General features: G+C 49.6%; 5 non-coding genes and 3 pseudogenes across 5 annotated transcripts; all 8 read right to left on the bottom strand.

Moving 5' to 3' along the window:
* Positions 1-3,078: 3,078 nt before the first annotated feature.
* LOC138223369 (U2 spliceosomal RNA) lies at positions 3,079-3,265 on the bottom strand. The gene has a single exon (XR_011181817.1). It is a non-coding gene; the product is annotated as a U2 spliceosomal RNA (small nuclear RNA).
* A 6,031-nt stretch (positions 3,266-9,296) lies between these two features.
* LOC138223462 (U2 spliceosomal RNA) lies at positions 9,297-9,480 on the bottom strand. The gene has a single exon (XR_011181890.1). It is a non-coding gene; the product is annotated as a U2 spliceosomal RNA (small nuclear RNA).
* Positions 9,481-14,354: 4,874 nt separating this feature from the next.
* LOC138223428 (U2 spliceosomal RNA) lies at positions 14,355-14,528 on the bottom strand (annotated as a pseudogene).
* A 16,216-nt stretch (positions 14,529-30,744) lies between these two features.
* On the bottom strand, positions 30,745-30,922 carry LOC138223383 (U2 spliceosomal RNA; annotated as a pseudogene).
* Positions 30,923-36,756: 5,834 nt separating this feature from the next.
* LOC138223463 (U2 spliceosomal RNA) lies at positions 36,757-36,943 on the bottom strand. Its single transcript, XR_011181891.1, has one exon. It is a non-coding gene; the product is annotated as a U2 spliceosomal RNA (small nuclear RNA).
* Positions 36,944-42,977: 6,034 nt separating this feature from the next.
* Positions 42,978-43,167, bottom strand: LOC138223414 (U2 spliceosomal RNA). Its single transcript, XR_011181853.1, has one exon. It is a non-coding gene; the product is annotated as a U2 spliceosomal RNA (small nuclear RNA).
* A 6,043-nt stretch (positions 43,168-49,210) lies between these two features.
* On the bottom strand, positions 49,211-49,384 carry LOC138223477 (U2 spliceosomal RNA; annotated as a pseudogene).
* Positions 49,385-53,669: 4,285 nt separating this feature from the next.
* LOC138223471 (U2 spliceosomal RNA) lies at positions 53,670-53,858 on the bottom strand. Its single transcript, XR_011181898.1, has one exon. It is a non-coding gene; the product is annotated as a U2 spliceosomal RNA (small nuclear RNA).
* Positions 53,859-71,568: the final 17,710 nt, after the last annotated feature.

The following is a 71,568-nucleotide window of genomic DNA, read 5'->3' as shown; positions in this document are numbered from 1 at the left end:
AGACATCCCTTCCATTACTCCATGTGTGCATTCTCTGTCCCTGACTATAGTCCTTATGACCATCTTTTAGGTGAAACCGTGATATTAATTCCTTAAGACCACTCACACTCACACCACTCGCATCACACACATCAATATTAAAATCCCCTCCCATCACTACCACTCTATTGGTGTACAGATGAGGCTCAAGGTCCTTCAAAAACGCCGCCTGGAGCCGCCTTTCGGCAGGCCTGTAGACAGCTATCAAACATACCTGCAGTCCTTCCCATGCCCCGTCTACAACCATTAGCCTTCCTGGGACTATGCAGTTAACGTCGCTTACAGAGAAATTCGGGGTTCCACATAGGATCCCGATTCCGGATGAGTTCACTCCCCCTACACTCCACCAGGACTCCCCTTTAACCCAGTCTCTTAAAGGTGGCAATATCACCTTTTGTGCCTAAGTGTACCTCCTGCAAAAAACAAAAGCCGAAATGGCGCGCTTCTAACCATTTGAAGACGCCAATCCGCTTACTATGATTTTTAAGCCCTCTGGCGTTAACCGAACATACGGTACAACTCATGTTGGGTCAAAGGGAGTCTGCAGCTGTAACCCGTCTCCCAAACTAAAAGCACTTTCTATTCCAATAAGACTAAGGGCAGTTTCCACCACACCCATAACCTGCGGGGACCCCTCCCCCAGGGATGATGGACTTACCCCAGGATCATCGGAGGTCAGGAGGTGGATACCGCCACCTTTCCCCGACTGCTCTGAGGTCTCTGAAGCAAAATCCTCCTGTTCCACAACTATATCGCCCTGGCCCGGGGGTATGGGGTCATCAAAAGTACTGACCTCAGCTGAGGCCTCCAAGGTGTCAGCCTCTTCTCCCTGCCCTCCACCCCTCTCCCTCAATTCCCCTTCCTCCCTACCCTCCCTCTCCCTACCCCCCTCTCCTTCCCCCTCTACACCCCCCTCCACCCCTTCCTCCTTTCTACCCCCTTTCTTACACTCCCCCCTCGCCCTCTTCACAGCAATCGCCTTTTTCCGTCTCTGCTTTCTCTGTCCGCTCTCTCCGTCTTCTTCCTTCTCTGCCTCGACGTCGCTGTTTTCCGAGTCCTCCTCAAAAGCTAGGACCTGGAAACGGTTAGCCACAGTCTCAAACAAGCACTCATCCGACCTCATTCTTTTCTTCTCTGCTGCCGACTTCCTCTTTGCAGCCCTGCTAGGCTGGGTAGCCCACTCCGGCGACTCCGACTCTGCCCTGTCCATCACTTCCGCCCACGTTGAGGTCCCCGGACGCGCCTCTTCAGGTACCTTGGTCGTCTTAGGCATCCCCTCTGGTCTGTCGTCTCTTTCCTCTCTTGCGCCTGCTTGTGGCTTCTGGGTGGTCGCGGTCTTCTGCTGTGGTCTGGTCTCATCTCCCCTCGGGCCCTCTGCCGAAGTCCTCACCACGTCTGCAAAACTTCGACTTTTCATTGGACAGACCCTGTAGACATGGCCTTCTGCCCCACACAGGTCGCAAGTTAAGACCTTAGTACAGTCCTTAGTTTCGTGAGTTGTAGCCTTACACTTTTGGCACACACCGCCAGGACAGTTCGCCGCTACATGACCCCTCTGAAAACACTTCTTGCACGTCACCAGTTGGCCTGGATAGAAGAGGTAGCCTCTATTAGGCCCAATCGTGAAATAAGCCGGGGGATGTACCACACCCTCACTCTCAGATGGCTTAGGTTTTAGCCGCACCGTGTATCTTTTTACCGGTCCACACTCTGAGGGCATCTAAATCTTTTTGACCTTCTCCCTGCACATCCACAAATCTGGATAAAAAGGTGATTATGTCTCTTTCTGGGACCCGGTGATTAAACAGATGAATTGTCAAAGTCCTGAGCTCCCTGGCAAACAATGGCTCTATTAGGAAATCATTAAGCGGTACCACATCTCTTCCTTCACACACTTTTTCCCAAGCCTTCTCACAAAGTTCATCCGACGCAAGCGACAGGTCGTATATCCCTCTAACTGGGAAATCTTGTAAACAATCAATGTCCTTCAACTTAATCCCAAGAGCCTTCATCAGAACTACTCTTTCAAACCGCTCACGGTTCATCCATTCCTTCTTCTTCTCCGCCTCCTTCACAACAAAGCGCACTGTGCACCGCATCTGCCCCTCACGGGACAGAGGGTGCACAGCCGCCGAACCGCGGGCCCACTCACCACCTTCAACCGCTGTCATCTTGGAGGCCCCACTTCGCCCCCTGGGCTCAACCCAGGGCGACTACCCGTAGTGGCCTTGGTGGTCTTCTGCTTCGGTCTTCTGATGATAAGGTTCCGCCCGTCTGGTCTGGTTCCGTTGTCCGCTGTCTTCGCCTTCGTCGTCTTCGCCTTTTGTCAAGTCCTCAGACCGCGGTCATGCCACGTATCTTTAGATCTTGGCCAAAAGGCCGAGAAGCGATGCCCACAAAGGCGCGGACCGACGCGCGGGCGTTCCGCTGGCGCACGGTGGTGCACGGTGGCGCAGGCCGACTCCTCTGGAGCCCGGGACCCGCGCAGCTGCCGGCCTCCCTGCAGCCAGAGGCCTGCCGCCGGACTCCGCTCCCCCTCTCTCTTGCCTGCCTGCCTGCCTGCCAGTCCCGGGCGGGGGCCCTACTCTTTGATCTTCTGTCAACGGCCCGACAACGACTGCAGCCGCAGGGGGCGCCAGCCGCCCGGCCTCCTTAGCTTAGGCCCCTCCCACCGGCAGCAGCTGTGCCCAACCGGCTGCAAGCGAAAGCCGAGCGCCAGCACCTGCGGGCAGAGGCAAGGGGCAGCTCTCTCTCGGGAGGGAGGGACGGGGACGCGCGCACGCACACACGCCTGCCTGCCGAAAAAAAAAGAAAAGGTGGATATACTAAGTTTTTTGGAGGGAAAACGCACGGGAACCGAAAAGGGGGCCGGCCTGCTTGCCCAGAGAGTCAAGGCGCGAGAAAGCGCACAGAGGGAGCGAGAGAGAGACGGACACAGAGACATACAGATGGACGAGAGACGAGACCCGAGAAGAAGGAGCTCCAGTCCACCTCGCTTGCTTGCTTGCTTGCTACGTCTGTCTTTTCACCGCTGAGAGAAGGTGGTGCACCGCTCCCGGAGGTACTGCAATACCGGGCCGATGCGTGGAGAGGACGGAGCAAGCTCCTGATCCAGCTCCCTGTTCCAAAAATCCGTTTAATATGTGGTCCCCCGATGGGGGACGTATCAGATATTAAACTGATAAGAACAGATTTTTTTTTTATTACAAAATGACAAAAAAAACATCCTACTTACAGAAGAAAAACATATCTAATATCAAGGAAAACAACACACTCAGAAATCTACAAAAAACCGAAACCAACAGCAAACCCCAAACTAAGACATACTATATGGCAATAACCCCTTCCACCTTTCTTTGGCAGCGTGGTATCCTCTTTTCCTTATATCTATGACAATTTCACACTTAATTCTGTACTCCAATCTGCGAAACACACCCACCACGCTTACCTGGACCCCGTTTTTTGTCACACCGTTCCTCGCCCTCCACAGCTCGGATTTTGCATAACTTATTATTAACCAAAGAACCCACGCTGTCTCTTTAGAGTACAAACCTTTTTTCAAACCATACATAACTATATTTACAGTGATAACAAAGTTCAACATAAACATGTCAAAAAGTTCATTACACTTTTTCCACAAACACTTGGCAAAATTACAATCCCAAAAAACATGACGTATCGATTCTTGTCCATTGCATTGAATCCTCGGGCAAAATTTTTGTCGAGATAGTTTGTGTCTATACAAAATCTCCCTCACTTGGAGCCTTTGCCAGGCGATTAACCAGTTGAGGTCCATCAGGTCATGCTGCAATCCTTTTGGTTGAATCCGGCTCCAGATGTCTTTGGGTAGTCCACCCACCAGGCTTGCTTCATCCTTGCCCATTACTTCCACATACAGCGTCCTGTGGTTGGAGAGCACCTCACCTTCCAGTCCCTGTGCATTTTTGCTAATCCACCGGCTGGCGTGCCTATAATGCCAGGGCATGTCGACACCATGAGGAACCGAATTGTCCCAACAAAACAGTCCTTTTAATGATCTTGCAAACCAAAACCAAACAAAATAATGAGCCAGATGTCCAATGGGCCTTTTTGAAGCCTCACATAAGGAAGACACAAAAATACAATTCAATTTAATGGGTAAAGACGGGACCCCTCTTCCCCCCTCCTCAACAGGTCTGTACATATCTGCCCGTCTAACGTATTCATACTTTTTACCCCAAATAAAAACAAAAACCTCTTTAGTCAGGTACCTGTTTAAACTCAAAGGCATGGGATACACTGAAGCCAAATATCCCAACAAAGACAATATCTCTATCTTTATTATAAGGACTTTACCTATATGTGTCAGCCCCTTACTTTTCCACAAATCCAAACGTAATCTGGCTTTTTCTAACTTTTCAAGCCAATTATACTTAGCTGCTTCTTCTTCCTGGAAATAAACGCCGAGAATCTTCAGAGGGTCTTTACACACCTGCAAACCACACACACAGTCCTGCCGATCCCTCCACCTCCCAAAAAAATTAATTTTTTTTCCCCGTGTTGAGTTTAGCCCCAGATGCCTTGGTAAAGATTGCGAAATGATCCAGCGCCCCCTGCAGGTCCACGTCAGAATTCATGAACAAAGAAATATCGTCTGCATATAAAGCAATCTTGGCTCTCTGCCCTCCACTACCAGGCACCAAAACACCTTCCACCTTAGGGTCGGCACAAACAAGACGAGCATATGCTTCAATATACAACACAAAGAGTAATGGAGAAAGTGGACATCCCTGTCTCACCCCTGAATCCTGCCATACCATTCGCCCTACATGTCCATTTATTAAAACTTTGCTCCCCACTTCTCTATAGAGGGTCTGAATCCAACCTATAAAAAGAGAGCCAAAGCCCATACGCTCCATAACCTTCCATAGGAAGTCATGAGACACTCGGTTGAAGGCTTTTTCCAGATCTAAATTAGCCAGCAAGAAGGGCACATCCCTTTGTCTTGACCAAGCAACTAAGTCCCTTATTAACTGCAGAGTCCAACAAATCTTTCGTCCTTGAACTCCACATGTTTGCTCTTTACCCACGACTTTAGGAAGCACTCGTATTAGCCTATTCGTAAGAACTTTTGCCAAAATCTTGTAATCGGTGCCCAGAAACGTCAAAGGCCTCCAATTACTCAAATCTGTAGGTCTTCCTTTTTTATACAACAAAATCAAAATCCCTGTACTCATAGATGTACTCAAGCGCCCTCTCACAAATACCTCCTTCACCACAGATAACAATATATCTTTCAATATGTCCCAAAATGTGTAATAGAATTCTACAGGGAGGCCATCTGCGCCCGGCACTCTACCTTTTTTCAACTCTCTCATGGCAGTAGTTAACTCTTCCACCATAAAAGGCCCTTCCATACTCGATTGTTCCTCCTCTGTGATTAATGTTGCCACTGGCTTTAAAACACATCTAACAGCTGCTTCTTCTATCTCTCGCTTCGCAAAAAGCTCCTGATAAAAATCCGTTGCAACCGATAACAACCCTTCCCTATCTGATACCAATTTACCTGCACTATCAATCAGGCCTTCCACTACTCTCCTGCATAACCTGTCCCTCATGCCACGGAACTGGAAAGTAGAGCAGGACTCTGAGAACTGCAGTTTATCAATGTGTGTCTTAAAGAGGTACCTACGAGCCTTCTTCTCATAGAAACTTTTCAACTTCTCCTTCTGTTTACAAATCTCCTCTAAATCCACTAATACCCCTCTGTTACTGTCCTCATATAAAAGAGTTAGATGCTCCTGCAACAATCTACCCTCTCTCTTTTCCTGCGCTTGCTTTTCCCTACAGTAACTTCTCGTTATTTGTTGGATCCTTTTCTTAACTACGTCCCACTACTTTAGGGTGGAGGACCATTTAGTTATTTCATCTACCCACTCTATCAGTTTACTCCTTATCAATTTTCTGTAAGCTGCATCTTCTAAAACACTCGTGTTCAATCTCCAGGTCCCCTTACCAAAGTTAACACCTGCCCCAGCAATTTCAATCAACACCAGATCATGATCTGAGTGCCAAAAGGGCTGCACAGATGCACTTACTACCATAAGGTCCCTGGAGGAAAGGATCTTGATCACTGAAGTCAAGATTGAAATCTCCCCCTAAGACAATCTTTCTATTGGTTAAACAAAAAGGAGCTAAGTTTGCATAAAAGGTAAGTCTCTGAGAAACTACAGCTGGAGCGTACACTCCTATAAACTGAAAATTAAAACCACCCACAACCACATCCACACTCATTAGCCTACAAGCCACGCCCACCTCACATCCTTCCACCACTAAATCGTAGGTCCCAAATAAAACTCCAATGCCTGATGAATGAACCCCGCCCACGCTCCATCTGGAAGGGCCTCTATCCCATTCATTAGTAAAGGCAGCCGCATCCCTTCGATCTCTGAGATGCACTTCCTGTAAAAAACACACAGTAAAATCCAAAGTCCTCAAATAACTAAACACTGCCGTTCTTTTAGTTATATCTCTCAATCCTCTGACATTGATTAAGACTTTCAACATAGTAAATTAAAAGGATTTAACAAAAGCCCTTCTGAGTCCATTCCCTCATTAAACAAGAAAAACATACATAGACTTCTTTAACTACTTTCTCAAATGTACCACACACTAATAAACCACCCACACTCTCTAGATTTTTCTACCTCTACTCTCACTCTCTTAAAACCTTTCAACATATTACAAATACCCTCCGTACCAGGAGGATAAACAACATTTCCCTCCACTAATTTGCATGCTTGCAAAAATTCCCTAGGAGCCGCTAGTTTTGCTCTTAGCGTTTCCTTTTTCTTAACCTTCTGCTCAAAATTGACCTCGTCTTTTTCTACACCTTCTACCCACTTTCTTACTAGGTCTGTAATTCGATATCTCTGCTGTGCAACATCCCTAATGTCCTCCGCGTACAAATGGAAAGTTGATACTTCCCCGTCGGTAACCACTGGCCTCAATCTGATCCCTCTTTTCTCAAAAATGGATCCTTCAAAGGATTCAGGCCACTTAACTGAAGTCGTCTTCTCGTCCCATCTGCACAGTCTCAAAAATTTGCTGGGCAGTCCTGCATCAAACCATACCTCTGTTCTTTCTTCAGGCATTCCACCGGGCAAACTGCTCCCTTCTTCTAGAGGCGTTTCCTCGATGGTCAGATTTGGTCCTGGAGAACAAGAAGACTCCAACAACACATCTTGAAAATTAGGCATGGAGATTGAGAAGCTCCTTTGTGTTTCCATCCCAACAGACGCCGGGTAATCCTTTGCCGCTTCTATCTCCATGCTATCTGCGCTTCTACCCGCCTTTCTAATTGGGTCATCACCAGTCTCTATGTTCTTCCTTTTGCTTTGATGTTTAGTTGGGACCTGTTCCGGCTCCGTCTCCTCCACCATGTCTCCCCAACTTATTTTCCCAACAACCTCTTTCATTACTTCCAGTCCCGAAGAAACTTCTTTTGACTCACCTCCGGCAAGTTCACACCCCCGTGCTGTTTCTCCAGTATCAGCCGTTGAGGCTTCTCCTGTTTCCTCCATGTCCACACTGCCCGTCTCCTCCTCACCTCCGCGCTCTTCTGTACTGGCGCCTGGGGCTGGTCTCGAACCCTGCACAATCTCAGCAAAGCTCTTTTTCCGTTGTTCACAATCCTTAAATATGTGCCCCTCGCCCCCACACAGATTGCATCTAGTTTCTTCAGTGCAGTTAGCGGTGGAATGCCCCACACCTTCACATTTCCGGCAGATCACCTCACGACAATCAGCAGCGTTGTGCTCCGGCTTCCCACATCTCCTACAAACTGCGGGCTGCCCATAATAACAATAACCGTTATTTGCGCCAATGAAGAAAGATGCTGGGGGATGCAAAAGGCCGTCAGGCGCTTGTCCGTTAGGCCGAAGACGCACCCTATAACGCCTCTTCCCTGTCCAATACCCCTTCCTGTCCATAAGCTTTTCACCCACTCCTTGTATGTCCACAAAACGCTTTAAAAAGCAGACAATATCTCCTTCTGGTACATATGGATTGAACATCACCACAGTTAATGTTCTCAGTTCACGGGCAAACAAAGGTTCCATGATATAGTCCGAGAAAGGTTCTTCAGCCTTTTTCTCATTAGCAGTAGACCAGACTCTTCTGACTAGAGCCTCCGAAATAAGCGATAAATCAAAAATCTTCTTACCCGGAAAATCTTGGAGACAAAAGACGTCTTCTGGTCTTAACTGCAAGGCTTTCTGCATCACTTCTTCCTCAAAGGTGTCCCGAGAATCCAACTCCGTCTTCGATCCTCCCATCCGTAGCACAAACCGCACTGCATTCCGCACACGTCCCTCACGGGTCCTTGAAGCTCCATCCATCTCGAAGAAAAATTTTTGGCCGGAAAGCTCTGCCACAAAAAAACCCAGAAAAAAAACTCCTGGCGTCGATCCCTCCTCTTTCTCTTGACTAAGAAGCAAGCTGCGGTCAGGCCACACACTTGATCTTAGCCAAAAGGCCGAGAAGCGATGCCCACAAAGGCGCGGACCGACGCGCGGGTGTTCTGCTGGCGCATGGTGGCGCAGGCCGACTCCTCTGGAGCCCAGGACCCGCGCAGCTGCCGGCCTCCCTGCAGCCAGAGGCCTGCCGCCGGACTCTGCTCCCCCTCTCTCTTGCCTTCCTGCCAGTCCCGGGCGGGGGCCCTACTCTTTGAGCTTCTGTCAACGGCCCGACAACGACCACAGCAGCAGGGGGCGGCAGCCGCCCGGCCTCCTTAGCTTAGGCCCCTCCCACCGGCAGCAGCTGTGCCCAACCGGCTGCAAGCGAAAGCCGAGCGCCAGCACCTGCGGGCAGAGGCAAGGGGCAGCTCTCTCTCGGGAGGGAGGGACGGGGACGCGCCTGCCTGCCGAAAAAAAAGAAAGAAAAGGTGGATATACTTCGTTTTTTGGAGGGAAAACGCCCAGCTGTCGAAAGGGGCCCGCCTGCAGGGACGGGGACACACGCAAGCAAGCAAGCAAGCCACGCCTGCCTCCCTGGGAAAGGGCTTAAAAAACTAAGTTTTTTAGAGGGAAAACGCACGGGAGCCGAAAAGGGGGCCGGCCTGCTTGCCCAGAGAGTCGAGGCGCGAGAGCGCACAGAGGGACCGTGAGAGAGACGGACACAGAGACACACAGATGGACGAGAGACGAGACCCGAGAAGAAGGAGCTCCAGTCCACCTCGCTTGCTTGCTTGCTACGTCTGTCTTTTCACCGCTGAGAGAAGGTGGTGCACCGCTCCCGGAGGCGCTGCAATACCAGGCCGATGCGTGGAGAGGACGGAGCAAGCTCCTGATCCAGCTCCCTGTTCCAAAAATTCGTTTAATATGTGGTCCCCCGATGGGGGATGTATCAGATATTAAACTGATAAGAACATATTTTTTTTTTTATTAGAAACATAAAAAACATCAACAGCAAAAATTACCCATCACACAAAACCATCCCACAAATATTACTCAACAAAACCCAGAGACGACATTCAACAACCAACCCAAAACAATTTCCCTAAACCCACCTCAAATGTAAATCAAAAGCCCGCCCCTACCTCCGAAAACACCCAAACAAAATATACCAACTTTTACTTATACAAACTCTAACACCCTGATAATATCACACCAATGAAAATAACCCCTTCCACCTCTCTTTGGCCGCAGCGAAACCCCACCTCAAAATGTCCCATTTTACCCGACATGCTATATCATATTTCACTTTATGAACAACCGCTGCTGGTGCTCCGCTGACCCCACGCTCAGTGAGGTCTTTGCGAGAAGTCCAAAGATGGAATTTTACAAAACTAATTACAAACCATAACAAAAAATTGCACCCCCATCTGCGTGTCTTTGGGATTCCCCGCAATATAACTTGTCTGGACACCACAAAATCCGATTTCACCTGCGTTAGGAAACCCCCACACTGGTCCCATACCCTCCGTGCAAAACCGCAATCCCATAAGACATGTGTGATTGACTCTGTTTCTTGACAGTCAGTGCGTGGGCACTTGTCCTGTCTGGAGAGACCGTGTCTGTATAAAGTCTCTCTAACAGGGAGTCTGTCCCATACCACCAACCAATTGAGGTCCTTTAACTTATTCTCCAACCCCACCGATTGCGTTTTCCTCCACACATCCCCTGAAACTCCCACGATCGCCGACTCCTCCTTTGCTGTAACCAGATGGTATAGTGCCTTATGGTTCAACAATACTGTACCATCCTTGACACCAGGGTGCTTTTTTAGCCATTGTACAGCGTGCTTGTAATGCCATGGTAATTTTTCGGCTTTGGGCGTTGTGTTTGTCCAAACCACTAGATGCTTCACTGCAGAGGCAAACCACAAGTGTGCAAAGGGGACAAACAGGTGGTCCGGACTCTCATGCAGAAGTCTGCACAGTCCTGAGATGAAGAGTGAGTCCAGTTTCACCGGCAGATCCGGCACTGCCCTACCTCCTTCCTCCACTGGCCTGTGCATATCCGCCCTCCTGATGTACTCGTATCCTCCGCCCCAAATGAAGCGGAAGATGGCCCTCACCAGGTCTCTACGAAACCTGGGAGGCAACGGAAAAACACAAGCCAGATGGATGAGCAACGGCAATATATCCACCTTTACTACCAGAACTTTCCCTACGAGTGTCAAATGTCTACTCTGCCACAAACCTAACTTCTGATTAACCTTTGCGATCTTACTCTTCCAGTTAATTGTGGCAGAGTCACCGGCCTGAAAACAGACCCCAAAGATCTTAACGGGCCCTGTTTCTAATTTGAGGCCTCTCACCACATCCTGCCTGTTTTTCCATCTGCCAAAATATTTAACGGTGCACTTGCTATGATTTAGCAGAGCACCCGTTCCTGCCGCCATGGTGTCCGCTATCTGCAAAACCGACAGAGAGACCTGTCAGTGGTAAGAAACAAAGTTACGTCGTCCGCGTAAGCCATCAACTTTGCCTGTGCTCCTCCGCTACCCGGGACTAGTACACCCTCTACCCAGGGGTCGCTCCGTATTTGTTGTAAAAAGGGCTCCAGGTAAAGAACGTAGAGTAAAGGGGACAAGGGACACCCCTGCCTCACCCCACGACTCACCGCGAACCCCATCCCCAAAACTTCCGTTCACACAAACCCTGGAGATGACCCCGTTGTATAAAATCCTAAGCCAGCGGATACAATTTCCACCAATCCCTAATCTCTTTAAAACCTCCCAGAGGAAGGGATGACATACTCTGTCAAAGGCTTTACTTTGATCCAGATTTACCAGTATTAGCTCCAGGCCCCTTTCCTCTACCCATTCTATAATGTCTCTTGCTAGCTGGAGATTCCAGACTAGTTTCCTGCCTTCTACGCTGCACGTCTGGTCCTTACACACTATGCCCGGCATCACCTTCCTCAGCCGTCTACTCAACACCCTGGCCAAGATCTTATAGTCTGTGCAGAGTAGTTGAATAGGCCTCCAGTTTTCCAGGTCCTCTTTATTTCCTTTCTTATAGATCAATGACAGAACTCCAGTTTTCATAGTTCCCGGTAATTCCCCAGACTCTAAAATCTCGTGAAAGACTTCTAGCAGCATAGGCTGTAGTTTATCCCAAAACACCACATAAAAATCAATGGGCAAGCCATCAATTCCTGGAGCCGTACCCCTCCGCATCCCCGCCATCGCTTCCTTTAGTTCCTCACCTGATAACTCTCCCTCCAGCTCAGGCATACCGTCCGTTTCCTTTGCTATTCCCACTAGCCACTCCTCCCACAAGGCAGTCTCCACTGGATTCCCCGTGAACAGTTCCCTATAAAATTCCGAAGCACGCCTTACTATACCTGCTGTGTCAGAGGTGACAGAACCGTCTTTCTGTTTTAGCCCTTCCACCAAGGTTCTGGCTTGTCTGTTACGCACCGAGCTAAAAAACAAGGCAGAACATTTTTCGTCCTTCTCTCTCCAATTTCCTTTTACTCTAAATAGGAAATCGTTGGCTCGCGCCAACCACCACTCTTTCACCTGGAGCCTGATCTCTGCTGCCCTCGGTGCATCAAAGGAGCCTCCCCGATTAAATTCCTCATAAAGGGTCTGTAATTCCTGTTGGAGCTGATCCACTTCCTCTCTCTTTCCTTCTCCTGTCTCTGCAATATTAAATTGATTCCTTACATATTGCTCTTTTACACGTCTCCCACCAATTCACCGCGGACAGATATTTCCATCTCAGACTACAAAAGTTCTCAACTAGGCCAATTATCCTACTTCTATACTCGACCTCGGACAACACCTTTATATTAAGCCTCCAGTAACCTGATCTGGGGCCAGAGTCATCCAAGGTCCAGCAGGCGGACAGCAACATGTGGTCGGAGAACCATACCGGCGCGACTTGTCCTACCGAAGGTAATCCATTCAGGGTGGTGAAGATGTAATCCAGTCGCCTGAAAATATCCTTGCCGTTACTCCACGTAAACTGTTTGGAGGCTGGACCCGAGTTGTTCAAGCCGTCCTGCAATTTGAAACGACTCACCAACTCTCTCAGGGCCCGTGCCCCTGCCCCATTTGTGTCACCAATATCCACATTGAAATCTCCTCCCATCACCACCACCCTGTTAGTAAATAAGAGTGGCTCAATCTTTTTTATAAAATCTACCTGAAGGCGCCTCTCCGCTGGTCCGTACACCGCAATCAGGCGCACTTTCAGGCTGTCCCACACCCCATCCACCACTAATAGGCGCCCCGGAACCACCACACAAACCTCTCCTCCCACAAAACTTGTCACCCCACATAAAATCCCAATTCCTGACGAGTGTACCCCTCCTATACTCCACCAAGACTCCCCTTTTTTCCATTCTTTCTTATATTCAACCACATCTTTCTGTGACCCTAGAGGTACCTCCTGAACAAAACAAAAGCCGAACTGGCGACTTGCTAGGTCTTTGAAGACGCCAGCCCGCTTAACTGGGTTTCTCAAACCCCTCACATTTATTGTGCAAATCTTACGACTCATGGCGGGTCGTTAAGAGTCTGTACCCTCATCTCATCTTCCTGGCTAGTATCTGAATTGTCTGATTCTGCTGTTACCGAATCACTCTCCTCCTCACCGGAGTGCTGCAGGCTCCCCTCCCCCGAGGAAGATAGATCACTCTCGGGATCCTTGGAGACTTGCGGGTGAGCAGGCTGTTCTATCTCCTTTAGACCCCCTGGCTCAATCTCACTCCCCTCACTAGCCACTACCGGCTCACCTTGTCCTGGAAGAATAGGTTCCTCGCTCACCTCCACCTCCTCCGGTTCCTCGGGGGTGACTGAAATAGCAGAAATATTACTGCCCTTTACCTCCAGTCCCTCCCCCGACCTTCTCCCTCTTGCTTTCGCCCTCCCAGCCACCTCTTTACCTTTCTTTCCCGTCGTTCCCCCAGCACTCTCCTTTCCTCGCCGCCGCCGCCATCCGGAAGCCCCACTTCGCCCCCTGGGCTCAACCCAGAGCGACTACCCGTGGTGGCTTAGGATCCTCGGCCTTCTTCCTCCTCCGGTTGGTTGCTCCTCCTTCCACTGGTTGGTTCTCGATCTCCCTCCTCGCCGCTGCCGCCGCCGTTGTCACCGCCGCCGCCGTCTTCTCCGTCGTCGTCTTCAAGCCAAGTCATCAAGCCGCGGGCATGCCACGTACTTTCCGATCTTGGCCAAAAGGCCGAGAAGCGATGCCCACAAAGGCGCGGACCGACGCGCGGGCGTTCCGCTGGCGCACGATGGCGCAGGCCGACTCCTCTGGAGCCCGGGACCCGCGCAGCTGCCGGCCTCCCTGCAGCCAGAGGCCTGCCGCGGGACTCTGCTCCCCCTCTCTCTTGCCTGCCTTCCTGCCAGTCCCGGGCGGGGGCCCTACTCTTTGATCTTCTGTCAACGGCCAGACAACGACCGCAGCCGCAGGGGGCGCCAGCCGCCCGGCCTCATTAGCTTGGGCCCCTCCCACTGGCAGCAGCTGTGCCCAACTGTCTGCAAGCGAAAGCCGAGCGCCAGCACCTGCGGGCAGAGGCAAGGGGCAGCTCTCTCTCGGGAGGGAGGGAAAGGGACGCGCGCACGCGCACACACGCCTGCCTGCCGAAAAAAAAGAAAGAAAAGGTGGATATACTACGTTTTTTGGAGGGAAAACGCACGGGAGCCGAAAAGGGGGCCGGCCTGCTTGCCCAGAGAGTCGAGGCGCGAGAAAGCGCACAGAGGGAGCGAGAGAGAGACGGACACACAGATGGACGAGAGACGAGATCCGAGAAGAAGGAGCTCCAGTCCACCTCGCTTGCTTGCTTGCTTGCTACGTCTGTCTTTTCACCGCTGAGAGAAGGTGGTGCACCGCTCCCGGAGGCGCTGCAATACCGGGCCGATGCGTGGAGAGGACGGAGCAAGCTCCTGATCCAGCTCCCTGTTCCAAAAATCCGTTTAATATGTGGTCCCCCGATGGGGGACGTATCAGATATTAAACTGATAAGAACAGATTTTTTTTTCTTATAAAATATACTTTATTCCAAAAATAAAAAACACATCTCAAAAGGAAAACATCTCACACAGTAACACTCCACAAATTCAAACAACGGCGGAACGGCGGTGATTGTCCATTATCAATCCATGCAAGGGTGGGCGGATTTGTGTTAATTTGAGTGTCCCTCCAAACCCTACCACTTGCTGTAACCCATTAATCCCTGTACAGGGTCCATAGGCCTTTCCAGCGCTCCTTTGCCGTGGGGAAACCCCATTTAGCAACGTCGCGCTTCATCCTCCTCCTGAGGTCCGCCAGGATCCTCTCCTCCAGCTCCCTCGCTCCCCACTCGATGTTGTGCCGGATGAGATTGTTCCTCGCGTCCCACAGGCCTTTCTTTGTGAGGGACAGCAGCAGCCACAACAGGAACTGTGTCCCCCTGTCCAGTCCGGTAGGTGCCAGCCCCAGCAGAATGTACTGGTAGCTGAGCACCGCATTCGTTTCCAGGAATTGCATTATGTTGTCCATTCTGCCCCACACCGCCTTGGCGAAGGGGCAGCTCCAGAAAACGTGCTCCTGAGTCTCCTCGACGAAACACGTGTCCCGGGGGCAATGCGGATTCCTGGAAATCGAGTGTCTGTAGAGGACCTCTCTGGTGGCTAGTCTCTTGTGAACAGCCATCCAGTTGAGGTCCTTCAGTTTGTTGTCCAGTTCTTTCGGCTGCGTTCTTTCCCAGACTTGTCTGGGAACTCGCAGCCTTTCGTTGGCGACCAGGTGCCCCCTCACCTCTTTGTACAGAGCTCTGTGGTTGGTGCAGAGCTCTGGCTGTCTCGTGGCCTCGTACCTCCTGCTCCACTTGACTGCGTGGGTGTAGAACTCCGGTCGCCTCTCTGCCTTGGGCCCAGTGTTTGACCACTGGACCAAGTGCCTCATCGGGATGGAGAGCCACAGCCTGACAAAGTACTGGTACTTGTGGCCGATGGGCTCCCGCAGCGCCCGGCAGAGGTTGCAGAAGAAGATGCAGTCGAGTTTCAGGGGGAAATGTGGGACATCTCGACCCCCTTCCTGGACCGGCTGACACATCCGGTTTCTCATGATGGACTCGTACCTGCAGCCCCAGACGAAGCCGAAGATCATCCCTTGCAGCGCCCGTCTGAGTCTGGCCGGCAGCGGGTACACCACCGCCAGGTAAACCAAAGCCGGCAGGACGTCTGCTTTCAACACCATCACTTTCCCTGTGTAGGACAGCGACCGTGTTTTCCACAGACCCAGCTTCGCGTTCACCTTGGCGATCCTCTCAGTCCAGTTGTTGGTCTCGTTGTCCTGGCTCTGGAAGGAAACCCCCAGTATCCTGAGGGGCTCCGTGCAGAGCTCGAGACCATCCGGCGCCGTCTTCCTGTGCTTCCAGGGCCCGAAGAACTTCAGTTTGCTCTTTCGGCGGTTGAGCTTCGACCCCGAGGCTCTGGAGTATTGCTCCATGACCTGCAGGGCCCTCCTCAACCCCCTGTCCGACCTCAGGAACAGCGTCGTGTCGTCGGCGTACTGGGAGATCTTCAGGGTTTCCCCCGCGCCTCCCGGTATCTCCAGGCCGTCGATGACGGGGTCCCGTCTCACCGCCTCTGCTAAGGGCTCTGTGAAGAGAACATAGAGAAGGGGTGAAAGGGGGCAGCCCTGTCGTACTCCGGATTCCTGGGGAATGAAATCCCCCAGGTTTCCGTTCACGTTCACTCTGCTGCCCACGTCAGAGTACAGAATCTGAATCTAGCGGCTGAAACTCTCACCGAAACCGAAGCGTTCCAGCACCCTGAACAGATAGCTGTGGTTCACTCTGTCGAAGGCTTTCTCCTGGTCCAGGCTGACCACCATCATGGACACATTCCGGTCCTCGGCCCAGGCGATGGCGTCTCTGGTCAGCTGGAGGTTCCAGCTGACGGATCGCCCCTCCACCCCACACGTCTGGTCGCTGTGGATGATGTGGGGGAGGGCGGTTCTCAGTCTGCCGGTCAGGAGCTTGGACAGGATCTTTACGTCCACGCAGAGCATCGTGATCGGCCTCCAGTTTTTGAGGTCGGCGGCGTCTCCTCCCTTGAAGAGCAGGGAGATGACGCCCTCCCTCATGGTGTCTCCGAGTATCCCCCGGCGGAAGATCTCCTGCGCCACTTCCACCAGATCTGCCGCCAGGGTGTCCCAGAAGCAGGTGTAGAATTCCTTGGGGACTCCGTCCGGCCCCGGCACCTTGCCATTCTCCATGGACAAGAGCGCTGCCTTCAGCTCCTCGGCCGTGATCGGACCCTCCAAGTCCTCCCTCACCTCCTCCGGTACTCGTGCCGTCAGCCCCTCCAGAAAAGCATCGCCTGCCTCCACCTCTGTCTGCTTTTCTGAAAAGAGCTCCGTGTAGAAAGCGGTGGCCGCCTCTACTTTGTCGCTCTCGTCCAGCACTTCCTCTCCATCTCCCCGTCTCAGGCTGTGGATCACCCTCTTTTTCTGGGCTCCCCGGACCTGGTTGAAGAAATAGGAGGAACAGGTTTCATTATTTTCATAATGCTCCCTCTGTGCCTTGACGAGGAAAGCCTTGGCTTTCTCCGTGTGCAGTCTGCGGAGCCTCTCCTTCAGGTCCCGTGCCCGGGCTGAATTGAAGGCTCCTCCCCGGTTAGCCGAGCTGTACTCCTCCTCGAGTTGCCTCTGGAGTCGTGCAGCTTCCTTCCTCTCCCTGGCCGCCTTCCGTCTACAGTACGTCTGCGCCAGGGTTCGGGTCCTGTCCTTCACCGACTCCCACCATTCCACCACGGAGCTGTAGCCGTCTCTCAGGTCTCCCCAGCTCGCGTAGTCTTTCTGGAACAGTGCCCTGAAGTCGTCTTCCTCCAGTATCTCCCGGTTCAGCTTCCAGTACCCACGACCGAATGCCGGCAGGCTGGTGTTAGCCACCACCGTCAAGCGCTCGTGGTCGGAATACCACGCCGGGGACACCGTCGCCGACTCCAGGGAGCAGGACGTGTGCAGGAAGATGTAGTCCAGGCGGCTGCACACTCCCCGGGAGTTTTTCCAGGTCGGTCTGGCGTCGTTCGGGCGGCACCGTCTGAAGCCGTCTACTAGGGAGAACTGCTTGAGTAGCGACTCCAGCTCTGCCGAGCTAGCGTCGCTCCCCTTCTCCCGGTTGACGTTGAAGTCCCCGCCGAGCACCACCTGTCTGTTAGTGGTGCAGCAGCTGGCCAGGTCAGCAAACACTTCCTTCCAGATAGAGGGTTCCGTCGGAGCATAAATAATCGCTCTCAACTTCTGCCCCCTCCAGTCGATGTCTGCGACCAGGATCCGGCCCTGCACCACCGAGAAGGAGGAAACCAGCGTCATCTCTGGGTTCCCGAGGAGGATTCCCACTCCGGAAGAGTGGACCCCTCCTACGCTCCAGCATGATTCTCCCTTCGTCCATTCCCTGGTGAATGTCAGCTTGTCGCTTTCATCCTTCAGGTGGACCTCCTGTAAGAAACAAACTGAGAAAGACTTTGAGGCCAGATCATGAAAGACTCCCCGTCTTTTCACTGGGTCTCTCAGCCCTCTCACGTTAGTTGTTAAGAAGGTTAGTTTCACAGTCATGGTTAAACTAGTGAAAGGTAAACCTCCTCTCTGTACTTACAGTAGAAACTTGGGAATCTACATCTGGGCACTGTTTAGCCTAGATTTAACTCCTTTCGTTCGGGTCCTGGGGGGAATATGCTGGGCTCCCTCCAGGTTTCGCTGGGGACTGAAAAGTAAACATGCTGGACAGGTCCAGCCCTACCATCAGTCCGGGCTCCAGGGCGGCTTCAAAATAATCCTCGTCGTCCTCGAGGATACTCTCCCCCACCGCTTCGGGGAGGCTCCTTTCTTCCCTCTCTCGGGGGGTTTCGGGGGCCTCCAGTCTCTCCTGGGCTGCCTCTTCCTGTTGTTCCTGGTTCTCGGGGGAGAGGGTTCTGACTATCTGTGATGCCACTTCCTGTTGTCCCTGGGCCTCGGGGGAGGGGGTTACCTCTTCCTGTGCTGCCTCCTCCTTTTGTCCGTGGGACTCCGTTTCCTGGACCTCGGGAGGGAGGGTTTCCATTTCCTGGAGCGCCTCCTCCGGTTGTTCCTGGGCCTGGAGGGAAGAAAGTTCCGTTTCCTCTAGGACGAGGAAACGGTTTTCCCTTACCACTCTCTTTTTCTGTCCTTCCGAAGGTGGGTCTGCCCTGGGTCTCTTCTCCCGCTTTCGCTTTCCCTTTTTGCTGGGAGTTATCCAGGGCCCTTCCTCCGGTCGGCCATCTTGTCCCTCTTCCTGGCGGACATCTTGTGGCATCGATGCGGCTGGGGGTGTGGCCTCGGCAGTTTCGGGTCTCAGCGGGGGAGGTGCCGGTTCTTTGTTCTCAGCCCTCTCCCTTTGTCTGGAGACCGGTTTCTGCCTGCTGGCTTCCACCACCTGCGCAAACGAAGGTTTGCTTACCTTGCATTGGCGAAGGAGGTGTCCCTCGGCGCCGCATCCGTCACACTTTTTGGCTGCCCGGCAGGTTTTTGCCAGGTGCTCGTCCTCGTTGCAGTTGTGACATCTGACGATGTCACATGTTTGTTTTGTGGCTGGACCGTCTGCACTTGCTGCAGAAATCCGGCATCCTGGGGTAGTAGAGGTACCCCCTGTCGGCTCCGATGTTGAAGCGAGCCGGGGGGTGCTGGAAACCGTCAACGCCCTCTGGGTCCTCCTTCAGGAGGACTCGGTACTGGCGTTTGCCGTACCAGACGCCTTCGTCCCTGACCTCCGTCGGTTTTCCCACTACGGTTACATACCTCCCTAGGTACGCTGTTACCCGCTCCGCTGGTACGTAGGGATTGTACGTGCAAACCGTAATGGTCCTCTGGTTCGTCTTCCTCATAGGCTCCGGCCTGAAATCAGAGAAACCAGGGTGCTTACCTTTCTCCCTGACCAGTCTCGTTGCCTTTTCGTACGCCGCGTCCGTGGCCATGTAGGCCTCCATATATCTCTCTGCCTTGTTGTCCCGGAGGCAGTAGAGATCGCCGGCCACCAACTGCAAGATCCCTCGCAGGAAGGTCATGAAAAAGGCCTTTGAAGTCGGCATCGGCTCCGTGTTCTTTGTCCAGTGGAACCGGATCAAAGTTCTCTTGTCCGCCATCTCTGAGGGAGAAAAAGGGAACAAAAAGGAAAAAAAAGGAGGGAAAGAGAGAGAGCAAAAGGAGCAGCGAGGGAGCCCTGGCCTTTGTCCTTGTTGGCAAAGCCCAGCTAGGTGCAGGCGCAGGAGGAGAGAGAGAGAGGAGAGCGGAAAGTGCTTCCGGGTCTCAAGGAAGAAAGCAAGCACCGCGGGCAGGCCACGTGTACCTGCTCCCAGCCACGAGGCCGAGGAGGCAGAGAGAGAGCGAGAGAGAGAGGGAGCGGATATCGCTTCCGAGTCTCAAGGAAGAAAGCAAGCACCGCGGGCAGGCCACGTGTACCTGCTCCCAGCCAAGAGGCCAAGGAGGCAGAGAGAGAGAGGGAGAGCGAGAGAGAGAGGGAGCGGATAGCGCTTCCGAGTCTCGAGGAAGAAAAAAAACAACTGATAAGAACAGATTTTTTTTTGTTTTTTATTATGAAAATACAAAACTGACTCATAATTCAGGCCATACCATTCACAAATCCACAATCAAGACGTGTTTAACTCAGGAAAACACAGAAATAGTCCCTTCCATTTGTCTTTCGCCGCATGGAATTTCCATCTCAGTATGTCTCTTTTCATTCTTCTTTTGAGTTCATGACGTACTCCCCAAATGATTTCTCTGTCTCTTCTTTTCACATCCCCTTTAACCTGGGCACATCTTGCATTCCAAATAAAATGCTTTATCACACTTATAACCATCCACAAAATCCAATCTGTTGTCATCTTCTTTTCTGTTCCCTTCCAGGCATTCATTATTTTCTCATAAGACAACACAAAATTAGAAAAAATGCTTAATAACATACCTTTACACTCCCCCCACACTCGTCTAGCCACCATACACTCCCAAAACACATGTTTTATCATTTCAAACTTCCCGCAGTTTACATATGGACAATGCTTTGTCCTGGTTAACTTTCTTTTGTACATTACCTCCCTCACTGGGAGGCGATTCCAGACCCCCAACCAGTTAAGGTCTTTGTACTGTCCTTCCAAACCTTTTGGTTGAACCCTCACCCAGTGCTCCCTTTTTTTCCCCACTACTGCACTGTCAGATCTTGTATTTATTTTCTTATACAGTGCTTTGTGCTGTAAACACTCCGGCATCTCTTTCCCTTCTGGGTGTTGTTTAAGCCATGTTCTGGCATGTTCATAGTGCCGAGGTAAATCTTCTGCTTTTGGGGTTAAATTTGACACAGCTCTCAAATGTGGCATGACCCAATTAAACCAAAGTATTACAAAATATTGACTCTTGTGTGCAAACTCAGAATGCAACACTTTGCATAAACTAGTCACAAAGAAAACATCCAATTTGGGGGATGTTAGGTACATCTCTCCCTCCCTCTTCCACTGGCCTATACATATCAACCCTTTTAATATATTCATATTTATTGTTCCAAATAAAATTGAAAACCATTCTAACCAGCTCTTTTCTGAAAGTTGGAGGCAACGGAAAAACATATGCTAAAAAAATCAGGTTAGAAAGAATATCCGTCTTAACAACTACAATCTTACTCATATAAGACAATTGTATACTTTTCCACAGACCTAATTTCCTTTTTAAGAGTTTCAGTTTTATACTCCAATTCAAATGCGCCGATCCCTGTGTGTCAAAACTTACCCCTAACACCTTAATGGGTCCCGACTCTAATGTTAACCCTCCTTGAGTTTCTGTCCTATGTTCCCAAATACCAAAATATTTTTTTTTACTTTTCTTTATGTTGAGCTTTGAACCTGATGCTTGCCCAAAAAGATCACAGACCTCAAGTGCCTTCAGTACCCCTCTGTCTGAATCTAACAGCAAAACTAAATCGTCTGCATAAGCAGCGACTTTGGCTTGTTGACCCCTGCTACCAGGAATTGTAATCCCTGTTATCTCCATATTTGACCGGATTGCTTCTAACAGAGGTTCTAGACAAAGTACATATAGCAGAGGTGACAGCGGACACCCCTGCCTGACTCCTTTCTCTAAAGCAATCGACTCTCCTATAAATCCATTTATATTGACTCGGGTTCCAACATTTGTGTACAATTGCCTTAGCCATCCGATGAATTTCCCTCCAAACCCAAACCGTTCTAACACCTGCCACAAAAAGTTGTGATCTACCCGATCAAACGCTTTTTCTTGATCCAGACTTAGTAAAATAAGCGGTAGGTGTCTCTTTTCCACCCAGCTTATAGTGTCTCTAATCAAGAACAAATTCCAAATTAGAGTTCGTCCCTTAACTCCACGTGTCTGGTCGTCTCTAATAACCTCAGCTAATACATTCCTTAGTCTCATACAAAGGACCTTCGCTAAAACTAGGCTGGGCAAACGATTTTTAATTTTTTTTAAAAAGAAATAAAAAATGAGATATAATGATGTGTTCCTGCTTAACTTAGACATTGCACGACTTTAAAACCTATAAAAATGGGTTACGAGAGTTAAAAACCACTTTTTATGCGCGAAAAATGGGTGATTTTTCTTCCTCGTGATCAGCTCAGAATCTCTGTGTTCGCTGTAAGGTTTTTACTTCTTAATTAAACGTTTAAAATACACGAATTTCATAAAGACAACACACGTTTCGAAGAGAAAAAATCCCATTCTTTTCTCTTCCTGTTGTGTGAAACTCATCAGCAGGTCTTTTTTTCCCAATCAGAGGCTCTGAAAATAGCGTACCGCCCACTGCGCTCCGTCAGAGAGGGGCGCGGCACCGAGAGAGGGAGGAGGCGCGGAGCGCAGCAGTACAGAACGAACGTTCTACTGCCTGGAGCACTTATGGCAGCGATCGCGTCTGCATTTATAACTTAGTTTTTAAAATTAATCAAGCAATATGAACCATCTCTTTTTACTTTTAAGTCACTTAATTATCATTAAGCACAGCTTTCTCACCACCTAGACTACTTTTTGATACCATCCTTAGACAAAGCAGAAACGTCTTGTTCTGTCTAATGACATTACAAGTGGAAAGATTACAGAATTTAATCTTTAAATTTGTTACGTTATACATTTTAGAAACGTTTCATCCATACAAACACCACAAAACTATTCTCGATTGTATTTCTGAATGGTATGTTACACTTAGTTCACTGTTTTAATTACACCTAATTAAGAAAGTTAGGTGTTAGCATAAACTATTAGCAATCAATATTAAATTTAGCACTGTAATAAGTTGTTGCACTTTCCCCTGCATCTTGTAAAAATATATTTTCATTGTTCAAATATACATTAAATCTGACTAATTAAATATAATTCAAAATATTTTGCTAACAATGTTAACTGTTTATAAATAATAAATTGTATTAACTAAAGAGTAGGATGGCACAGTTGTTAGTATGCTTTTTGTTTTGTTTCTTTTTCATAAATACAACAGTAGTACCTGATGTCTCAGCGCCTTTCAAAATTAAATTATGCATGCAAATCTGTGAACTAGAAAGATAACTAAGATATCCATCCATTTATAATGGTGGCAAAGTGGTTAGCATTGCTATCTTGGAGCACTGGGGTCCTAGATTCAATTCCTGCCATCCTGTGTGTGTGGGGTTTGCATGTTCTCTCTGGGTTACATGGTTTTTCTCCATATGTGTGATATGACTCCCTCTCGCACTCCAAAACATACTGGTAAGTTAATTGGTTTATGGTAAAACTGGCCCTGGTGTGTGTGTGTTTGTGTCTGTCTGTCCTGTGATGGACTGGCGCTATGTCCAGGGTGTATTCTGCCTTGTGTCCGTTGCTTACTGGGATAGGCTCCTAATCCTCTGTACTGGATAAAGAGATTAGAAATCTCTGGATGGAAGTAAAGGCACTGTGTGGATTGAACTATACACAGTGTTAGAAACCCACTATGAAATGGCAGCATCTCACTGAGAATAAAATATTTTATAGTGCTGGCTTAAGTAAACAGCCTTTCCACCTCTCTTGCACATCAGTATCCATACCTAGTTATTTAAACAAATTGCCTCTAATTATAAACATCTTAATATGCTGGCTCTGTGGATCAGCATCAGCGATGTTTGCCCATTCCTTCAATTCATGTGCATCCAACACACAGTTCAATGCTAGCAACTACACAAAATCTAAAATACAATCCTCATTTCAGTATCTATGTAAACATACAGTCTGTTAACTTCATCATCTTCATCAAAAGTATGCCTAACCCCATTAGGAAGTGTTCTTGTTATCAGTGTATTCCTCAGCTTTCCCAAAATTATCTTCTTACCAACATCTCTAGTTTTTTATCCTGCAATAACTCAGCCAACACTTAAATCTCGAAAAGCTGCTTGTGTTCATTTCTTTAAATCACAATATCATGTGTAAATACTGTCCATATAATACTCTGCATTGTGGAATAATAGTTTATTTTAAAGGGAACTAGAGAAACTAAGAACTAGAGAAATCAAGAAAGGCTTTTTTTTCTAGAATTAATAAATGCACATCCTGTTCACTGGGGAAATTAAATCCACACTGAGCAATCTTCAATATGTTCAGAATATGACAGCGAGAATCCTATCAGGGATGCATTACACCTGTTTTCAAGTCCTTGCATTGGTTACCTATCAGGTTTCGAGTAAACTTCAAAATCCTCATCCTCATTCAGTACCTACAGTATATGGCTTATTATCTGTCTACTCCCCACCTTTGTCCGTCTGACTCTGGTCTTCTAGCTGTCCTCAAGAACATCTACATTCTGTGGGTGACAGGGTCTTCTCTAGCTGCACCCCAGAGCTCTCAATTTGTATTCCCAGTGATATCAGTCACGTACCCTGCGTGCATTTAAATCTAACCTCAGAACCTTTCTTTTCAGAAGACTTAGTGTCTGTATCTGCTTCATTTTCTAATTTTGGTAGCACCTCTAACTGCTTGTCTTTCTTATATGTATTTACTTTGTAATCTGTGGTCCTTTTATCTGTTTTTACATCTACTGTATTGCTTTGAGATGCCACCTTTAATGTTGATATATCAAATAAAGTTTTTTATTATTGTTATAGAGAAACATGATCAGTTTTCCCTGGTCCAGATAAAAAGATCTAAAGCATACTAGTTTGTCACTCTTCTCATTCCCTTTGCTAAATAACTTTTCATACTAATCTGATCAATCTAACTGCCTGTTTTATGTGCTTTCTCTATCCTGCTAGATTTGCAATTATTCTGAACATTTTCTTCTTGAAATAACTCATTTCTAAATACCTTTTTTCACTGTTAACATCTTGCAGCAAAGCTGCGACAAAATATACACTTAGCACAGTTCATCCTGCTACCAACATTGAATAACAAAATCTTAAGATTTCTATATTTATGTCTTTATTTAGTGGTTTCATTAGTGACAAAGGCTAAACTTTCTTGGAAAAATGTCTTTTATGTGTTGCAGAAAAAACTGACTTGCTTTAACAAAGTATGTTTACAAATCCTTTCACCTGGCAATCTACCTGAATGCCCAACTATCTGAGAAGCCCTCCATGAAACCATGGTTGCTATTAATTCATTTAGGGCTTATTGACAGAATTGCTGTTTTTTATGCATGCTAATTTTCTGATTCCTCACTCTGTTTCATGTTTATAGATAAGACTTTATTGATCATGAAGGGAAATTGATGTACATGATGAACATGTTTGCATGTTCTTTTGTAACATACACCTTTTTGTGATTTTTTTTGTACATCTAAGCAAGTGTTCCTGCATCCCTCTTCTGCACTTTAGTCATGGCTTTTTTTCTGTTTGCTTATTTCAAAGCAACACCTGCTCCATTTCTAAAACTTTTAACTCATGTGCATTTTTGTATTTTTTACACCTCTAGCACTTTAACATCCTGAATTTTCATTTGCCTTAATTTGTAGAATGAACTTGAGTTTTAGCCTAAAGAAGTTTTCATTATCTTTTGTTTCTTGTCCTACAACTGTTATTATTGATCACCGAATTATTGTTCTTAACATGACTTCATTCAGCCTTTGCTGAACGTCTATGACAGGCAGAGAGAGTGCTGTTTCTGGTGCGATCTTTTGCAGCTGACATTTCACTGTTTTAAACGAACAAGAAATTAGATTGCTCATAGATCACTTATCCTATATAAACACAGCGTAATTGCCCTCCGAAAATCCTCTTTTTCTTGTTCGTTTTAGAGACCTTGATCGAAACTGATTTTAGATGTCAGAAAGGATTTCTTTTCTCTGTATTTCCTACATTGCTTTGTCGAGATTTTAACTTTATATCTAACTTTATATCTAGGCTCAGATTTCAACTATAAATCGTACAGTAATTAATAGCAGTAAATACTGATGTTTTGCGCCCTCTTACCACAAAAATATATATGTTTTGTAGCTGGGATGAACTTTATTTCATACGCGTAGCTACTGCGATTCGGACACGGACGGTTAAACATGGCGGCAAATCAGACACCCAGAGGGGGGGGGGGGCGTTTTCTCGCCTCCATAACTAAAATGCCAAATAGGAGTGGCTTAAGCGACATACACAGTCGTGTAACTGACAGTTTGAGGTAGCCTATCGTGTAAATTTCGCTTTGTTGCTGATAGGTTAAGCTTTCGAAACTCTGCCCCAAAGTCATGTGACTGATTTTTCGCCCTGTTTCGTTGGTTAAACGCAATGATCACAAGCACCACCATGGTAACTGGGATGTGTAGTTTTTAATTCCGTTTGAATTATAACTGTACGTACTGTCTTCGTATTTGGCCAGGGCTTTAAAGAGAGGGCGCGCCAAAAAAATTCGGTGCCGTCGTCTCCGCTTTAAAGGTACCCCCGTCGCGGAAGAATTCGATCTCGGGACGTTTGCCCAGCGTACTAAAACCTTATAGTCCATTGTTAACAACTGGACCGGCCTCCAGTTTCCAAGGCAAGTTTTATCCCCTTTCTTATACAACAAGGACAATACCCCGGTCCTCATGGTTACACCCAATTGTCCCCCTTCAAGAATTTCCTTATAAACATCAAAGAGAGCATACTTAATTAAAGGCCAAAAGGCCTCGTAAAATTCTTTTGGGAGTCCATCCATTCCTGGCACTTTTTTTTTATTCAAGCTAAATAAAGCCTGCTCTACCTCTTCTAAAGTTAATTCCTTTTCTAAAACCTCTCTACTTCCTTCTCCTATTCTTAATTGAAGCTTATTTAAAAACCCTTCAGTGTTTCCCACTATTAAGTCTTTCTTAAAGAGATCTTTGTAATAACTGGTAGCCTCCCTTACCATCTCCAGTGGGTCCTCAGTGACACTCCCATCATTCCCCCGTACACCATCAAAGTTCATCTTCTTTTGGTCTTTCCTTATTGCTTTAAATAAGGCTGAGGAGTTACCCTCCCCCACCTCTAAGACATCACACTTTGATTTAAACAAAAACCTTTTTGCTTTTTCCTTATACAAGCACTTCAAATCGTTTTTAGCTTTTAAAATTTCCACTCTCTCCACATGCATGCCACCATTCTTCCTTTCATACAAATCATTCAATCTTTGTTGTAATTTAACAAACTCCTCCTTTTCCTTATTCCTCCTTTTCCTGCAATATCGGATTGATATGCTCTTTATCCTCTTTTTTGTATTTTCCCACCATCTTATTGCTGATTCAAACAAGCATTTCCTGACTTCCCATTTTTTCCAATTTGTCTCTATTATGTTTTTATACTCCTCTTCCACCAGAATTTCAGTGTTTAATTTCCAAAACCCTGGCCCAAAACTAATCTTTCCACCATCCAGCTCTACTTTAACCACATCATGGTCCGAGAAATATGCTGGTATGATCTTCAAAGTACTCACTTTAAAATATGGAGATAGCAAGATGTAATCTAGCCTTTTCTCCTTACCTTGGCTATTACTCCACGTGGGACGCCCTCTTCCACCGTCGATCTGCTTTGCGCTATCTTTCAAGTCGTAGTTTTCAAAAAGAGACAGGAGCTTCTTGGCTCCTTTCGTCTTACACCCATCCAAGTCTTCATTAAGATCTCCCCCTAAAAAAATTATTTTGTTTGTCATAAACCAGGGCTCTAACTCCTGAAAAAAATCCCTTCTCAACCTTTTTTGCGCTGGGGCATATACATTAATTAGTCTTAGCTTTTCCTTCCCTAACTGGCCATCTACTACAAGTATTCTTCCGGGTGTTACCACAAAATGATTCGTTAGTTTAAAAAAACTATTACTAATAAGAATACCCACTCCTGCAGAGTGTACTCCTCCTATGCTCCATTTCGAGAAACCTTCCCCCCATTCTTTGGTAAATCTCTTACTATCCTCCTCACTTTTCACATGGGCTTCCTGTAAAAAGTAGAAATCTGCCTTTAAACTTTTGAGGAAATCGAAGACAGCAATCCTCTTGCTGTGCCCTCTCAGACCTCTTACATTTATGGTGCATACAGATAAATTATCCATTTGGGCTGTTTAATGTATCTACCTCACTAAAACCTTCTGCCTCGAAAACTGGTTCTGGAGTTTGACCTTCTACTGAACTAATTGGACTCATATTAATAAAGGAAGAGATACTTAATCCTTCCAGAGAATGTGTCTCTAAGCTTGTCTCTTCTACGAAAGATCTGGATAGCTCCTCCCCCTCTCCTCCTCCTTTGTCTTCCTCCCCCTCATTAACCTTATCCAATTCTAACCCCTTCTCCTCCCCCTTGTCCCCTTCCTTAGCTAAACCGCCGATTGCCTCACCTTGAACATTAACAGTTTGAAGGGATGAGTCGAAATCAATAAGCCAGGGCATCTCCTCCTCCTTGCTTCTTTTCCCTTCAATAAAATCACTGTCCTCACTAGAGACTGGTCTTTCACGTTTCTGAGCGTCCCCTGTGGGCTCAGGAATCTTTGGTCTCTGGGACACCTTCTTTTTCTTTCTACCCTTTCCTTTGTCTTGCATGTTTTTGGTCCTGTCTTTGTTAGCTTTCCCAGCCACAACACCCGACACACCACAATCACTCTCACTACCATCTCCATCCTCACTCATCACACCCTCACCTTCGTCCGCCTCCCCACCTGGCAACCTTCTCATAACATTACTACACCCCTCCCCCTCATCAAGATCTACAAGAGCACTGTACCTATTTTCTTGACACAATTGTACTCCCCCCAAGCCCCTCCCAGTCAATCTTTTCCTCCACGTCTGCATTATTGTCCAGCCTCCCTGCTCCTCTTGTCCTTCTGCCACTGTCCTGCTGTTTTCTTCCGGGATGCGTGATTCACCTGCTCTGTAGGATGTTGATGGGTCATCATCTCTCGTTGCTCTTACGGCTGGTCTAATCATCTGCTCCTTTCCCGCAGGTCTTCCTCCCTCTTGGGGTCCCCCAGACCGTCGCCAGGCATCCGCCGCACCACCACCTGTGTCCTTGGCAGGTACGTTTTTCTCTTTGACTATATCAGCAAAACTTCTGGCTCTTTTTGGACAGTCTTTAAATACATGCCCTGTAGCCCCACAAAGATTACACATTAGGGCGCTATTACAATCCTTCGCCAGGTGGCCAATCTTTCCGCACCTCCTACATGCTACTTCTCTGCATTCAGTCTGAAAATGTCCGTGCCCGCCACAGTTCCGACACGTTAATGGTTGACCGGGATAATACATGTAACCGCGGTTTGCTCCAATGGAGAAGAAGGCGGGCGGATGTAACAGTCCCCCTTCTGCCCCGGGGTTAGACCTCAGGCGCACTGCATATGACCTTTTCCCTGTCCAGTATCCTTCGGCATCGATTATCTTCCTGCCTGCCCCCTGTACGTCAACAAACCGCCTCAAAAAAGTCATAATGTCCTCCTCTAGCACACGAGGGTTGAACAAATGCACAGTCAGAGTGCGTAATTCTCTTGCAAATTGTGGCTCAATATGAAACTTATCAAGAGGTGCCTGATCTTTTAAACTTTGAGTCTTGGCCCAAAACTCGTCGCAAAGATTACTAGAATGCAGAGTAATATCGTACGTGCCTTTCCAGTAAAAATCCTGCAGGCATAACACGTTCTCCTTCTTCACGCCCAAGATCTTGCCCAAAATGGCCTTCTCGAAGACACTCCTGACCATCCAACCTTCTCTATCTCCTTCCACTTTCAAGACAAAGCGCACCGTGTCCTTCATTTGTCCCTCACGGGACAATGAAGGTCCGGTCGCCATCCCCGACGCCATCCTACCGGTTGTAGATGTCATCTGGGAGCCCTACCTTCACCCCCTGGGCTCAACCCAGAGCGATTCCAGTGGTGGCTCGATGGTGTTCCCCGCTGATGTTCCTCCAAAGACTGGTCTCCTCCACCGGTAGCGTCTCCTTCCCTCCAAGTCGTCTCCCCAGCAGCCGTCCACCGCTCCGCCGGCGCCGCCCTTCCCGTACTTCTGGCAAGCCGTCAGACCGCGGTCAAGCCACGTATCCTCAGATCTTGGCCAAAAGGCCGAGAAGCGATGCCGGACGCCAGCTTTGGGCGGGTGCGCGGGCGTCCGGCTGGCGCGCAGCGGCGCAGGCCGACGCCTCAGGAGCCCGGTCCGCACGCGGCTGCCGGCCTCCCGGACTCCGCTCTCCCCCTCTCTTGCCTGCCTGCTTGCTCGCCTGCCTGCCCGCCAGTCCCGGGCGGGGGCCCTGCTCTTGGATCTCCTGTCAACGGCCCGACAACGACCGCAGCCGCAGGGGGCGCCAGCCGGCCGGCCTCCTTAGCTTAGGCCCCTCCCAACAGCAGCAGCTGTGCCAAGCGAGCTGCAAGCGAAAGCGGACCATCGGCACCTGCGGGCAGAGGCAAGGGGCAGCGCTCTCTCGGGAGGGACGGGGACAGACCGAGACCGAGACCGAGACCTGCCGGAAAAAAAAGGAAGAAAAGGCGTATATACTAAGTTTTTTGGAGGGAAACCGCCCAGCTGTCGAAAGGGGCCCGCCTGCGAGGACGGACACACACACACACACGGACACAAAAGCCACGCCTGCCTCCCTGGGAAAAGGCTGAAAAACCTAAGTTTTTTGGAGGGAAAACGCACGGGAGCCGAAAAGGGGGCCGGCCTGCTTGCCCTGAGAGTCGAGACGCGGGAAAACGCACAGAGGGAGCACGGGAACGGAGACGGGGAGGGGGAGAGAGAGACACACAGATGGACGAGAGACGGGACCCGAGAAGAAGGAGCTCCAGTCCGCTTCGCTCGCTCGCTCGCTACCTAAGTCTGTCTTTTCACCGCTGAGAGAAGGTGGTGCACCGCTCCCGGAGGCGCTGCAATACCGGGCCGATGCGTGGAGAGGACGGAGCAAGCTCCTGATCCAGCTCCCTGTTCCAAAAATCCGTTTAATATGTGGTCCCCTGATGGGGGACGTATCAGATATTAAACTGATAAGAACAGATTTTTTTTTTAAAAATAAAATCTATTCGTTAATCAAAGCCCAATCATACCACACTCACGCTACCCTACTCCTAACTCACATCCCTAACACAAACAACTCCTTCCATCGTTCTCTCGCAGCAGCAAACCCCCATTTCTGCACGTCCCACTTCACTCTGTTCGCAATATCGTTTCTCACTCGCCACACCACCGTACCCACCGTACCATGCACACCATGTTTCACTAACTCACTCCTGTCTTGCCAGACATACACTTTAACTAAGCTAATCAACAGCCATACCAAAAATCTTCCATTCCAGCCTTTAACACCCTTCACCCCCCTTAGCACCGTGACATAAGTTAACCGTTCTGTTGTGAAAAAAGAAGGCATCCACCTTGTGCACTCCCCCCACACCTTTTGCGTAAAGTCTCACTCCCAAAACACATGCTTCACCGACTCTTCCTTATTGCACTGCAGACGGGGGCAATTCTTTTGTTTTGACAAACCATGCTTATGTAAAACCTCCCTAACAGCCAGCCTGCCCCAAACACACAGCCAATTCAGATCACACAGTCTGTTGTCTAGATACTTCGGCTGTATGGACAGCCAGATCTCCCGGGACACTCCCACCACTGCCGCGCTGTTGTCACTCTTCAGTATTTTATACATCAGCCGATGGTCCAATGTGGTGACTCCCTCCTTAACTTCCGGGTGCACCTTCAGCCAATGCACTGCATGCCTGTAGTGCCATGGCAACTTTTCGGCCTTTGGCGTGGTGTTGGTCCATTTTACCAAGTGTCTCATCGTATGCGAGAACCACAGATGAACAAAAAACACACATATGCACCGGGCCTCCATGCAACACTGTGCATAAGCTGGCAAGAAAAACACAATCCATCTTTGCTGGTAGATCTGGAACCCCTCTACCCCCTTCCTCAACTGGCCTGTACATATCAGTTCTCTTTATGTACTCGTATTTTTGCCCCCACACAAAGGCAAATACAGAACGGACCAGTTCCTTCCGCATTCTTGCTGGCAAAGGGTACACCACAGCCAGATGGAGTAGTAGTGACATAACTTCGGTCTTTAAAATCATGACCTTCCCAAGAAAGGATAATGTTCGATGTTGCCACAACCCTAACTTTTGCGCCACTTTTTTCATTTTCCTTTCCCAATTTAGACGCGCAGCCTCCTCAGGATGAAACAATACACCCAAGATCTTGATCGGGTCCTGCACCACTGTCAAGCCACCGATAGCCTCCCTCTTATTCCTCCAAATACCCCAGTACTTAATGGAGCTCTTGTTCCTATTCAGTATAGCCCCTAATCCCTTTTCGAACTCTTGGGCTATGTTCAACACCTGCACCAGGCTGTCCTCCGTGCTTAGGAACAACGTAATGTCATCGGCATACGCAATCACCTTTGCCTTTTTGCCCTTACTTCCAGGTACCAAGATGCCTTCCACTCGCGGGTCTCCTCGAATGCGATCCAAAAAGGGCTCCACATACAAAACATAAAGCAAAGGGGACAGGGGACACCCTTGCCTCACGCCACACGGCACCGGGATACCACCTCCTACCCATCCATTAATGCTGACCCTTGTCTCCACTTTCCTGTACAGTGTTCGGATCCATTCTATGGTCTTCACATTGACGCCCATTCTTGCCAGTATCTCCCACAGGGCAGCGTGGTGGACCCTGTCAAAGGCCTTATTCTGATCTAAGTTCACCATCATCAAAGACAATCGCCTGTCACTCACCCACTCCGTGACGTCTCTGATCAGCTGCAGGTTCCAGGCCAGCCTCCTGCCAGCCACTGCACACGTTTGCTCCTCTCGCACCAACAGGGCCATGATGTTCCTAAGCCTCTTACTCACCAATCTAGCAAGAATCTTATAATCCGTACACAGCAACTGCAAAGGTCTCCAATTGTCGAGACTGGCCTTGTCACCCCTCTTTTTGTATATTAATGTCAGGAGCCCCGTCCTCATTGAGGAACTCATCTCGCCATGTTCTAAAATCTCAACATACACTTGTAATAAAAAGGGTTCCAACTGTGTCCAGAAGGTGATATAAAACTCAACAGGCAGGCCGTCGATTCCGGGAACAGTCCCCTTCCTCAGGCCTAACATAGCCTCCTTAATTTCCAGAGCTGTAATGGGGCTGTCCAATCCTAGCTCTACTGCTGTGATCTAACAATACCAAAAAACTGTGACGTACACTGCTCATCCTCCTCCATCTTAGTGCCCCTTAATCTAAATAAAAAATCTTTGGCCCGTTGTAACCATTTAGCCCGCAGCCGTGCACGCACCCTATTGGCAGCCTTCAGGTCGAATGATCTTCCGTGGTTTGCCTCCTCATAAATGCGCTCCAACTCCATCTGGAGTCGGGTCAGGTCCTCGCGCTCCACTTGACGTCTGAGCAAACAATAAGCCGTTGACACCTTAGCAATAGCACGTTTGCTATGTTCCCACCACTCAACAGCTGACGGAAACCTACCACGCATCCGTGAAAGGTGTCCTAACAAACGAAGGATCCTCACGTGATACTCCTTGTCCCCCAGAACCGCTCTGTTTAACTTCCAGTATCCTGGTTTGAAGCCTCTCTGTTTCACTTTAAAGGACACTGTTACCATAGAATGGTCTGAGAACCACGTCGGCTTAACTGACCTGCTTTGGATCACCGATGACAAGGTATAAAAAATGTAGTCCAATCTTCTCAAAACACCTTGATGATTATCCCATGTGTGAAGTTTATCCTCTGCAAAACCATCCTTTAATTTAAAATCCTTAATAATTTTTAAAAGAACACTAACCCCACCACCCTGTGTTTCCTCTAAGTCAATATTAAAATCACCACCCACCACCAACCCTCTATTAGTGAAAAGCACTGACTCTAAGTCTTTAAGAAATTCACTCTGCATTCTCCTATCTGCTGGCGCATACACCCCACTACCCTCAAGGGCATATCACCCCATCTTCCATCAACCACTAGGATTCTTCCAGGAACTATCGCCCTAACCTCTTGCTGCACAAAAACCGAGGACCCACAAAGAATACCAATCCCAGAAGAATGTATCCCTCCGGCACTCCACCAAGATCTTCCAGCCTTCCATTCTTTCTGAAATGCGGCGGCATCCATGTGTCCCCCTAAATGCACCTCCTGAAGGATACAAAAATCTAACCTACTGATTTCTATGTCCTCAAATACAGCAAACCTTTTTTTCCTGTTCCTCAAGCCTCTTACATTAATTGTTCCTACAGAGAGGGTCATGACGCGCTAGATGAGCCCTCACTGTCCATGTCGATTTCCGAGGCAGCCGTCGATGAACTAATGGATCCAAAATCACATCCTGGGGAAACCCCAGGGTAGGAGGTCCCAGCAGCGTCTTCTTGCTCCATCCCTGTGTCAGCAGACCTGCCAGGTGTAACCGGCAAGCATACTGCACAAGGGCTCTCACCTTCCGCATCTCCTTCTAAAACCGATATCTTGCCGTAGGACAGAGATGACCGCACCTGCTGCCCCGGGGGCAAGGATCCTTCTGTTCCTTCAGAATCTTCCGGGTCTCCCGGACCTGGGTCCAGAGCTTCCGGATAGCCCGCCTCATTATCGTCGCTATCTCCGCTCATTCCTTCACGTAACTCCCCTTCTTTTATTTTAGCTTTCTTACCCTCCAGTCTGGCCCTCTCATCACTATCCACCCGCTGTCTTTTGGGGTGAGATTTTTCCCTATTCTCGTCCACATTTCCACCCTCCTGACTTCCCTCAGATGTGCCTCCCTGTTCCATTTCATCAGTCTCCTCTACTGTCATCGCCGTTTGTGCCTCCGCCTGCTCCTCCGCCTGCTCCTCCACCTGCTCCCGCGATGCACCTGCTGTAGATACTCCTTGAGCTTCCCCACCATCCTCCTTCCTTACCTGCCCCCCGGTCACTGTTGCCTCCTGTGCCTTCAGACCCTGTCTGCGCTTCTTCCTTCATAGCTTCCGGGCCTCCGCCCGCCCCACCTTCCAGTCAGACTCCTCTTCCTCCTCCTCCACCGCGTCCGGAAACGCCCCTTCTCTGCCGCCACAAAGGTCAAATCTCTTTTTAAACAGGCCCTATATAGATGGGTATCTGCCCCGCACAATGAACACACTTTGATCCTGCATGTTCTCTTGGTGTGACCCTCCGCCCCACATCTTGTGCAACTCTTTGTCCTACAATCCTTTTCCACATGCCCGATCTCATGACATTTCCTACAAAATGGGGGTTGATCACGATAAAATAGATACCCCCGACTTCCCCCAAGTGCAAACAGTGCCGGGGGGTGTGCAAAACCCCCTTCATAATTCTTGTTCACTTTTAAAGTTACTTCATATTGTCTTCTCCCGGTCCAATAACCAAACCTATCATAAATTCTCTTAGGTGCACTGGCTGACTCAACATGCATTTCTAAGAAGGCAGTAATGTCATCATCAGACAGAAACGGGTCATACATATTCACGATAACCCAACAGGTATCATCTGAAGCCAGACCTAACAGCTCAAATTCCTTCATGAACTCCTCATCCCGATGCTTCACACACACTTCAGACGCCTTTCTATAAATGTGCTCGTTACGGAGTGAGACATCAAAATACTTCTCTGGCCAGTTCCCCTGCACACATTGCACCTCAGGAGGTCCTACCTTCAAAGTCTTCATCAGTATATGTTCCACGAACAGCTCCCTACCAGGCATCTCGGTATTCCTCCTCCATCCAAAGCATATTGTCCATTTTACGCTCGGCCCTCTCCGCGGCCTCTCCGCAAGGCCCGACGCCCCGGCCATCCTGAGGGCGACCCGGGCCGGACGCCTCTGCTGCTCTCCGCTCCCTCCGCTCCTTCAAAAAACCACTCCGCTCCTCTGCAAAAAGAAACCAAAAATCCAAATCTCCTTCCGTCCGCCGCTCTCCGTTCTCCAAAAAGTTGGAAGATGCGCTCCACTCCTCTCTCCAGCCGCTCCTCCATCGCTCTTCTCGTCCCCTGACAAAACTCTTACAGCTGCGGTCAGGCCACACACTGCAAGATCTTAGGCCAAAAGGCCGAGAAGCGATGCCCACAAAGGCGCGGACTGACGCGCGGGCGTTCTGCTGGCGCACAGTGGCGCAGGCCGACTCCTCCTGAGCCCGGGGCCCGCGCAGCTGCCGGCCTCCCTGCAGCCAGAGGCCTGCCGCGGGACTCTGCTCCCCCTCTCTCTTGCCTGCCTGCCTGCCGTCCTGCCAGTCCCGGGCGGGGGCCCTGCTCTTTGATCTTCTGTCAACGGCCCGACAACGACCGCAGCCGCAGGGGGCGCCAGCCGCCCGGCCTCCTTAGCTTAGGCCCCTCGACCGGCAGCAGCTGTGCCCAACCGGCTGCAAGCGAAAGCCGAGCGCCAGCACCTGCGGGCAGAGGCAAGGGGCAGCTCTCTCTCCGGAGGGAGGGACGGGGACACGCACGCACGCACGCACGCACGCCTGCCGAAAAAAAAGAAAGAAAAGGTGGATATACTAAGTTTTTTGGAGGGAAAACGCCCAGCTGTCGAAAGGGGCCCGCCTGCAGGGACGGGGACGGACACACACGCAAGCAAGCAAGCAAGCAAGCAAGCAAGCCACGCCGGCCTCCCTGGGAAAAGGCTGAAAAACCTAAGTTTTTTGGATGGAAAACGCACGGGAGCCGAAAAGGGGGCCGGCCTGCTTGCCCAGAGAGTCGAGACGCGGGAAAGCGCACAGAGGGAGCACGGGAACGGAGAGGGCGAGAGAGAGACGGACACAGAGACACACAGATGGACGAGGGACGAGAGACGGGACCCGAGAAGAAGGAGCTCCAGTCCGCTTCGCTCGCTCGCTCGCTCGCTACCTACGTCTGTCTTTTCACCGCTGAGAGAAGGTGGTGCACCGCTCCCGGAGGCGCTGCAATACCGGGCCGATGCGTGGAGAGGACGGAGCAAGCTCCTGATCCAGCTCCCTGTTCCAAAAATCCGTTTAATATGTGGTCCCCCGATGGGGGACGTATCAGATATTAAACTGATAACAACAGATTTTTTTTTTTATTAATAAATATACAAAACCCAAACAGCAATCATCACCGGCACCCGAGTTATATCACGACAATGAAAATAACCCCTTCCATCTTTCTTTCGCAGCGGCAAAACCCCACCTCAGAACGTCCCATTTGACTCTGCAAGATATGTCTTGTTTCACTTTAAAAACAACAGTAGATGGCGCTCCGCATACTCCATGGTCTGTAAGGTCCTTACGGGAAGCCCAGAGATGATACTTCACCATACTAATAAAAAGCCAGAAAAGAAAACTCTGTCCCCATCTTCGAGGCCTTGGGATCCCACGCAGAATCACTTGGCTGGTTGTAATAAAGTCCGGTTTCACTCGTGTTAGTATCCCCCCACACAAGTCCCAGACCCTCTTTGCAAAGCCACAATTCCAAAACACATGAGGAATAGATTCAACCTCGCCACACTCGGAGCGAGGACATTTATCTTGCCTCGACAAACTGTGACGGTGTAAAGTCTTCCTAACTGGGAGCCTCTTCCACAAAATTAGCCAATTCAAGTCCTTAAATTTGTTCTCCAACCCCACCGGTTGGATCTGACTCCATACTTCTGCAGACGTACCCACTACAGCTGGTTCATCCTTAGCAGTTGCTAGCTGGTATAAGGCTTTATGGTTCAAAGACACCAACCCTTCTTTGGCCCCAGGATGCTTCTTTAGCCACAGTACTGCATGCCTGTACCACCACGGCAAAACCTCTGCTTTAGGAGTCACGTTTGTCCAGACCACCAAGTGCTTCACTACGGGTGAAAACCACAGGTGTGCAAAGTGAACGCACAGGTGGTCCAGACTCTCGTGCAAAAGCCTACACAACCCCGAGACAAAGAGGGAGTCCAATTTTGCGGGCAGATCAGGCACCGCCCGTCCCCCCTCTTCCACTGGCCTACACATATCGACTCTCCGAATATATTCGTAACCTCTGCCCCAAATGAAGCGGAAGATTGTCCTCACTAGCTCTTTGCGGAATCTAGGAGGAAGCGGAAACACCCAGGCCAGATGAAGGAGCAACGGCAAGACATCCACTTTTATCACTAATACTTTCCCTATATACGTCAAATGCCTGTTCTGCCATAAACCCAGTTTTTGTTTGACTTTTACTATCTTCTTTTCCCAGTTTATTATGGCCGAACCATTGGACAAAAAATCAACTCCAAGAATCTTAATGGGCCCGGATTCCAAAGTGAGGCCTCCGACCACGTCCCGTCTGTCTTTCCATCTGCCAAAGAATTTAACGTTGCACTTACTTTTGTTTAAAAGTGCCCCTGTTCCCGCCGCCATTTTGTCCGCTATCTCCAGAACCTGGAGAAGACTCCTGTCCGAAGAGAGGAGCAACGTTACGTCATCCGCGTAGGCTGTGACTTTTGCTTGTGCCCCCCCGCTACCTGGAACAACCACACCTTCCACCGCGGGGTCGCTCCGGATCCGGTGCAAAAAAGGCTCCAAATATAAGACATATAGTAAAGGGGACAGAGGGCACCCCTGCCTCACACCACAACTCACCACAAACCCCGTCCACATCCTCCCATTTATGCAGACCCGGGAAACAACCCCGTTATACAGGATTTTAATCCATTGGATAAAGGTCCTGCTAAGACCTAGCCTCTTAAGGACCTCCCACAAAAAGGAGTGATGAACCCTGTCAAATGCTTTACTTTGATCTAAGTTGACCAGCATCAACTCCAGACCTCTCTCCTCAACCCATTGGATGGTGTCCCTAACTAACTGGAGGTTCCAGGATAACTTTCTCCCCTCAACACTGCATGTCTGTTCCCTACCGACCAAGCCTGGCATCACCTTCCTCAGCCGCCTGCTCAGCACTCTGGCCAGGATCTTATATTCAGTGCAGAGCAGCTGAATCGGCCTCCAGTTCTCCAGGTCTTCTTTGTTCCCTTTCTTGTACACCAAGGTCAGGACCCCCGTTTTCATGGTCCCGGCCAGCTCCCCTGATTCCAAGATCTCGTTGAAGACTGCTAGGAGCATAGGCTGCAAATGAACCCAGAAAACCAAGTAAAAATCAATAGGCAGACCGTCAATGCCCGGAGCTGTACCCTTTCGTAATCCGTCCATTGCTGCTTTTAACTCCTCCCCCGACAAAGCGCCATCCAGCTCATCCAAATTCCCTGCTTTCCCTTTGACCCCTGACAGCAACTCATCCCACAGGGCCGTTTCTACCGGTTTTTCAGTAAACAGCTCCCTGTAGAAATCTGAGGCACACGTCACCATTTCAGACGGGTCAGTAATAAACACGCCGTCATTTCGTCTTAAGCCTTCAATAAGCGTCCGGGCTTGTCTAGAGCGCACCGAACCGAAAAAAAGAGCGGAGCACTTCTCATTCCTTTCCTGCAGCTCCCCCTTGGCTCTGAAAAGGAAGTCTCTTGCTTTTGCCTGCCAGACTTCCTTCATTCTAAGTCTGAGTTCTGCCGCTTTTACACCATCAAAGGACCTGCCCCGGTTAAAGTCTTCGTAGAGGCCCTGCAGCTCACATTGCAGCTGCTCCACCTCTCTCCTTTCTCGATCTTTCCTAAGATGACAATATTTTATTGACTCTTTTGCCACCGCTCTTTTGCAAGCCTCGCACCAACGTACAGCAGATGAAAACCTCCACCTACTGTTAAGATAATTCTCTAATAAATCCGTTATCCGACTCCTATAGTCAGCCTCCGACAACACTTTAGTGTTTAGTCTCCAGAAGCAGGATCTGGTTCCGGAGTTATCCGAAGACATGCTGACCGACAGCATCATATGGTCGGAGAACCACACCGGAATTATCTGTCCAGCCTGTGACACTCCCCTCAGGGTGGTGAAGATATAGTCTAGCCTCCTAAAGCGATCCTTGCCGTTGCTCCAGGTATAAATTTTGGAGGTTGGGCCGGAGTTGCTAAACCCGTCCTGCAACTTAAAATGAGCCACCAAATCCCTTAAGACTCGCGCCCCAGCACCATTAGTATCACTAACATCGACATTGAAATCCCCGCCCATAATCACAACTCTATTAGTGAAGAGTAATGGCTCTATTAGTCTAACAAAGTCTGCTTGTAGGCGTCTTTCCGCAGGCCCGTACACTGCAATTAGACGCACTTTTAAACAACCCCACACCCCGTCGACCACCAACAATCGCCCCAGAACCACCGACAAAACCTCACCACACACAAAATTGGATATTGCACACAAAATCCCCACACCTGATGAGTGCACTCCCCCTACGCTCCACCAAGACTGACCTTTCCTCCATTCCTTCCTAAACCCAGAAATATCCTCCTGAGATCCTAAATGGACCTCCTGGAGGAAACAAAAGCCGAACTGATGTCTCGCGAGGTCTTCGAAGACACCAGTCCGCTTCACGGGGCTCCTCAAACCCCGAACATTTACCGAACAAACGATACGGTTCATGTCGGGTCGTGAGGAGTTTGAACCCTTACCTTGCCTTCCTGACTCACCTCAGAGTTTTCCATTTCCCCTGATGACAAATCACTCTCTTCCTCACCAGACTGCTGCAGGCTCCCCTCCCCCGAGGAAGATAACTCACTCACGGGATCCTTGGAGACTTGCAGGTGAGCAGATTTAACCATCTCCGCTGTACTCCCTAGCTCAACTTCACTTTCCTCGCTAGTGGCCGGCGGCTCACCTTGTCCTGGGGGGATGGGTTCCTCGCTGACCACCATGTCTTCCGGTCCCTCTGGAGGGGCTGCTGTTACCGGTGGTTCACCGCTCCCCACCTCAAGTACCCCCTCAGGGCCCCTCCCTCTAGCAGTTAACCTCCCAACTGCCTTTTTGCTTTTCCGCCCTGCCGGCCTCCCGGCACCTTCCTTCCGTTCTCCTACTAACACCAGGGGGTCGTCAGTTGCAACCACCTCCTTGCTACCCTCTTCCTCCGCCCCCTCTGAATCGCTGCCTAGTGTTTCTACCGGCAGCCCCTGAAAACGGTTCAGCATGCTTAGCCTAGCACGACGCAAAGTAGGACTCTTCGACCCCCTCCCTCCCTTCCTCTTAGCGGACCTGCTTAGTACAGGGGACCAGCTTGGGGACTCCAGACCCCCCTCTGGAACCATATCGGCCCAGGACCGGGCTTCAGGTTGAGCAGTAACCGCCCCACCCGGCCCCTCCCCTTCTTGCTCTGGTTCACCCTTATCTCCCTTTTTTGAAGACGCCTTAGTCCCGAAGAACATTACTGGACCTACGGATGGGCCCGGTACATCCCGTTTTGGGACCTCTGAAGTGCCCTTCACAATAGCAGCAAAACTCTTCTGCTTCCTTGGGCACGAATGGTACACGTGGTTCATCGACCCGCAAAGGTCACAGGTCAAAATCTGACCGCAGGTCTTGGCCTCGTGTCCCGCTGCACCACACCTCCTGCACACTCCCCCTGGACAGTTTGCCGCTATATGCCCCACCTGTAGGCACCTTTTACAGGTCAGGGGTTGTCCTGGGTAGAACAAATAACCCGTTAGATCCAATAGAAAAATAGGCTGGAGGGTGCAAAACGCCCTCTTCACCCGACGGCTTAGGACGAAGCCTAACCATATACCTCCTCCTCCCAGTCCAAACATTCACAGAGTCTATCTCCTTGCTTCCGGCGCCTTGAATGTCCACAAACCTAGATAAGAAAGTCACCACATCACGTTCCGGCAACAGAGTATTAAACACGTGAATGGTGAGGGATCGTAGCTCTCTCACAAACAAGGGCTCAGTGTAGAAACTGTTCAGAGGGGCATAATTTTTTCCAAATTGGATCTTTTGCCATACAGACTCACAAAGTTTGTCTGATTCCATTGTCAAATCAAATATTCCTTTAGCAGGAAAGTCTTGTAGACTAGTAATCTCTTCCAGTCGGATTCCCAGGGCACGAAACAAGACCTCCTTCTCAAACTTGTCTCGGTTCTTTCAACTAGCCTTGTCTTCCGCCGTCTTCGCCACAAAGCACACTGTACGCCGCATCTGACCCTCACGGGACAGAGGACGTCCAGCCGCCGAGCCGCGGGTCCACTCACCCGTCGCTGCCGCCGTTGCCATCCGGAAGCCCCACTTCGCCCCCTGGGCTCAACCCAGAGCGACTACCCGTGGTAGCTTGTGGATCTCCGGTCTCCTTCCTCCTCCGGTAAGGCTCTCCTTCTCCCACCTCGCCGTCACCGCCGTTGTCTTCTCCCCCGCCGTCGTCTTCTCTTCCCCTGACTTAGTCCTCTAGCCGCGGGCATGCCACGTGCTATTAGATCTAAGCCAAAAGGCCGAGAAGCGATGCCCACAAAAGCGCAGACCGACGCGCGGGTGTTCCGCTGGCGCACAGTGGCGCAGGCCGACTCCTCTGGAGCCCGGGGCCCGCGCAGCTGCCGGCCTCCCTGCAGCCAGAGGCCTGCCGCGGGACTCTGCTCCCCCTCTCTCTTGCCTGCCTGCCTGCCTTCCTGCCAGTCCCGGGCGGGGGCCCTGCTCTTTGATCTTCTGTCAACGGCCCGACAACGACCGCAGCCGCAGGGGGCGCCAGCCGCCCGGCCTCCTTAGCTTAGGCCCCTCCCACCGGCAGCAGCTGTGCCCAACCGGCTGCAAGCGAAAGCCGAGCGCCAGCACCTGCGGGCAGAGGCAAGGGGCAGCTCTCTCTCCGGAGGGAGGGACGGGGACGCACGCACGCACGCACGCACGCCTGCCTGCCTGCCTGCCAGCCGAAGAAATAGAAAGAAAAGGTGGATATACTAAGTTTTTTGGAGGGAAAACGCCCAGCTGTCGAAAGGGGCCCGCCTGCAGGGACGGGGACGGACACACACACGCAAGCAAGCAAGCAAGCCACGCCTGCCTCCCTGGGAAAAGGCTGAAAAACCTAAGTTTTTTGGAGGGAAAACGCACGGGAGCCGAAAAGGGGGCCGGCCTGCTTGCCCAGAGAGTCGAGACGCGGGAAAGCGCACAGAGGGAGCACGGGAACGGAGAGGGCGAGAGAGAGACGGACACAGAGACACACAGATGGACGAGGGACGAGAGACGGGACCCGAGAAGAAGGAGCTCTAGTCCGCTTCGCTCGCTCGCTACCTACGTCTGTCTTTTCACCGCTGAGAGAAGGTGGTGCACCGCTCCCGGAGGCGCTGCAATACCGGGCCGATGCGTGGAGAGGACGGAGCAAGCTCCTGATCCAGCTCCCTGTTCCAAAAATCCGTTTAATATGTGGTCCCCCGATGGGGGACGTATCAGATATTAAACTGATAAGAACAGATTTTTTTTAATGCTTTTTATAAATATACAAAACCAGTCAAACACACCATTTACAGAACATCATAACCAAAATCAAACCCCCAAAGAAAACAACCCCTTCCAACGCTCTTTTGCAGCAGCAAAACCCCACCGCCTAATATCCCACTTCACTCTTCTTGCAATGTCAAGCTTTACTTTAACCATTACTGAAATTGCTGAGCCCCCACTATTGTGTTTCACCTGCTCTTCCCGAGACGCCCATAAGTATGACTTTACTAAACTAATAAGGAACCATAGTAAGAAGGTTCTACTCCACTTGCGGGGACTCGCTAGTCCACGCAATATCACCCGGTTAGACATAACAAAATCGGGTGCTATCTGACCGAAAAGCCCCCCGCACAGACCCCACACGCGTTGCACAAAGTCACAACCCCAGAATACGTGAGACACAGTTTCAGATTCAGAGCAATTGGGTCGCGGACATTTGTCCTGTCTTGCCAGACCATGTCTATGTAGGACTTCCCTGACTGACAACCTGTCCCACATAGCCAGCCAATTTAGATCCTTCAATCGGTTTTCAAGCCCCGCCGGCTGTATCTGTCTCCACTCTGCCTCCGATACCCCGACCACTGCAGACCCACCTTTCTCTATTATGGACCTGTACACTGCCCTGTGGTCCAGAGACTCCGTTCCTTTCTTCACCTCCGGATGTTTCCTCAGCCATGTAACCGCGTGTCTATAATGCCAGGGCAACTGCAAAGCCTTAGGCGTGGTATTGGTCCAATCTACCAGATGTTTCATTGTGGCGGCAAACCACAACTGCACGAAACATACACACAGATGATCTGGGTTCTCATATAGGGTTTTACACAAACTCGAAATAAACACCGAATCTAGTCGGAGTGGAAGGTCAGGAACCTCCCTGCCCCCCTCCTCCACCGGTCTGCACATGTCCGCGCGCCTGATGTGTTCATATCCTCCACCCCACACGAAGCGGAAGATAATTCTCGCCAGGTCTCTGCGAAACCTGGCGGGCAGCGGGTACACGCAGGCCAGATGGAGAAGCAATGGCAATACATCCACTTTGAGCACAAGTACCTTCCCGACGTATGATAGCGACCTGCTCCGCCAGAGACCTAACTTTTGGCTCACCTTCCTAATTTTAATCTCCCAATTCAGGCCTGCCGAGTCGTAAATGTGGAACAATACTCCCAAGATTTTGACCGGGCCTACCGCTAGTGTAAGGCCCCCGGTTACATCCTGCCTATCCCTCCATCTGCCAAAAAATTTAACTGTGCATTTGCTTTTATTCAGGAATGCACCGGTGCTGACTGTTAGGTCATCCGCAAGTCTCAGAACTCGATCAAGACTTCTGTCAGTGGTGAGGAACAGGGTTACATCATCAGCATAAGCTGCGACTTTCGCCTGCATTCCACCACTGCCTGGGACCACCACCCCTTCCACTAGGGGGTCACCGCGGATCCGATGCAGAAAGGGCTCTACATACAAGGCATATAATAGAGGAGACAAGGGACACCCCTGTCTCACCCCACACGCAATTGGTATTCCAATACCCAACCAACCATTGATGCAGACCCTTGTGATCACTCCATTATATAAAACCTGGATCCACCTTATGAAGTTCTTCCCTAGGCCCATTCTCCCCAACACCGCCCAGAGGAAAGAATGGTTAACCCTGTCAAACGCCTTATTCTGATCTAAGCTTACGAGCATCAGCTCTAAACCCCTATCTTCCACCCACTCGACAACGTTCCTAATAAGCTGGAGGTTCCACGAGATCTTTCTGCCCTCTACACTACATGTCTGGTCACGGCCTACCAAATCAGGCATCACCTTCCTCAGCCGTCTACCCAACGCTCTAGCCAAGATCTTATAATCCGTGCAGAGCAGTTGGATCGGCCTCCAGTTATCCAGATCCTCCTTCTCACCCTTCTTATAGATCAGGGACAGAACCCCCGTCCTCATTGTCCTACCCAGGTCCCCAACCCTCAGGATTTCCTCATAGACCTCTATCAGCATAGGCTGCAGGTCCCAGAAGGTTATATAAAACTCTATTGGTAGCCCATCAAATCCTGGAGCTGTACCTTTTCTTAGTCCCGCCATCGCTTCTCTGATCTCTACCACTGTCAGACGTGCCTCCAAGCTAACTATATCGACGGTCTTCCTCTCTAAACCGGCTAACCATTCTTTCCACCGTCCCTTGTCCACCGGTTTTTCTGAGAACAGAGCTCTGTAGAACTCTGAGGCACACCTCAACATACCTTCGTTGTCTCTGGTTATCGCCCCATCTTTTTGCCTTAGGCCCTCGAAATGGGTTCTTGTCTGCCTCGCGCGAACAGATCCGAAAAACTGAGCTGTGCATTTCTCTTCACCTTCCAACAAAGTGCCTTTCAGCCGGAAGAGAAAATCCTTCGCCCGCTCAGACCAGAAATTTTTCAGTCTGAGCTTTATTGCGGAAGCCCGTTCGGCGTCAAAGGATCCCCCCCGGTTGAAAATCACATATAGCTCCTCTAACTCTCTTTGCCATTCGCTCAGTTCCCGTCTTTCAGCCACCCTCTTATGCCGACAATACTTAATCGAGTCCCTAGCCACAGCCTTATTGCAGGCTTCCCACCAGCTCACTGCAGTCGGGAACCTCCACCTTCTTGTTTGGAAACTCTCAAGCAGCGCGACTATCAAACTTCGATAGTCCGCCTCCAACAACACTTTCGTGTTAAGTTTCCAATAGTTTGCTCTGGAACCCAAAGCATCCGATATCAACTCAACGGATATCAACAAGTGGTCCGAGAACCACACCGGAGTTATCTTCTCGGCACGTACCGATCCCTGTAGGGTGGTAAAAATGTAATCTAGCCGTCTAAAAACGCCTCTTCCATTGCTCCAAGTATGGAACCTGGGGGCTTGGCTAGAGCTCTTATGACAGTCCTTCAACTGAAAACGGTTGACCATTTCCTTCAATCCACGCACTCCAGCCCCACTCGCATCACTCAGATCCATATTCAAATCACCCCCTAACACCACAGCCCTATTGGTGAATAAGTGTGGCTCTAAATCTTTTAAAAAGGCTGCCTGCGGGCGCATAGACAGCTTTCAGCCGCACCTTATGGCCTTCCCACACACCATCCACTATTAACAGTCGCTGGGAACTACGGAGTTGACTTCACTCACCGAGAAATTCGGGGTCCCACATAGGATCCCCACACCCGACGAGTGCACACCACCCACACTCCACCAAGACTCCCCCTTCACCCATTCATTCTTAAACACACTCACATCTTCCTTCGAACCCAGGTGAACCTCCTGCAAAAAACAAAAGCCGAATTGGCGCTCGGAGAGGTCTTTAAAGACACCAATTCGCTTCGATTTTTCTTTTAGCCCTCTGGCATTTACTGTACATACCACACAACTCATGTTGGGTCAAAAGGGGTCTGCAGCGGTGATTCCTCACCCACACTAAACTCCGACCTTTCCGTGCCTACCTAATCCGGAGCGCTCTCCGCCTCCCCGTAGAACTGCGAGGACCCCTCCCCCGAGGATGACGAACTTACCTCGGGATCCTCGGAGTCAGAGAGGTGAGCCTCCTTTTCCTCCCCAGTCTGTTCTAGACCTCCGGTGCTTCCCTCCTCAGGATCGCCACCAGCCATACCTTGACCCGGAGGGATGGGGTCCTCGGACACCGTAACCCCAGTAGATTCCTCCATCAAATCAGACTCCCCCTGTTGGCCCTCTGCCTCCCCCACCCCACTCTCCTCCACTACCCCTCCCTCGCCCTCCCCCTCCCCCCACCCCTTCTCCACACTCACTGACTCTTTCACAACATTTTTCTTTTTCTTTTTCCTCTTTTTTACAACACCTTTCACACCACCATCACTCTCAATCTCCTCCGAGTCCGCCACACTGTTGTCATCTTCTCTTGGGTCTTCTATGGCCAACAACTCGAAAATGTTCGCCCTGTGTTTTGCTGGCGGCGAGTCTGGTCCTTTTACAAACGACCCAAGCGTAGGCTTCCTCTTTGCCGCTCTGCTAAGTTGCTTGGACCAGCCCAGGGAGTCCGAGCTCACCCTTGCCACCTCTGCTGCCCGGGACGAAACACTTGGCCCCTCCTCTGCCGGTCTCGATGTTGCCGCTGCTGCCCTCTCCGGTTTTCCGCCTCTCTCAGGTACGCCGCCTCTCTCCTTCCCAGTCCACGCTCGGGAACCCCGGTAGATCCTCGGGTCTCTGGACGGTCCAGGGGGGGCGTCTCCGGGACCAGCTGCAGGTGCTCTAACCGCTTCCGCAAAGCTGCGACATTTCTTAGGGCAAGATCTGTACATGTGACCAAACGCTCCACAAAGATTACAGGTTGACAATTTTCCACAATTGGCCGTCTCATGGTCCGCTGCTTTACATTTTCTGCAGAAGGCCCTAGTGCAGTCCACCGCCTTATGCCCTCTCTGGAAACATTTCTTACATTTCAAGGGCTGCCCTGGATAAAACAAATATCCCCTGCTCGGACCGATGGAGAAGTACGCTGGGGGGTGCGATACTCCATCTTCCTCTAGTGAGTTAGACCGCAGCCTGACTAAATATCGCCTTTTACAAGTCCATATGTTCAGACCATCAGTAACTTTTTGCCCTACACTTTGCACATCCACAAACCTTGTAAGGAACGTGAGGATGTCCTGTTCCGGGACATGCGGGTTAAACACATGTACAGTCAACGGCCTCACTTCTCTCGCAAACAAAGGCTCTAGCAAAAAAGCGTTTAGGGGTGCCTGATCTTTCTTGGACATAGCCTTCTGCCAAACAGCTTCGCACAAACCGTCCGATTCCATAGTCAGATCAAAAATTCCCATGGATATGAAATCCTGCACGCAGGTGATGTCCTCCTCCCTTATCTCAAGCGCTTTGAGCAAAACTTCCATTTCAAACCTCTCTCTGTTCGCCCATTCCGCCTTCTGTGCAGCTTCTTTAACTACAAAGCGCACTGAGCACCGCATCTGTCCCTCACGGGACAGAGGGTGCCCAGCCGCTGCGTCGCGGGTCTACTCACCAGCCGGAGTTGCTGCCATCTGGAAGACCCACTTCGCCCTCTGGGCTCAACCCAGAGCGACTACCCGTGGTGGCTTGTGATGATTTCCGGCTCCCGCCCTCCGTCGTTGAGTCGTCCTCCTCGTCTGTACTGGTTCTTCCTCCTCCTCCAGCGCAGAAGAAATCTTCGTCGTCGTCGTCTTCACACCCCCCAGCCAAGACGTCAAGCCGCGGGCATGCCACGTACTTTCAGATCTTGGCCAAAAGGCCGAGAAGCGATGCCCACAAAGGCACGGACCGACGCGCGGGCGTTCCGCTGGCGCACAGTGGCGCAGGCCGACTCCTCTGGAGCCCGGGGCCCGCGCAGCTGCCGGCCTCCCTGCAGCCAGAGGCCTGCCGCGGGACTCTGCTCCCCCTCTCTCTTGCCTGCCTGCCTGCCTTCCTGCCAGTCCCGGGCGGGGGCCCTGCTCTTTGATCTTCTGTCAACGGCCCGACAACGACCGCAGCCGCAGGGGGCGCCAGCCGCCCGGCCTCCTTAGCTTAGGCCCCTCCCACCGGCAGCAGCTGTGCCCAACCGGCTGCAAGCGAAAGCCGAGCGCCAGCACCTGCGGGCAGAGGCAAGGGGCAGCTCTCTCTCCGGAGGGAGGGACGGGGACGCGCACGCACGCACGCCTGCCTGCCTGCCTGCCCGCCTGCCGAAAAAAAAGAAAGAAAAGGTGGATATACTAAGTTTTTTGGAGGGAAAATGCCCAGCTGTCGAAAGGGGCCCGCCTGGAGGGACGGGGACGGACACACGCACGCAAGCAAGCAAGCAAGCCACGCCGGCCTCCCTGGGAAAAGGCTGAAAAACCTTTTTTGGAGGGAAAACGCACGGGAGCCGAAAAGGGGGCCGGCCTGCTTGCCCAGAGAGTCGAGACGCGGGAAAGCGCACAGAGGGAGCACGGGAACGGAGAGGGCGAGAGAGAGACGGACACAGAGACACACAGATGGACGAGGGACGAGAGACGGGACCCGAGAAGAAGGAGCTCCAGTCCGCTTCGCTCGCTCGCTCGCTCGCTAGCTACCTACGTCTGTCTTTTCACCGCTCCCGGAGGCGCTGCAATACCGGGCCGATGCGTGGAGAGGACGGAGCAAGCTCCTGATCCAGCTCCCTGTTCCAAAAATCAGTTTAATATGTGGTCCCCCGATGGGGGACGTATCAGATATTAAACTGATAAGAACAGATTTTTTTTTCTTATAAAATATACTTTATTCGGAAAAAAAAAACACATCTCAAAAGGAAAACATCTCATACAATAACACTCCACAAGTTAAAACGACGGCGGAACGGCGGTGATTGTCCGTTATCAATCCATGCAAGGGTGGGCGGATTTGCGCTATTATGAGTGCTCCTCCAAACCCTACCACTTGCTGTAACCCATTAATCCCTGTACAGGGTCCATAGGCCTTTCCAGTGCTCCTTTGCCGTGGGGAAACCCCATTTAGCAACGTCGCGCTTCATCCTCCTCCTGAGGTCCGCCAGGATCCTCTCCTCCAGCTCCCTCGCTCCCCACTCGATGTTGTGCCGGATGAGATTGTTCCTCGCGTCCCACAGGCCTTTCTTTGTGAGGACAGCAGCAGCCACAACAGGAACTGCGTCCCCCTGTCCAGTCCGGTAGGTGCCAGCCCCAGCAGAACGTACTGGTAACTGAGCACCGCACCCGTCCCCAGGAGTTGCATGGTGTTGTCCATTCTGCCCCACACCGCCTTGGCGAAGGGGCAGCTCCAGAACACGTGCTCCTGAGTCTCCTCAACGAAACACGTGTCCCAGGGGCAATGCGGATTCCTGGTAAGCGAGTGTCTGTAGAGGACCTCTCTGGTAGCCAGTCTCTTGTGTACGGCCATCCAGTTGAGGTCCTTCAGTTCGTTGTCCAGTTCTTTCGGCTGCGTCCTTTCCCAGACTTGTCTGGGAACTCGCAGCCTTTCGTCGGCGACCAGATGCCCCCTCACCTCTTTGTACAGAGCTCTGTGGTTGGTGCAGACCTCTGGCTGTCTCGTGGCCTCGTACCTCCTGCTCCACTTGACAGCGTGGGTGTAGAACTTTGGTCGCCTCTCTGCCTTGGGCCCAGTGTTTGACCACTGGACCAAGCGCCGTCGTCCTGTGCTTCCAGGGTCCGAAGAACTTTAGTTTGATCTTTCGGCGGTTGAGCTTCGACCCCGAGGCTCTGGAGTATTGCTCCATGACCTGCAGGGCCTTCCTCAACCCCCTGTCCGACCTCAGGAACAGCGTTGTGTCGTCGGCGTACTGGGAGATCTTCAGGGTTTCCCCCGCGCCTCCCGGTATCTCCAGGCCGTCAATGACGGGGTCCCGTCTCACCGCCTCTGCTAAGGGCTCTGTGAAGAGAACATAGAGAAGGGGTGAAAGGGGGCAGCCCTGTCGTACTCCGGATTCCTGGGGAATGAAATCCCCCAGGTTTCCGTTCACGTTCACTCTGCTGCCCACGTCAGAGTACAGAATCTGAATCCAGCGGCTGAAACTCTGGGTATCTCAGCCCTCTCACGTTAGTTGTTAAGAAGGTTAGTTTCACAGTCATGGTTAAACTAGTGAAAATTAAACCTCCTCTCTGTACTTACAGCAGAAACTTGGGAATCTACATCTGGGCACTGTTTAGCCTAGATGTAACTCCTCTCGTTCGGGTCCTGGGGGGAATATGCTGGGCTCCCTCCAGGTTTCGCTGGGGACTGAAAAGTAAACATGCTGGACAGGTCCAGCCCTACCATCAGTCCGGGCTCCAGGGCGGCTTCAAAATAATCCTCGTCGTCCTCGAGGATACTCTCAGCCACCGCTTCGGGGAGGCTCCTTTCTTCCCTCTCTCGGGGGGTTTCGGGGGCCTCCAGTCTCTCCTGGGCCTCGGGAGAAGGGGGCTCCAATTCCTGGGCTGCCTCTTCCTGTTGTTCCTGGGCCTCGGGGGAGAGGGTTCCGACTATCTGTGGTGCCACTTCCTGTTGTCCCTGGGCCTCGGGGGAGGGGGTTACCTCTTCCTGGGCTGCCTCCTCCTTTTGTCCGTGGGACTCCGTTTCCCGGACCTCGGGGGGGAGGGTTTCCATTTCCTGGAGCGCCTCCTCCGGTTGTTCCTGGGCCTGGAGGGAAGAAAGTTCCGTTTCCTCTAGGACGAGGAAACGGTTTTCCCTTACCACTCTCTTTTTCTGTCCTTCCGAAGGTGGGTCTGCCCTGGGTCTCTTCTCCCGCTTGCGCTTTCCCTTTTTGCTGGGAGTTATCCAGGGCCCTTCCTCCGGTCGGCTATCTTGTCCCTCTTCCTGGCGGCCATCTTGTGGCACCGATGCGGCTGGGGGTGTGGCCTCGGCAGTTTCGGGTCTCAGCGGGGGAGGTGCGGGTTCTTTGTTCTCAGCCCTCTCCCTTTGTCTGGAGACCGGTTTCTGCCTGCCGGCTTCCACCACCTGCGCAAACGAAGGTTTGCTTACCCTGCATTGGCGAAGGAGGTGTCCCTCGGCGCCGCATCCGTCACAGTTTTTGGCTGCCCGGCAGGTTTTTGCCAGGTGCCCGTCCTCGTTGCAGTTGTGACATCTGACGATGTCACATGTGTTTGTTTTGTGGCCGGACCGTCTGCACTTGCTGCAGAAATCCGGCATCCTGGGGTAGTAGAGGTACCCCCTGTCGGCTCCGATGTTGAAGCGAGCCGGGGGGTGCTGGAAACCGTCAACGCCCTCTGGGTCCTCCTTCAGGAGGACTCGGTACTGGCGTTTGCCGTACCAGACGCCTTCGTCCCTGACCTCCGTCGGTTTTCCCACTACGGTTACATACCTCCCTAGGTACGCTGTTGCCCGCTCCTCTGGTACGTAGGGATTGTACGTGCTAACCGTAATGGTCCTCTGGTTCGTCTTCCTCATAGGCTCCGGCCTGAAATCAGAGAAACCAGGGTGCTTACCTTTCTCCCTGACCAGTCTCGTTGCCTTTTCATACGCCGCGTCCGTGGCCATGTAGGCCTCCATATATCTCTCTGTCTTGTTGTCCTGGAGGCAGTAGAGATCGCCGGCCACCAACTGCAAGATCCCTCACAGGAAGGTCATGAAAAAGGCCTTTGCAGTCGGCATCGGCTCCGTCTTCTTTGTCCAGTGGAACCGGATCAAAGTCCTCTTGTCCGCCATCTCTGAGGGAGAAAAAGGGAACAAAAAGGAAAAAAAAGGAGGGAAAGAGAGAGAGCAAAAGGAGCAGCGAGGGAGCCCTGGCCTTTGTCCTTGTGGGCAAAGCCCAGCTAGGTGCAGGCGCAGGAGGAGAGAGAGATAGGAGAGCAGAAAGTGCTTCCGGGTCTCAAGGAAGAAAGCAAGCACCGCGGGCAGGCCACGTGTACCTGCTCCCAGCCAAGAGGCCAAGGAGGCAGAGAGAGAGAGAGCGAGAGAGAGAGGGAGCGGATAGCGCTTCCGAGTCTCGAGGTGGAAAGCAAGCACCGCGGGCAGGCCACGTGTACCTACTTCCAGCCAAGAGGCCAAGGAGGCGGAGCAAGAGAAAGGGGGAGGGGAGAGGAGAGAGCAGAGAGAGAGAACGTTGATGCCGGATTCCACCCAGCTCAGCTGCTGCTTGGCCTTAACCCCCTAGGCTCAACCTAGAGCGATACCAGCTCAAGCACTCTTCAGAATCTTCGATCGCCTTCTAGACCTCTGGCAAGACAAGAACTGCGGGCATGCCACTTGAACTTGATCTTAGCCAAAAGGCCGAGAAGCGATGCCCACAAAGGCACGGACCGACGTGCGGGCGTTCCGCTGGCGCACAGTGGCGCAGGCCGACTCCTCTGGAGCCCGGGGCCAGCGCAGCTGCCGGCCTCCCTGCAGCCAGAGGCCTGCCGCGGGACTCTGCTCCCCCTCTCTCTTGCCTGCCTGCCTGCCTTCCTGCCAGTCCCGGGCGGGGGCCCTGCTCTTTGATCTTCTGTCAACGGCCCGACAACGACCGCAGCCGCAGGGGGCGCCAGCCGCCCGGCCTCCTTAGCTTAGGCCCCTCCCACCGGCAGCAGCTGTGCCCAACCGGCTGCAAGCGAAAGCCGAGCGCCAGCACCTGCGGGCAGAGGCAAGGGCCAGCTCTCTCTCCGGAGGGAGGGACGGGGACGCGCGCGCACGCCTGCCTGCCTGCCGAAAAAAAAGAAAGAAAAGGTGGATATACTAAGTTTTTTGGAGGGAAAACGCCCAGCTGTCGAAAGGGGCCCGCCTGCAGGGACGGGGACGGACACACGCACGCAAGCAAGCAAGCAAGCAAGCAAGCCACGCCTGCCTCCCTGGGAAAAGGCTGAAAAACCTTTTTTGGAGGGAAAACGCACGGGAGCCGAAAAGGGGGCCGGCCTGCTTGCCCAGAGAGTCGAGACACGGGAAAGCGCACAGAGGGAGCACGGGAACGGAGAGGGCGAGAGAGAGACGGACACAGAGACACACAGATGGATGAGGGACGAGAGACGGGACCCGAGAAGAAGGAGCTCCAGTCCGCTTCGCTCGCTTGCTCGCTCGCTCGCTAGCTACCTACGTCTGTCTTTTCACCGCTGAGAGAAGGTGGTGCACCGCTCCCGGAGGCGCTGCAATACTGGGCCGATGCGGGGAGAGGACAGAGCAAGCTCCTGATCCAGCTCCCTGTTCCAAAAATCCGTTTAATATGTGGTCCCCCGATGGGGGACGTATCAGATATTAAACTGATAAGAACAGATTTTTTTTTTTAATTACAAAATGACAAAAAAACCATCCTACTTACAGAAGAAAAACATATCTAATATCAAGGAAAACAACACACTCAGAAATCAACAAAAAACCGAAACCAACAGCAAACCCCAAACTAAGACACACTATATGGCAATAACCCCTTCCACCTTTCTTTGGCAGCATGGTATCCTCTTTTCCTTATATCTATGACAATTTCACACTTAATTCTGTACTCCAATCTGCGAAACACACCCACCACGCTTACCTGGACCCCATTTTTTGCCTCACCGTTCCGCGCCCTCCACAGCTCGGATTTTGCATACCTTATTATTAACCAAAGAACCCACGCTGTCTCTTTAGAGTACAAACCTTTTTTCAAACCATACATAACTATATTTACAGTGATAACAAAGTTCAACATAAACATGTCAAAAAGTACATTACACTTTTTCCACAAACACTTGGCAAAATTACAATCCCAAAAAACATGACGTATCGATTCTTGTTCATTGCATTGAATCCTCGGGCAAAATTTTTGTCGAGATAGTTTGTGTCTATACAAAATCTCCCTCACTTGGAGCCTTTGCCAGGCGATTAACCAATTGAGGTCCATCAGGTCATGCTGCACCTTGCCCATTACTTCCACATACAGCGTCCTGTGGTTGGAGAGCACCTCACCTTCCAGTCCCTGTGCATTTTTGCTAATCCACCGGCTGGCGTGCCTATAATGCCAGGGCATGTCGACACCATGAGGAACTGAATTGTCCCAACCAAACAGTCCTTTTAACGATCTTACAAACCAAAACCAAACAAAATAATGAGCCAGATGTCCAATGGGCCTTTTTGAAGCCTCACATAAGGAAGACACAAAAATACAATTCAATTTAATGGGTAAAGACGGGACCCCTCTTCCCCCCTCCTCAACAGGTCTGTACATATCTGCCCGTCTAACGTATTCATACTTTTTACCCCAAATAAAAACAAAAACCTCTTTAGTCAGGTACCTGTTTAAACTCAAAGGCATGGGATACACTGAAGCCAAATATCCCAACAAAGACAATATCTCTATCTTTATTATAAGGACTTTACCTATATGTGTCAGCCCCTTACTTTTCCACAAACCCAAACGTAATCTGGCTTTTTCTAACTTTTCAAGCCAATTATACTTAGCTGCTTCTTCTTCCTGGAAATAAACGCCGAGAATCTTCAGAGGGTCTTTACACACCTGCAAACCACACACACAGTCCTGCCGATCCCTCCACCTCCCAAAAAATTTAATTTTACTTTTCCCCGTGTTGAGTTTTGCCCCAGATGCCTTAGTAAAGATTGCGAAATGATCCAGCGCCCCCTGCAGGTCCACGTCAGAATTCATGAACAAAGAAATATCGTCTGCATATAAAGCAATCTTGGCTCTCTGCCCTCCACTACCAGGCACCAAAACACCCTCCACCTTAGGGTCGGCACAAACAAGACGAGCATATGCTTCAATATACAACACAAAGAGTAATGGAGAAAGCGGACATCCCTGTCTCACCCCTGAGTCCTGCCATACCATTCGCCCTACATGTCCATTTATTAAAACTTTGCTCCCCACTTCTCTATAGAGGGTCTGAATCCAACCTATAAAAAGAGAGCCAAAGCCCATACGCTCCATAACCTTCCATAGGAAGTCATGAGACACTCGGTCGAAGGCTTTTTCCAGATCTAAATTAGCCAGCAAGAAGGGCACATCCCTTTGTCTTGACCAAGCAACTAAGTCCCTTATTAACTGCAGAGTCCAACAAATCTTTCGTCCTTGAACTCCACATGTTTGCTCTTTACCCACGACTTTAGGAAGCACTCGTTTTAGCCTATTCGTAAGAACTTTTGCCAAAATCTTGTAATCGGTGCCTAATAACATCAAAGGCCTCCAATTACTTAAATCTGTAGGTCTTCCCTTCTTATACAACAAAATCAAAATCCCTGTACTCATAGATGTACTCAGGCGCCCTTTCACAAATACCTCCTTCACCACAGATAATATATCTTTCAATATGTCCCAAAAGGTGTAATAGAATTCTACAGGGAGGCCATCTGCGCCCGGCACTCTACCTTTTTTCAACTCTCTCATGGCGGTAGTTAACTCTTCCACCGTAAAAGGGCCTTCCATACTCGATTGTTCCTCCTTTGTTATTAATGTTGCCACTGGCTTTAAAACACATCTAACAGCTGCTTCTTCTATCTCTCGCTTCGCAAAAAGCTCCTGATAAAAATCCGTTGCAACCGATAACAACCCTTCCCTATCTGATACCAATTTACCTGCACTATCAATCAGGCCTTCCACTACTCTCCTGCGTAACCTGTCCCTCATGCCACGGAACTGGAAAGTGGAGCAGGTCTCTGAGAACTGCAGTTTATCAATGTGTTTCTTAAAGCGGTACCTACGAGCCTTCTTCTCATAAAAATTTTTCAACTTCTCCTTCTGTTTACAAATCTCCTCTAAATCCACTGATACACATCTGTTACTGTCCTCATATAAAAGAGTTAGATGCTCCTGCAACAATCTACCCTCTCTCTTTTCCTGCGCTTGCTTTTCCCTACAGTAACTTCTCGTTATTTGTTGGATCCTTTTCTTAACTACGTCCCACCACTTTAGGGTGGAGGACCATTTCGTTCTTTCATCTACCCACTCTATCATTTTACTCCTTATCAATTTTCTGTAAGGTGCATCTTCTAAAACACTCGTGTTCAATCTCCAGGTCCCCTTACCAAAGTTAACACCTGCCCCAGCAATTTCAATCAACACCAGATCATGATCTGAGTGCCAAAAGGGCTGCACAGATGCACTTACTACCATAAGGTCCCTGGAGGAAAGGATGTAATCCAGCCTTTTGGACACTCCTTGCGAGTTTCTCCACGTAGGCTTAGCCTTCCCTTTCGTAAACCTGGCAACACAATCAAACAAACCGTATTCCACTAGCATTCTACTCACGAACTTTATGTCGGGGTTATCTTTATCATTGAAGTCAAGATTGAAATCTCCCCCTAAGACAATCTTTCTATTGGTTAAACAAAAAGGAGCTATGTTTGCATAAAATGTAAGTCTCTGAGAAACTACAGCTGGAGCGTACACCCCTATAAACCGAAAATTAAAACCACCCACAACCACATCCACACTCATTAGCCTACCAGCCACGCCCACCTTACATCCTTCCACCACTAAATCGTAGGTCCCAAATAAAACTCCAATGCCTGAAGAATGAATCCCGCCCACGCTCCATCTGGAAGGGCCTCTATCCCATTCATTAGTAAAGGCAGCCGCATCCCTTCGATCTCTGAGATGCACGTCCTGTAAAAAACACACGGTAAAATCCAAAGTCCTCAAATAACTAAACACTGCCGTTCTTTTACTTTTATCTCTCAATCCTCTGACATTGATTGTTAAAACTTTCAACATAGTAAATTACAAGGATTTAACAAAAGCCCTTCTGAGTCCATTCCCTCATTAAACAAGAAAAACGTACATAGACTTCTTTAACTTCTTTCTCAAATGTACCACACACTAATAAACCACCCACTCTCTCTCTAGATTTTTCTACCTCTACTCTCACTCTCTTAAACCCTTTCAACATATTACAAATACCCTCCGTACCAGGAGGATAAACAACATTTCCCTCCACTAATTTGCATGCTTGCACGAATTCCCTAGGAGCCGCTAGTTTTGCTCTTAGCATTTCCTTTTTCTTAACCTTCTGCTCAAAATTGACCTCGTCTTTTTCTACACCTTCTACCCACTTTCTTACTAGGTCTGCAATTCGATATCTCTGCTGTGCAACATCCCTAATGTCCTCCGCGTACAAATGGAAAGTTGATACTTCCCCGTCGGTAACCACTGGCCTCAATCTGATCCCTCTTTTCTCAAAAATGGATCCTTCAAAGGATTCAGGCCACTTAACTGAAGTCGTCTTCTCGTCCCATCTGCACAGTCTCAAAAATTTGCTGGGCAGTCCCGCATCAAACCATACCTCTGTTCTTTCTTCAGGCATTCCACCGGACAAACTGCTCCCTTCTCCTAGAGGTGTTTCCTCGATGGTCAGATTTGGTCCTGGAGAACAAGAAGACTCCAACAACACATCTTGAAAATTAGGCATGGAGATTGAGAAGCTCCTTTGTGTTTCCATTCCAACAGACGCCGGGTAATCCTTTGCCGCTTCTATCTCCATGCTATCTGCGCTTCTACCCGCCTTTCTAATTGGGTCATCACCAGTCTCTATGTTCTTCCTTTTGCTTTGATGTTTAGTTGGGACCTGTTCCGGCTCCGTCTCCTCCACCATGTCTCCCCAACTTATTTTCCCAACAACCTCTTTCATTACTTCCAGTCCCGAAGAAACTTCTTTTGACTCACCTCCGGCAAGTTCACACCCCCGTGCTGTTTCTCCAGTATCAGCCGTTGAGGCTTCTCCTGTTTCCTCCATGTCCACACTGCCCGTCTCCTCCTCACCTCCGCGCTCTTCTGTACTGGCGCCTGGGGCTGGTCTCGAACCCTGCACAATCTCAGCAAAGCTCTTTTTCCGTTGTTCACAATCCTTAAATATGTGCCCCTCGCCCCCACACAGATTGCATCTAGTTTCTTCAGTGCAGTTAGCGGTGGAATGCCCCACACCTTCACATTTCCGGCAGATCACCTCACGACAATCAGCAGCGTTGTGCTCCGGCTTCCCACATCTCCTACAAACTGCGGGCTGCCCATAATAACAATAACCGTTATTTGCGCCAATGAAGAAAGATGCTGGGGGATGCAAAAGGCCGTCAGGCGCTTGTCCGTTAGGCCGAAGACGCACCCTATAACGCCTCTTCCCTGTCCAATACCCCTTCCTGTCCATAAGCTTTTCACCCACTCCTTGTATGTCCACAAAACGCTTTAAAAAGCAGACAATATCTCCTTCTGGTACATATGGATTGAACATCACCACAGTTAATGTTCTCAGTTCACGGGCAAACAAAGGTTCCATGATATAGTCCGAGAAAGGTTCTTCAGCCTTTTTCTCATTAGCAGTAGACCAGACTCTTCTGACTAGAGCCTCCGAAATAAGCGATAAATCAAAAATCTTCTTACCCGGAAAATCTTGGAGACAAAAGACGTCTTCTGGTCTTAACTGCAAGGCTTTCTGCATCACTTCTTCCTCAAAGGTGTCCCGAGAATCCAACTCCGTCTTCGATCCTCCCATCCGTAGCACAAACCGCACTGCATTCCGCACACGTCCCTCACGGGTCCTTGAAGCTCCATCCATCTCGAAGAAAAATTTTTGGCCGGAAAGCTCCGCCACAAAAAACCCAGAAAAAAACTCCTGGCGTCGATCCCTCCTCTCTTTCTCTTGACCAAGAAGCAAGCTGCGGTCAGGCCACACACTTGATCTTAGCCAAAAGGCCGAGAAGGAATTTTTTTTTTTTATTACAAAAGTACAAAAGTCAACAGAACAATGAACAGTACAAAATCAAAACCCCAAAGAAAACAAACCCTTCCATCTCTCCTTGGCTGCAGCGAAACCCCACCTTGAGATATCCCATTTCACCCGTCTTGTTATATCAAACACAACTTTCCAAATAATACAATCTGCTGTAACCTCCCTCCCATGTTCAACAAGTTCTTTCCGAGATGCCCAAATTTGAAACTTAACCAAACTAATCAATAACAAAAGTAAAAAATTACAGTTCCATTTCTTTGGCTTCGACACTCCTTTCATGACTGCCTTGCTTGTTGGCTTAAAGGTGTCTAAAACCCGGGCCCCCAACCATTCACACCGTCCCCACACCTCCTGTGCAAACCAGCACCCCCAAAAGACATGCAGGACTGTTTCTGTTTCTGTACAGCTCGAGCGGGGACACTTGTCTTGTCTGCTCAAGCCATGGCTGTGCAGGATCTCCCTCACTGGCAGGCGATTCCAGACGACCATCCAGTTAAGATCTTTGAGTCTGTTGTCGAGGCCTGCGGGCTGGATTTGTCTCCATGCTTCCTCGGTAACCCCGACCACTGCCGAATTCCCTTTCTCCGTTGCCAACCTGTGTAGAGCCTTATGATCTAACAACATTTGACCCTCCCTGGCCTCTGGATGTTTCCTGATCCATTTGCCTGCATGCGCGTAGTGTGCGGGCAGTCGCTCTGCCTTAGGCATTGTATTAGACCATGGCACTAAATGTCCAATTGATGCCGCGAGCCAGAGCCTCATGAAATATACACAAGGATGGTCCGGGTCACTACACAGTGTTTTGCACAGTCCTGCCACAAAAAGGGCATCCAGCTTGGCTGGCAGGTTAGGAACTGCCCTTCCGCCTTCTGTTATAGGCCTATACATGTCCACACGTGCAATATACTCGTATCTCCCGCCCCAAATGAAGCGGAAGACGGCTCGCACCAAGTCCTGTCGAAGGCAAACTGGTAGTGGGAATACCCCTGCCAGGTGAAGTAACAGGGGTAACACATCTACCTTAATGACCAGGACCTTTCCCGTATAGGAAAGGGACCTGGTCTGCCACAGTCCTAATTTCTGATTTACCTTCGACAGCTTGTGTTCCCAATTGGCCATAGCTGAATCACCCGTGTGGAAATGAACCCCCAAGATCTTTTAAGGGCCCGTTTCTAGAGGGAGGTCGCCGACTACATCTCGCCTGTCCTTCCAGTTCCCAAAGTATTTCACCGCGCACTTGGTCCTGTTTAAATAGGACCCCGTGCCGGTGGCCAGTTCTTCCAGGATCTGTAATACTCTGTATAAACTTCTATCCGTGGTCAAAAACAGGGAAATGTCGTCAGCGTAGGCTGCGACCTTCACTTGTTCGCCCTTGCTGCCTGGGACTATTACTCCCTCAATGAGGGGGTCTGTGCGGATGGCGTGTAAGAGGGGCTCGGTGTACAGGACGTACAACAGGGGAGACAGGGGACACCCCTGCCTCACTCCGCGGCCGACCGGTACCCCGGGGCCCAGATTCCCATTCACGCGCACCCTCGTTACAACGCCATTATACAAAATCCTTATCCACCTCACAAACCCCTCACTCACTCCCAGGCTCCTCAGCACTTCCCATAGGAAAGCGTGGTGGACCCTGTCGAAGGCCTTACTTTGGTCGAGGCTTACCAGCATGAATTCCAGCCCTCGGTCCTCTACCCAGGCTATCGTGTCTCTGACGAGGTGGAGATTCCACGATATTCTTCGGCCGACAACACTGGACGTTTGGTCTCTACAGACCAGATCTGGCATAACCTTCCTCAGCCTCATGCCCAGTGCCCTGGCGAGGATCTTATAGTCGGTACAGAGCAACTGGATCGGCCTCCAGTTTTCCAGATCTGCCTTGTCCCCTTTCTTATGGATTAGGGACAGCACCCCGGTCTTCATTGTTGTCCCTAGTTCTCCGACCTGCAAAATTTCCTCGTAGACAACCATGAGCATAGGCCATAACTGATCCCAAAACACAACAAAGAAGTCTATGGGCAAACCATCAATGCCAGGGGCGGTCCCCCTTCGTAAACCGACCATAGCCTCCTTCAGTTCTTGGGCCGTCAGAACCCCGTCCAGACCTTGGGCAAACTTGGCTCTTCCCTCAATACCCTTCAACCAGACCTTCCATCGGCTCGAGTCCACTGGTGTTCCCGCGAACAAAGACCTGTAGAAGTCGGAAGCGCACTCCACCATTTCAGGTACGTCTGAGGTTACCGAACCATCAGCCCGGCGCAACGCTTCGAAACAGGTCTTAGACTGTCGCGCGCGAACCGAGCCGAAGAAGCGGGATGAGCATTTTTCATCGGTCTCGATAAGTTCACCCTTCAGTCTGAACAGGAAATCTTTGGCCCGTGCGGCCCAGATTTCTTGGAGACTGTGCTTGATTTCTGCAGCCCTCTCTGCATTAAAGGTGCCGCCCCTGTTGAAGGCCACGTACAGGCCTTCTAGTTCTTTTTGTAGCCCTTCCAAGGCCTCTCTACCCCTAGACTTCTTCTGTCGACTATAGCTCATGGAGGCCCGAGCCACGGCCTTTTTGCAGGCCTCCCACCAGTGCACGGCCGACGGGAAACTCCACCTGTTCCTTTGGAAACGCTCCAGAACACTCGCTATCCGGGCTCGATATTCGGCCTCGGACAGGATTTGTGTATTAAGTTTCCAATTACTTGGTCTGAAATGGGATCCGCCTAGAGACACGGTAGCCGACAACACCAGATGGTCTGAATACCAAACAGGAACCACCTGCCTCGACCGGGTCACCCCCCTTAGGGTGGTGAATATGTAATCGAGTCGCCTGAAGGAGTCCCGCCCATTACTCCAAGTGTACGCCTTGGAGGCCGGCCCCGCTCCTTCGAAACAGTCCTGCAATTTGAAGTCCTTAATTAGACCTTTCAGCACACGAACACCCGATCCTCTCACATCGCTCACATCTATATTAAAATCCCCTCCTAATATTACCTGCCTGTTGGTAAATAAAAGCGGCTCGAGATCTTTAATAAAGCCCGCCTGTAGTCGTCTTTCGGCAGGCCCATATACTGCTATTAGCCTAACTTTCCTTCCCTCCCACACTCCATCCACCACTAGAATCCGGCCAGGGACCACCGAGTCGACCTCACTTGCTCTAAAGTTTGGGGTGCCGCAGAGTATCCCCACTCCTGAGGAGTGCACGCCCCCCACGCTCCACCAGGAGTCGCCATCTGACCAGTCCTTCTGGAAGTCCGAGACATCTTTCCTCGAACTCAGGTGGGCTTCCTGCACAAAATAAAAACTACAGCAACGTTCGGACAGGTCTTTGAAAACACTGGTTCTTTTGATTCTGCTTTTCAGACCCCTGGCATTTATGGTGCAGAGTGTGCACTCCATGCGGATCAGGAAGAATGTTTTTACCAACTCCGGGCAAGTCTGGTAACCTAAAAGTTTTAGCGTCTTGAGTCGATCTACTGTGCAAATCTCATCAGATCTGGACTTCCCAAAGGGCTCTCCCCCACCGTCATCTGGAAGTGCGGGGGTGTCGTTGGAGAGACAAAGCCGAGGAGGAAGTCCTCTTCAGGGCGGGTCACCCCGCCGCATGGCAGGGACCCGCTTTCCTCTGAACTGCTCGACTTGTCATGTTCTTGCCCTCCAACTTCGCCAATCGCCGCAACCCCGACCGCTGGGTCTTGAGGTTGCGCGACAGAAATGGGGCCTTTACCAGCCCCACCTTCTTCTTCCCCTCCTTCTTCTTCCCTGCCTGCTTCTTCCTCCATCAGAGACTCTTCCTTTTCCTTCCTCTTCTTCGCTACTTGACTCTCCGGTGTCTTCATTTGACTCTTCGCTTCCGCTTTCTGACCTCTCTTCCACTTCTCCGTTCTCTTCTAGAGCTTCCCCTCCCTCAGGTTCCTGATCTGGCTGAATCACATCTTCTCCTTCCATAGAGTCATCATATACATCCTCCGAAGGTACATTTATTTCCCCCTCGGAAGATTGGGAAGTTTCCTTGGTTCGGTGTCTTTTCTTCTTCTTCTTTTTCCTTTCCACAGCAGTCCAGCCATTGTCCGGGGAACCCTCTTCTGGAACTGTCTTCGCCTCTTCTGCCGGATCCTGTGCTCCGGGCACCGGCCCGGGGATTGACTCCCGCCTTTGTGCTGTGTCCTGCGCACCTCGTCTGTCGTCCCGGTGAGTACTTGGTTCACCTACCCCTTGCTGTTCTTTTGGTACTCTAGGTTGCGCAGGTTTCCCAGACACCATGGATGCAAAACTACGTGTTTTCCTGGGGCATACCCTATACAAATGTCCAGACTCCCCACACAAGTTGCACAGCTGCTGATAAGTGCAAACTACAGCCACATGTCCCGTGCGGCCACACCGTCTGCAGACCTCGGTGCTGCATTCCGCTGCCAGATGACCCTCCTGTCCACACCTCCGGCACGTCTGTGGCTGTCCAGAGTATGTAAGATAACCCCTATTAGGTCCGATGGTGAAGTTGGCTGGGGGGTGTAGCACACCTCCAGGTGCTGTTGGGCATTGCCGTAACCTCACCAGGTACCTCCTCTTAAAGGTCCAGATTCTTTCAGAGGCCGCCCGGCCGCCGAATAAGAAGGCAACTCACCCGGAGTCCCCGTTGTCGCCATCCGGAGAGTCCCACCTTCACCCCCTGAGCACAACCCAGAGCGGCTCCGGTGGAGACTCAGGTCTTCCTGGACGCTGCTGTCTTCTCCGGGATTCCTCTTCTCGCCGCCTTCCTCTGGGAAAAGTTGTTCCTTCCGGTAAGGTTTCCCCCCTCTTCTTCCTCCGCCTTTCTCGTCCTCTGACCGCGGTCATGCCACGAATCAGACGATCTTGGCCAAAAGGCCGAGAAGGAATACTGTGATCAACCCAGACGCCTCCCATTCCAAAAGTCCGAGAAACAATGCCTGATACTGTTGCTGAACTAACATGTGGGGGCCCCGCTTCCAGACTGTAGTGTAGGCTGACACCTCTGAATCCCAGAAAAGGCACAGCTGGTGGCATTCCTGCATTCCTGGAGTCCTGCATCAGCCTGGACTCCACTCCCACTGTTGCCCGAGGTGCGGGCCTTGATCTTCTGTCAACGATCTAACAATGACCGCAGCCCCAGGGAGCAACTACTTCATTAGCTTAGGCCCCTCCCACAAGCAGCAGCACCTACTGACCTGCAAGCAGAAACAGAGCAGCAGGTAAGGAAATGACAAACTGGCTTTAAAGTCACACATATCTACCTCCCTACCAGACAAAGGATAGAGCAAGCAAAAAGGAAAAGCATCTGTCACCTTTGCTTGTGTGGTCTGTCAATGGACCTTGAATGAAGGTAGTGCACCATTCATGAAAACATAATACCATGCCTATGCATAGTAGGCATGCTCAATTGATCAATTTCCCTGTTCCAAAAATCTGTTTAATATGTGGTTCCCCGATGGGGGACGTATTGGATATGGGGGACATATTGGATATAAGAACAGATTAAAAAAAACGTTTATTCCAAACAATCAATTAACAGAACAAAAATAAAACCATCCAACCACAAAAAAACCCTACAACCTAATGTACATCCTGTTACACCCTACACTGCACCTCCCCCTACACCCAACCCACTGCTTCACCAAGTCATCCTAGCTTCCCACAAAGCTAAAACACCCCACCAAATCAATAGATAAATCCCTAAAAGCATGCCTCAACGTCTCCACAGGCTCCCAAGGCCGAGAAACCTCCTCCACAGGTAACTTCTCATGAACCATCCACTGATTGAGATCATTCAAACTGTTATTAACACACCCATGGTGCATATAATCCCACACTCTATAATCTATTTTCACAATCAAACCACCATGTTTTGCCAGGTGCAAGTCATGCTATGTCTTCGAGACTTAGGAAGTTGTAAGTATTGCATGCAAGAACACACACACACTTACCTCTAGGAAGGAAGAAATTGCTGGTTTCCACCCAGCTCAGCTGTTGCTGCTTGGTCTTAACCTGATGGGCTCAACCTAAATTGAGACCAGCTCAGGCACTCTCAGCTCAGGCACTCTTCAATCGCATTCCAGACCTCGGGAAAGAGAATTGTGGTCAAGCCAGATTAATTTTATCTTGGCCAAACGGCCAAGAAGCCATATTGGGCCTAGCATCCCACAAAGCCTGCTTCAATTAACATTGGCTGATATCCCACCTTCATCCTCACCAAAATCACATGACAAAACAATAGATGGACAAAAACACAATCCTAAAATGCATGCCTCAAAGTCTCCACAGCATAGTTCCTCTAACAAAAACTAAAAAATAACTTATGCCTATATAAAACCTCCAGCACAGGCTACCATCCACTTAATGAGATCCTTCAAACCGTTATCCAAAAACTAAATATGCACAATCCCGCATTATATTCCACCTTCACAATCAAGCCACCATGCTCTGCCAAGACATACAAGTCATACAATTCCCTGTGATCGCCACATACAGCCTTATTCGTACACATCGAACACTTCTTCCTCAAGTTCAAGCCCAAAATAATGCACCAGAGCTTTCTCAGCATGCAACATTAAATTGGACCACTCAGTCTCCCCTCATCTATGCCCTAAACTAAATGAGAAAATACAAACCTCACACAACAACTACTATCCAAAGTCCTACATAATACAGTAAAGAGCAGGCAATCCAGTTTCAGGGAATGTCAGGCACACCCCTACCCCCATCCCTAACACCCTTATACATCACTTCCCTCCTCATGTACCCACAGTCCTCCACCCCCTCGTATAAAATCAAACGCCAAATGGGTCGATAGCCACTGAAACAAGAATGTGATAGCTAAAAACATTGGCAGCGCACCCAACTTCAAAACCTGCACCTTGCCAAGAAATACCAATAAAGAATAAACCAAAGATTCCACATATAATTCATACAATAAAGGCAACAAAGGACACCAAGCTTGCTCATGATTGTTCAACCCGTGTACAACAATTTCAACCACTTCTATACAAAATCCACCAAAATCCATACAAGACAATACAAGCAGAAACTGATTCATATGATATATTAACCAATAAAAATGAAACCCCAGTCCTCCAACCATGATATTGGGTCTGTAAGTCATACTATTTGAAGTTTCAGAGATAAGTCAAATTCCACAGGAATAAAGTTTGGCTATTATAGTTTTGAGTTAAAAGCTTTTATGTTTCCTCGGTGGCTATTTGCAAACAACCGAAATTCCTGTTTTTTTGTGTTTCACAGTCTTCATAAAGGTCTTAGATGTATGATTTTAGAAATCACCATTGCTTGTGACTTTTCATATTTCTATGCATTTTTATGAGGTTTTTGGTCACCTGGCACTAAAGTGTGAATAAACAGACTCATCTGCAATTACAGCCAGGCAAAGTTTGCTCATTCTCCAATGCCTTGGTCTGGAGCTCAATCATTACACATGTGGAGTGTGATCCTATTGCCCTAACTTTGTCACCTAGCAACAAAGGCTGTTGGTCAGTAATAAAATAATGAAACTCATTCCTAGTTTCACTATTTGTTTCCATTTTTTTTCAGTGAGGACACTGAAGAACCACCCAACACTGCAACAAGTGCTGAGGTTCCTCAGCCAAAGAGAGGGCGAAAGATTCCCACACCTCCTTCCAGAAGCACCACACACCAGCCCACAAGACCTGTTCAGTGCAGAAAGAGTAAAACACCCCACAGCTGAAGAGACAGAGGACAGGTGGAAGACAGAAGCTGAACAGAATGTGGTGAGACCTGAAAAGTTTCATTTCAGTCCAGCACGGACACCAGGTGGTCAGCTGGACACTTCCCAAAAATACAGCCCTCTGGATTTATTCCAGCTATTTTTCAGTATCACGGTTATGCTCACATTCTGTAAAACACAAATAAAAATGCAATCAAAGAAAGGCCAGAAGACAGTGGAGGAGAGTAACCAAAAACTCCTTAGTAAGGAGATAAATAAACCTCTAGGAGTCCAAGGTCAACTGGCTGCCCAACCCCTCTGGGCATACTAACATACAAATCTGAAATCAGTCCTGCCTAGCTACAACCAACACATTGACTGCCCCACCAGGGCAAACAACACACTTGACCTTGTTTAAACTAATGTACATGGTGCTTACTAAGCAGTACCTCACCCCCCTCTTGGACAATCTGACCACATCTCCCTGTTCCTACTCCCAGCCTACAGCCTACTTCTCAAACGCACCAAGGCTCCAGTTATAACTGTAAAAACATGGACCGAAGAGGCAGAATCAATGCTTCAGGACTTTTTTGAGTTCACAGACTGGATTGTGTTCAAAGATGCAGCCTCCCATGGATCCCACACCAATATTGACATGTATGCATCATCAGTCACCAGCTACATCAGCAAATGTGCTGATGATGTGGTGAGCGTTAAAAAGATATGCAAACTCCCAAATCAAAAACCATGGAAGAACACTGAGATCCGCTCCCTGCTCAAAGCCTGTGATGCAACCTTCAAATCTGGTAATGAGGAAGAACTGAGAGGGGCTAGGAAAAAATTAAGAGCTGGCATAAAATCTGCCAAGAAACAGTACAAATCCCAGATAGACTTCAACATCAACGTAAACCCACGATGCATGTGGCAAGACATAAATACAATCAAAAGCTACAAAACAAGCCCTGTAAGCGCTACTGACACCTCCCTTCCAAACAAGCTTAACTCCATCTACACACGCCTTGAAGCTCAAAACCCTGAACCAACCACCTGGACCACTGACTCCCCTGCCACCCCACCCCCCACACTATCCAAGCTAGATGTGTGGAAATCACTAAGTAGAGTGAACACACCTAAAACTGCTGGACCTGATGGTATCCCTGGCCTGGTACTCAGAACATGTGCCTGGCAGATAGCTGATGTCTGCACAACATCTTCAACCTGTCCTTGGCTCAGGCCACTGTACCTAGCTGCTTCAAGATGACCACCATCGTGCCAGTACCGAAAAAATCAGCCCCCAGATGCCTGAACGACTACCGCCCTATTGCACTCACCCCCATCATAATGAAGTGCTTTGAAAAACTACTTATTCCACACATTAAAGCCAGCATTCCAAAAACACTGGATCCTCTCCAGTTTGCCTATCGCACAAACCGCTCCACAGAGGATGCAATCTCTATAGCTTTACACACCACACTAACCTACCTAGATAAAAGGAACACCTATACAAGAATGCTGTTCATTGACTTTAGCTCAGCATTTAACACCATCATACCCCTAAAACTTTCTACGAAACTCAGGGCTCTAGGTTTAGATACAACCCTCTGCAGCTGGATCCTAGACTTCCTCACCAGCAGACCCCAGACTGTCAGGATTGGCAACCTCACCTCCAACACACTCACCCTTAACACTGGTGCCCCTCAAGGCTGTGTGCTCAGCCTACTGCTTTACTCCCTGTTCACCCATGACTGTACTGCCAAGTTCAGTACAAACACCATCATCAAGTATGCTGACGATACCACAGTCATGGGCCTGATCACTGACAATGATGAGACTGCCTACAGGGAGGAGATAAAACAACTTGCAGACTGGTGCCAAACCGACAACCTATGTCTCACCATCAGCAAAACCAAAGAGCTGATTGTTGACTTCAGAAGACAAGGAAAAGTTCACTCCCCCATCTACATAGAAGGGTCTGCGGTGGAGATGGTGAATAACTTCAAATTCCTAGGTGTTCACATCTCTAAGGACCTTACATGGACACTGAACACCTCCAGTCTCATCAAGAAGGCACAACAGTGGCTGTACTTCCTGAGAAGGCTGAAGAAAATACACCTATATCCACAGATCCTCATCAGCTTCTACAGATGTACGGTGGAGAGCATACTGACCAGCTGCATCACAGTCTGGTACGGCAACTGCACCGCATCTGACCGTAAGGCACTACAGAGGGTGGTCAAAACTGCCCAACACATCATCGGCAGTGCCTTACCATCCATCCAGGAAATATACAACACCAGGAGTCTGAAAAAAGCCAAGTGTTGCTGGTATTTTTAACTGCCAAAATTCTTTAGTTAAGTGGTTCAATGTTAATATTCCTTATCATTTGATATCAAATTGGTATTACACATTTTTTTACAAAAATAGGTTTTTAGTATGTATTCTTAGAAAAGGATAAAACATCGTTTTTATGGTTTATAGACTATATAGTTAGAACAAGCACAAACATTTCCAAAATATCCACAGTAAGTTACAGAGTTGAGACTTTGATGCACAAAATGTTTATGGAGATTGTGGAATACAATCTCTTAGTTTTTATATTTAGCCATCTACTGTATGTACATTAGGTATATGTTATGCATGAGACTATATGAGACCAAATGGCTTTAAAGCCACTACAGTACAGCATGTGTGAAATATATTTTTTATTATTAATATTTAATTAGATTGTTTCCCGATTACTTGTTGCTAAAATTTGCATTACTTTAGGTATATATTATGCTATACTAATGTTTTTACTTTCAGCTTCAAAAAATGTCCCTTTAGTTTTAAAATTCCATATTAATATTCCAAGGGGATTTAAACATGTACAGTAGAGAAAAAGACTAAATGAAGCAATCGTTTCACTAACACCTACTGCAGTGCCGTGTGGCACCACTAACGCAGTAATAAGGAGTGGCTGCATCTCTACAGGCTTTTGAGTTACAGGTCTGGAGAATGTAGGCCTCTGAGATTTTTTTTGTATGCAGTGTAACATCATATCGTATGTGCTGTAAAGTTGCGTTATTTTAAAATAAATCTGTTTGTTTGCCCTAGTTTGTCTCCGGTTTTATTGCACATCTGATCTGCAATAGAGAACATAATGAACTTGCATGACAGCAGGAGCATGAGGCTGTAATCAAACCCCAGAGCAAATGAGCTGAGCGACATGGTTCCATTAAATATTCGGTACAAGCAGCAAAGGAAACTAAGAAGATGTAGATGGAATTCAAGACTGGACAAACACCTGGCAGATAACTTTTAATATTGCAAAAGTCTGCATACAGGAAGCAGAATCACACTATACAGAATCATACTTCTATATACTTCTCATACCCTTAAGTAACAAAAAAAAAACCTTCCGGTGCAACCACTAAATTCAGTTTGTCAACCGTTCTTGCTGACACTTTGAGAATAAGAGAGACTTATTAAAGTGTATTTGAATGTGTCCGACATCACAAGGCATCTTTTGTGTGAATAACTGTGCAGTTTGCTGCAGGGCAACACCTAACCCTGATGTACACTGGGCTGATCTGAAAAAGAATAGAGACCTATAAACTGTATAAAGTGATCATACTGGTCTGAATGCCACTGTGTGCTGTGTTGGTAAAAATATAAAACTATTCTAGAACCAGTTGAGGACTTTTTAAAACAATTAGCTCACTTTAATCACTGACACCCTCTCTGTTCATTATAGTAATTGCCTGCTCTCACTTCTTTTATATAATGCTGTAACTGAGAGGACTGGGAAAGATTCAGCTTGAAAGTCTTTTATTATACAAGATGTGCAAGAAGCCAAGATCTCTGAGCTGTATTGAAGTATTTTCACGTCCTGAGCCACACTCAACTCTACACCAAGACCAGAACTAACATCCAGGCTTAATGTCCACAAAGGGAAGTGCTCAGCCTGCTCTTAAAGCCCTCCCACATCTGAAGCTCTTTAACATAAACTTTGTTCAGCTGTGATCTCCTAGTAACCCCTACCTCTCAAAGAGAGATTCCACACCCTGAGCGATATTACAATATGTTATTTATTATTGTTGTTATTGACTTGATAAAAATTGACCATTTAAAGCTCTAATTATTATTATTATATAGAATTATTGTAGAATAGGATCAAATCTCATGTTCGTGTTTCTGGCCTGTAGTGTCTCAGTCTTGCTCATGGTCTCACATTGGTCACTGATCTCTGATGGGGACCAGCTGATGGCCTGTCACAATCATCTTTTAATCTGTTACTGGAAGTACATCTTAAAACCCCTTTTTGTTTAATTTCAGCCTCTGTTGGTGGATTTTGAAAAAGACCTGTTCATTCTTAAACCTTGATTATTAATGATTTAGCACAGGAAGTCTAATACGCCTCTGCAGGTTTTTTTAACTGCCACACATTTGTACTTTGTTAGAGACCAGGACATTTACTCATAAGAACTACTGTGATGTCCTAGTCATAGTGCTGTAAGGCCTGTGACCCCAATAAGAATAAAATGTTTCACCAAAACAACTATTAGCTATATGCTGAGGCTGTACTCAAACCAAAGAATTTAAAGAATTTATTATTTATTTGAAAATGCATTACCTAAAACATGAATTAT

Source organism: Lepisosteus oculatus, chromosome 16 (genome assembly GCF_040954835.1).
Source record: "Lepisosteus oculatus isolate fLepOcu1 chromosome 16, fLepOcu1.hap2, whole genome shotgun sequence".
In the NCBI taxonomy this organism is placed as follows: domain Eukaryota; kingdom Metazoa; phylum Chordata; class Actinopteri; order Semionotiformes; family Lepisosteidae; genus Lepisosteus; species Lepisosteus oculatus.
Note: the sequence above shows the minus strand (reverse complement) of the source record. Positions and strands in the feature narration are given on the sequence as shown.